General features: G+C 51.3%; 4 protein-coding genes across 4 annotated transcripts; 2 read left to right on the plus strand and 2 right to left on the minus strand.

The window, feature by feature from the left end:
• Positions 1-411: 411 nt before the first annotated feature.
• On the plus strand, positions 412-24,454 carry HID1 (HID1 domain containing; the record flags this gene model as incomplete). Its single annotated transcript, XM_080356456.1, has 19 exons — positions 412-546; positions 7,276-7,425; positions 9,747-9,917; positions 11,224-11,337; positions 13,499-13,605; positions 14,068-14,184; positions 14,955-15,177; positions 15,575-15,631; positions 15,728-15,868; positions 16,272-16,362; positions 17,031-17,182; positions 17,775-17,853; positions 18,506-18,670; positions 19,834-20,061; positions 20,550-20,683; positions 22,996-23,076; positions 23,489-23,580; positions 23,890-24,048; positions 24,391-24,454. The coding sequence occupies exons 1-19, from the start codon at positions 481-483 to the stop codon at positions 24,452-24,454; spliced, it is 2,391 nt and encodes a 796-aa protein (XP_080212582.1). The 5' UTR covers positions 412-480.
• Positions 24,455-28,701: 4,247 nt separating this feature from the next.
• Positions 28,702-34,451, minus strand: OTOP3 (otopetrin 3; the record flags this gene model as incomplete). The annotated part of the gene is made up of 6 exons (XM_080356508.1): positions 28,702-28,872; positions 29,621-30,552; positions 31,205-31,323; positions 32,009-32,067; positions 32,826-32,962; positions 34,061-34,451. The coding sequence occupies 6 exons, from the start codon at positions 34,449-34,451 to the stop codon at positions 28,702-28,704; spliced, it is 1,809 nt and encodes a 602-aa protein (XP_080212634.1).
• A 7,505-nt stretch (positions 34,452-41,956) lies between these two features.
• Positions 41,957-46,683, minus strand: OTOP2 (otopetrin 2; the record flags this gene model as incomplete). The annotated part of the gene is made up of 6 exons (XM_080356554.1): positions 41,957-42,127; positions 42,767-43,653; positions 44,102-44,235; positions 44,904-44,962; positions 45,604-45,740; positions 46,278-46,683. 6 exons carry the CDS (start codon positions 46,681-46,683, stop codon positions 41,957-41,959), a joined length of 1,794 nt encoding a protein of 597 aa, XP_080212680.1.
• Positions 46,684-50,354: 3,671 nt separating this feature from the next.
• Positions 50,355-58,999, plus strand: USH1G (USH1 protein network component sans; the record flags this gene model as incomplete). The annotated part of the gene is made up of 2 exons (XM_080356598.1): positions 50,355-50,518; positions 57,754-58,999. 2 exons carry the CDS (start codon positions 50,355-50,357, stop codon positions 58,997-58,999), a joined length of 1,410 nt encoding a protein of 469 aa, XP_080212724.1.
• Positions 59,000-69,659: the final 10,660 nt, after the last annotated feature.

The raw sequence follows: 69,659 nt of genomic DNA on the forward strand, positions 1-69,659 counted from the left end.
TGGGGAAGGCAGAGAAGGTGAAGGGAGTCTGGGCCAGAGGGGAGAGTGAAGAAGGGCTGGAGGAGGAGGAGGAGCGGGGCTCTGCCGTGGGCCCCGCGGAGAAGGGAGGCGAGGCAGGGTGCAGGGGCCACGGGCTGCGAGGCGTGGGAGGGGTGGGTGAGGTGGGGAAGGGATGGCAGCCGGAGACGGGAAAGGAGGGACATTGAGGCAGAAGGAGGAGGAGCAAGCTGCCTGCTGGAGGGCAGGCGGCGGGGCCGGAGGAGGAGCAGCCGGCACCGTGGGCGGAGGAAGGGCTGCGGGAGGAGCGGAGGGAGGGCCGGGACCCGCGAGGCCGGGTTTGACAGCGGGGAGGGAGGCAGGGGAGCTGCCGGCGTGGGGAGGGGGATGGCGGCGGCCGTGGCCCGCGGAGGGGCGGCGGGATCGGCGGCGTGAGGGACAGACCGGCCCTGCCCTGGCAGCCCCGCCGAGCCGGACCGCACCATGGGCAGCGCCGACTCGAAGCTCAACTTCAGGAAGGCGGTGATCCAGCTCACCACCAAGACCCAGGTGAGGGCCGCCATGTCGGGCGGTGGGTGAGGTGCGGGGGGGCGCCATGTCGGGCGCCGCCCGCCCTGAGGCGCGGCCTCCCCCGGCCCTGAGGTTGCCGGGGATGCTCGGAGGTTGCCGGGGAGGGCTGACAGGTCCTTCTCCCTCCCCGAGACACCCCCGGTGCTGAGGGAAGGGGGCGGCTGGGCTCGGGGTGCCGCTGACAGCTCGGCCGGGGGCTCTGGCTCCGCTCCAGGCTCCCGCGGTGCGGCCCTGCCCTGAGGCGGGGGAGCCGGAGGGGGATGCGATCCCGTCTGCCGTGTCGCTGGTCTCCGCGGCCTGACGCGTTCCGGAGGGGAAGGCGGCGGGGCCGAGCGCAGCCTCGGGGCTCCGGCCGGGTCCCGGGCAGTTCCCGGTCTGTGTCACGGCCTTGGCGTTCGCTGCCTCTGCCATCCTGAGCTTCGCTAGACAGCGTTGCCAGACAGAGCTGTTGCTGCCTTAAGGGATGTCCACAGCTCCTTGCGTGTTCAGCTGCGGGTTTACATCACCACGAGGTTTGGCAATGCCCCCTTTTCTGTATATATACATATATATTCAGCCTGCTTTATTTCTGCGGGCTGAAGAGAAGGAGTGAAGTGTATAGGGAGGGTGGTTGCTGGAGGTCTGACAGATGTTGCTCATGTCCTGGGAGCTGGTTTAGTTCTTGTCTTAAATTGGGAGCCCGTCAGGAAATTAGGAGACTGCCCTTCTGTCTGAGGAGCAGAGGGATTTTGCTCTATCGAGAAATTGCGTCTTGGGTTCTTCTGAGCTACGAGGCAGAACTGCTGTTCTGAGCCGCCTTCAGTGGTGAGGTAATAACAGCTGCTGAGAAAACCTGGGGGTGATGGCAGAAAGATACTTAATGGTGGGGAATGTATTCAGGAGAAAAGGGCATGGATGCAAAGGGCTAAAAACTAATGAGAGAAAAATCTGTGAAAACTCAAGAGGTGAAGATGAGCAGTGGGAAATGAATCATAGAAAGTAAGGCTGAAAGAGCGTTTGAGAAATCCTGTTTATGCTTTCAGTATCAGTTCTATCTGCATTATTCAGGAATGGCCTTTGTGGAACATCCACACCTGGAGGTTTTTAAAAGCATGTTCACAACATCCCTGGGCAGAACCAGAAGTGGATGAATTAGTGTTTTGAAGGGATTCTTCTAAAGTCTCTTCTGGATGCCAAATAGTTTAGAGCATCTTCACGTTTGGACAGTTCTTCCTCTACTGGGAAGCGTGCTTATAAAGCGAGATTGGGGGAAAAATAAAATTAAGCCAAGTTTCTCAGTGCCTTTGTTAGCTATAGGGATCTCCTCAGTCTGCTGTTCACAAAGAAAATCCTGTATGAGGCAATACTTCGTATCCCCAGCCAAGAAGAGAGCGCTCCCCTCCCCTGGTTTATTGACGTGTGCAGTGAAAGAAGGTTCACCGGGGCCCTGAATAAACGAAAAAGCTTCATTCTTGGCTGGATTCATCTCACATCTACGTGGTGTAGGTGAGACTAACTGCCATGTGGAAAAAGGGCGGGGTATTGGCGCTCCCATATTTACATACCGCAGAAGGGCACCGGTGTTTGCTTGTGCGCGGCGCGTGACTGGGATCTCCTGGCACCTCGGACCAGCAGCGACGTCCCTGCAGCCTCCTGCTTCGTGAGACCCTGCGTTCAAAACCCACCTGCAATAATGGAGTCAAATCCCCACTTTAAAGCTCAAAATATGCTTCGCTTTCTCAGCACCGTGTCGCCTTTTCTACAGGCATCTTCTTTGACGTTAGGTAGCTGGACAAATAGATTTTTCGTCAAATCACTGGTAACATGAAACCATGAGGTTAATAATGCACCATGTGGTGTTTCCCAAGGCTCTGATGGAAGGAAGTGGTTGAGCAGAAAGCGCTGTTCGCTCACTGCTGAAGGCTCAGAGTTGGCACTGAAGTTAGATTTTTCTTAAAAATTAGTCCTTATAATCTCCAGGCTTTCATTAATTGAAAAATGAGTGTGAATATTGAAAAAAAAATAGTAAGGAACTTAACACTCAAATGCTTGTGCATTTGTGCACACATGAAACCCAGAACTTGAAAGTCAAACCAAGACTTGGACACAAATTAAATTGATTTAATTGATTTTTGAATTGCCAAAGAGAAACTCTGAAGATATAAGAGCATTAAAAAAGAAAAATTGCTTCTGAGTGATTCAAAAAGGGCATGTACCAGAAAGAAAGAATTAGCTTATGCTACAGGTGTATATTTTTAAGCACACATGGAGAAATGGGCTTTAGGATTTTTATATGGTACATGTGTATTACATTACACTGCATGCCTCTAAATTGATAAGGCCAACCGTTTATAATAAATAATAAATTAATAATAAACCAGGTGTGCTTTATCATAGAAAACGTGTGAGCCCTCCCAAATTGCCCATAAAAATACTGCCTACTGAACAGGTGAAGGGAAACATAGATTGTGAGTGTGACAACTGGTCCGTGGCAGAACAGGGAACTGAAGCTGGGAGTCGGCATTGCTGGAGAAACACGTGTTCCTTTCTCAGCCAGGTGGTGGTTAAATGGCTCCTGCAAGCAAGCGACTGGAAGATAAGAAATTTTGATCTTGTGAACCAGCTTGTTAGATTTTGGTGCCAGCTACGCCTCTGCTTTTAAAGGGATGGGGAGGATCGAACACTAGAGACAAACTCCAGTCCTTTCTCTATCCCTAATGTGGAAATGCAGTAGCACAACAGGCTGTTAATTCGAGGCTCTTAAAAGTGCATCTTGTGGTTTCTGGTAGCTTGTTTGTGATGGTATCCAAGTATTGAGCTCTTTTAGGTTGATCAAAAGCAAAGTTGTCTTAAAAGTGAAGCTGTAACTAACACTTCACCCAGCTGACTTTTGTCCTAGGCTTTACCTGCCAGACTTACACAAATTCCATTTTCTGGTTTCCTTTGCCGTGGGAGCAGAGAAATAGTGGTAGAGCCTTTCCTTGTTTCTGTGCTGCTGACCACAAAGATCCTGTAGAAAAATTGACTTCTGCTCTGAAATCCATGTGGAGCTACTGTCCAGAGATGAAATCTTGCTAGTTATTAATGTCTTGAAAAATCTGTCTTCGGATTTTCCTTTTGCTCGAGGCCTCACAAACAGGTGGTACAAAGGTGCATGAATTGCCTCCAACTAATCTGCTGGCCCTGCGGGGTTGCCTGGTCTCCTGGAGCTCAATCAAGTGCCGCATGAATGGCTGTATGGTCGTTACACTGCACAGTTTTGCCTCATTTGGGGTGAGAAGGAGCACCCTGCTGTTCCGTGTTACCTGAGCTTGTGTAGCACTGCCTAGAAACCCCGGTGAGGGATGAGGGACCTGCACTGCTGTTGAGTCACAGAAAAAGGAGAGTCCCTGCCCTAAATGCCTCACTGCCTTGGCTGGAGGGATGGATGCTCGTTGGCAAAGAACAAAAGGAGAATGTGACAGGACTAGTGGCTGCTCGCTCCCTTGATTCTGTGTTGTCGGTTTGCAGCAACCTCAGGATTGGTTTAAGGACACTCTCCTGGTAGGGACCTGTTGAAGGAATTGATGGGAATGGGCATGCGATGTGAAAGTGTCGTCAGAATGCTCCTGACTGGGAGGAGGGTGCAAACACTCACCCTGCCCGAGTTTGTGGAGGGTCGTATCCAAAAGAGGAGCAGAGGTGGTTCTGGTGTTAGGCTGAGGACAGTAGCTGCTAGGGGAGGCTGTGCCTTGGGACCTTTTCCTGTTTATAGGACACGGTCACCTCCGCTGTGTGTTCCTGTTTCCTGTGACGTGTCCCATTTGCCTGGGAATTGCCTGGTCAGGGCTGTGATTCTCTGTGCAGTAACTGGCAAGGTGCTTGCAAACCAAGTGTCTTCCTTTCCTGTGTATGGGGTGCTTTAAAGAACCTGAAATCCAACATTTATAACTGCTGGGAAATAAAGACTAGAGGTGTCCAGTACAACTGGTTTTGCCTTTGTGTGACCAGTGTGCAGGTGGGAGGTCTTCACACCTTGCCCAGGTGAACTGAAGGCAAAAAGTCCCTCTCCTTGCCCTCTCTGAGATGTCACATCACCTCATCTCTGCCTGCTGTGTTCTCAGCAACCACTCTGCACTACAGCCATCTCTTCCCTTTGATGTGGAGAGCTTGGTTCAGGCAGCGGCATCTCTCTGTCACTTCAGCAGCCTCTGTGGTGGAGTATGGGGGGGGTTAGGAGCTTCCTTTGCTCTCCAACATGTCTGTGCTGATCTGGAGGATCCGAAGTGGCCCCAGCTCCTGGTGAGTATTGAGCTCCTTGTCAGGATTCAGCTCCTCCTGAGCCCTCCTGGTTAAAGCCCTGTTGAGGCTCGCTGCAATGCTGGGAGATTTGTTACTGCACATTGTGCATTGCCAGCACGTGTAACTAAATTTTGATGTTTCTAAATGAAGAGGTCCATCGCCAGTGAACAAGACTGTTCTAGGTCTCCGTATTTCCCTTCTCTGTGTGTTAGATACAGGCTGCTGGGTGAGTTCAGCATGAGGAGATGGATATTGAGATCCCCAGAGATGCTGCGTGCAGAGTACAATCAGCTTAAAAACATCCAGTAATATTCTATCAAGGAGATGAATATTCTGTGAATCGAGTAGCTTTGTGATGCCAGACTGTTAATTAAAAGAGGGGTTGCTGCGGGGATGTGAGTGACTCGGTGGAGAATCCGTGTCCCAGGGTTGTACATGGGATACCATCTGTTGGATGAGGAGCTGACTGGCTGCAGCTATTAAAAATGAAAAGAAATGCTGTTTTAGCGTAATCTGCTTGCCAAGATGGCAGCCGTGACATTTGTGTGGCTGCAGCATCCAATGTTGCAGCCTGGGTAATCGCTGCTGTGCTTCTTGCCGCCACGTAATTCTAGTCGGAGACCATGTTCTTCAATCTGTCTTGGCTGTTGTGTTACCGTCTATAAAACAGTGGCTGTGTTCCGCCTCTGAGGAGGCCTCAGGCTAGTGGGAGGTGAAGGGATCTGTGTCTGCTGGTGGGAAATGGTTTTCTACTCCTTCTAGATGAGAGTGAAGCCCATTATTTATGCATGATCTCCAATTAGCAGCAATTGCTGCTCCCTGTTGTTGGGGGGAGCGGCTGTGGCAGGCAGCCAGGAGGTATGTGTGGCAATTACACACGCGGCTGTGGTACGTGGTTTGAAAGGGGGTGTAGGAAGTGTGGTATGGTTCATGCATTACATAGATCTGATTTCCAAGTACTTGGCTCTTTTTGAAAAGTGTAATTACAGATCAGATTTGCAAAACAGCTTTGCTTCCATTTAAGCGTTACAAAGAGCCCAGCTCCTTCGCACACTCAAAGCTGAAAGTCAAGCTGTGAGCACTTGGCTGTTCCTATGGATCCCCTCTGATGAGCTGTGGTCTTTGAACCGTTTGGAAAATGTTGCCCTTTCCTTGGAAAGGGGTTTGGTGGGAACTTGCTTTGGTGGCCAGGGGATAAAACGAAGAATCTCCCAGCACTAGAGCAGAGTTTAAGAAGGTGCCTTAACACGTGTGGGTTTTGTTTTTAAAGACTGGAGAGTCACTTGGGCTGATTCATTGCGTGGCTGGAAGGACCAAGACAAACATGAAGCAGCCTCGAGGCACGGGAGCGATAAGGAAGAGAGCCGCAGGGCAGGAACCTGCTGTACCAGTTTGGGGACTCTCACTTTTCCGCCTTTGGGTGGTGGTGACACATCACCTGCCCGCAGACTGTGGCTGTTAGTTCTGGAGATGACAGCAAAGGGGGAAATGCAGCACTTCTTGGTCTCAGACCTGTGAATGAGCTGTTCTCCCCTGGGTCGCATCTTGGCTGCGTTTAGAAATGGCACAGAGCTGGGCAAGTTTCTGCCTCCTACAGCAGAGCTGGGAGTGGGTGGGAGTTTTTAAATTTAAACGCACGTTTATATTTGTAGCCCTTTCCCGTCTGACACAGCAGACGCACCCACGGCGCTGGTTATCGTGGTGAGCGGGAGCTGCTGTTTGCTGTGGAGCCGTTGCAGGCAGCAGATTCCCAGGCTTGTGGAAGCAGGTTTCTCGGACTACAGGTCTGAAATGGATTGCTTTTTTTGGTATATCAGTCTCCTCCTTCCATCTTTCTCTGTGAACTGCACACTTAGTGCTTTTTAAGAACAAAGCCTTGGCAGCGACCAGCTGCACTGAGTCCCGTTCCCTATAAATATTTGATTTAGAAAAATCAATTCTGTTGCATCCGTAAGTGGTTTGAAGTGCCTCTGTCAGTTCTGTGGGTCTGTTTGTGCCCTGATGTGAGATGTCCGTCATTGCTTCCTCGAGACTTTGGTTGCAATAGAAGCAATTCCAGTGCGTTCTCAGGGCATCCTTGGCTTGCTCTGGAGGTGACAGCGTGTGAGAGCAGCCTGGGCCACGTGTGTTGGTGAAGATCTTGTAATACAGACCCTGGGTTGCAGACAAGCAGGAGGCCTCATGTATGTTGTGACTCCATTAAGGACTTGGGGAGTCCCAGCCTGATGCAGTTGGTTACTTAAGTGTCTTGCTGCCCATGATCTTGCTGACATCAAATCGGCCAAAGCCCTAGCGACAAAGAGGAGAAGGAGGTGCAAAACCAATGCCACTATGTTTTGTTGAACCTCTTCTATGTCTGGTCTCCTCCCCAAGCCAGGCATAATCGCTGATGTTCGGACCTCATAGAATGGTGATTCTGCATCTATAACCATTTTTGTCTCTTTGCAGCCTGTGGAGGCAACAGATGATGCTTTTTGGGACCAATTCTGGGCAGACACAGCTACCTCAGTGCAGGATGTCTTTGCCCTTGTACCAGCTGCAGAGATCCGAGCAGTGAGAGAAGAATCGCCTTCAAACTTGGCAACTTTGTGTTATAAGGTAAGGTTGGTGCTGTCCTACTCCTTGGTGCTGTGCTAGTAGGGGGGTATCTCTGGATCAATACCACTGTGGCTCCCAACAGGAGACAGGTACCATGTTATTTCTTTGTACCACATGATGTTCATGCTTGTCCCTGTCTCCTCCTGATGGTAACTCGCAGCCTTTCCTCTCTTGGTTTTAGCATTTGCTCACTTTGGAGCCTTTTTCTTCTTGTCCCCATCAGTCATCTTGGGTCTTACTTGCTGTATAAAGTGCTTCCTGCTTAGGAGACTTTGTACCAACGCTGCATGTTTGTGGCAAGGCTGAAGCATCCAATTCTGTCTGCATCTAATTGCTCCTCACTGTGCATCAGTCTGGCTTCAAGCTCATAGATCCCAGAGAGTTGTGGATTTTGTCACTGTAAAAGTGGTTGGACCAAGCTTAAGAGAGATCTTAAGACTTTTCTTCCTTCTGCTGTGACATCAGGACCTCCCTGATGCTGCTTCTGGTGTTGCCACATATTTGTGTGGAGCACAAGGGGCATTGGCTTGTATTTCCTACCCTGTTTGTCAAATTGTCAAACTGGTGAGCAACAGCCTGAGACTTATTCTGCCTGGGAAAGTGCAGGTGTTAATAATGCTCCTCATTGGAGCCACGCAAAGAGTAGCCTTGAATTTGCAGTATTTGAAACATTTGGAATGGCATTTTTCCCAGTTTTATATGGTTGTTGCCATCCTGTTTTTCTTTCCTGCTCTACAAAACATGAATGAGACCCACTGAATCATACTGAAGGTACCTCTGACTGGGAATTGTGCCTCACACAGATGCCTGTAGTGGATGCTTTAGAAAGAATACAAAAATGAGGAAGAATGGAATGGTTCTTGCCTAGTGCTGTGTCCTGGCTTCTGGCAATCAGCAGTTTGGCAAACCTGTACTGACCATGTAACCTCTCTGTGTCCTTGTTCCCCCTAAACCGAGACTGAAATACGGGCTGTTCTCTTTGCTGGAAACAAGACAGGGAGACCTGGTGACTGCAGGACTGTTTATCCAGAGGCTCTTGGTCTTGGAGTATCAGAGTCAGAGGAGCTTGCAGACTCCTGCAGTGCTTTCCCCAGGCTGATGGCTCTGACCTGGACCAGGTGCCACGTGCCACTGGGCTTAACAATGGTGCGTGTTCGTGGAGAGCACGACAGCATGGCTGGAACGTCATCTGCAGTCATGACTGGAGACTCAGACTCTACAGGGCCATAAATGTGCCTGGAAAAATAGTGAGGCTCAGTCATAGTGTGTGGACAGACTGAGACTACACAAACATCATTTAAATACCCATTAAGGCAATGACGCAGGCTGGCAGAGTCAGTGACCCAGTCTGTTATGAAAATAAGCAGGGACACATGACCTCATGAATTAAAAAGCAGCAAGAGCAAGGTGAATCCTTGGTAAATGTTTTGCCTTTCGTTCCCCCTCTGTTTCCCCTTGGGATCAGGGAGGAAGGGCAAGTGGGTACAGCTGCTGGGGGAAGGAGCTGCCTTTTTCTATCTGCGGGTAAAACCTCCTGCCACTGCCTCCTGGGGCTGTGGTTGCTGCCTGGCAAGACCCACATCCTATTCTGAAAAATCCAGTGTCTGTCTCCATTGGCAGTTTCAGTAGTGATGGGATGGGCTGCAGAGATTCAGCCCAACAGCAGTTTTGCAAGCAGTAGCCCTGTTCACAGGGTGAGTGGGGGAAACCTGGGCTACCACCCTCCTCTGCAGCAGGACCTTGACAGACTCTGTTGGAGGCTGAATCCAGACACTTCATAGTCACAGGCAGCTCAGCTCCCACCTCCTGAGTCAGGAGAGGTCCCTGCTGTAATGGCAACAGCACATACAGACCTGTCAGACTTTGTTTCTGTGCAATCTTCCCCTGCCAGCGCCTCTCACCGTGCAGCACAGTGCTGCTGCCGTGGTTCTGCCTGCATCTCGCGTGCTTGATGCGGCTGATTAATCTGATCCGCTCTTTGCAGCGTGTGGCGTGATGGAGCAGCGCTGGAAGGAGCCTGCTGCTGCTGTGGCTGGCTCTCTCACATGGCATGACATGTGTGCTGCATGGATTAGCCCCTGGCATGCAAGGTCTCTTGCAATGGGACAGTAGAAATCCAAGAAGGTCTGTTTGGGATTGTTAACCCTATTTCTGCAGTGTTTTAAACAGCAACAGCGCAGGTACCATTGACCTCAGAGAAAAGGGGCTCCCAGAGCTGCTTATAACTGTATGTGTGGGTGTCACTGTCAGGACAGAGCTGCCCAACTCTTGCAAATTTGTGTCCAGGCTAACACTACCTGCCTTTGTTTTGTTTCCTTCAGGCTGTGGAGAAGCTGGTGCAGGGAGCGGAGAGCGGCTGCCACACAGAGAAGGAGAGGCAAATCGTCTTGAACTGCTGCCGGCTCCTCACCCGTATCCTGCCTTACATCTTCGAGGACCCGGACTGGAGAGGTTTCTTCTGGTCAACTGTCCCTGGGGCCGGCCGAGGAGGGGTCTGTCTCTTGGCATTTATTCTTCTTTCTAGAAGGTGAAGGGGATGTTAGGAAAGCTGGAGCCACGTCTAATCTAGGGTCAACGGCTTTGCTGTCTGAAGGCTGATTTCTCCCTGGGAACTGAAGGGGAAGGTGATGGTATTCCTGGGCCATTAGTAAATGTCCGAGCGATTATCTTTCACCTGCTTCATGATGCAGTGATGGATGACAGAGCTCATGGACTGTGTGTGCCTTCCTCCCATCAAGGGAGTCCCTGTTGTGTACAGATCTGTTGGTTTGTGTGTCACCTTCTTTGGATGTGGTGGTATCCAAAGCCTGCAGGGACTTCCTCTGGCAGCTGAGGTGATGCTAGCAAAGATCATTCTTGGAAAAGAAATCCCCTTGTACCCTAATGCTCGTCATTTCATCTCTGGCTGTGAGTTCAAGTAAAAGCATCTTTGCTGCGCTTGCCCCATCCATCCTCTCTGGGTCTCTCCTTGCATCCGGGATCTGTTTGATGGTAGCGTTCCTGCTGTCACCGAGGCAGGCATCGGCCACACAGGCCATTATCTCCGTTAGCTGCCTGCTGTGATTGAAGAGCTGTGTGTTGTGCGCAGGCTGACAGAGGCCTGGCTGAGGTAGATAAGCTGCTGCCATTCCTGCTCCCTGCCTTTCTCTCCAGCAGCAGCATGTGGTGGGGCAGGCCTCCCATCCGGGATGCTCCTTGACAGGCGGGATCTGGCGGGGTTTCCCGTGGCAACGGCTGCAGAGGAGTAGCCGTGTGTGATTCGGGTGATTGCTTTGAACGCTGCATAATCCCCTCTGCTGTCATGCTTACTCTGCTGCATGCAGCTGGTTCTGTCACCTCCAGTTCTGGGCAGCTCGTGCAGGACTTTGAGAGGTTTTACTCCTTGTTTCTGCTGGCTGGCTTCTTCCTATTGCACTGTGTGCCATCCAAATTACCCTCCTTCATGACTGTAAACCCTTCATCTCTGTCCATGGTTCCCTTTCCTTTTGTCTTCAGTAGGTCAAACATCTTCATGTGGCAAGGTCCCGTGCTACTCTTCATTTCCCCAACAACTCTAGGCCTTTGTCTGCTCCATTTGGTGTTGTTAAAGAGTTTGTTCCTGTTTAGTCGTCACGTTCCAGCAGGGATTTTCTTTCCTGGCTGAGTCTTATGTGTTTCTCCCTCTTGTTCCTTGGTAACTTCTTACACTCGCCAAGAACACGCAGGGAGGTATCTTCTCCTGCTGTGTTATACTAGTGTTACTGTGTGCTCTTTGCTAACCCTGGGCTGACAATACTCTTTCATGTTTCTTGCTTTTAGGGAGATGAGGATGATGAAAATGCCCGGCCACTGGCCGAGTCGTTGCTCCTGGCGGTCGCTGATCTGCTCTTCTGTCCTGATTTCACTGTGCAGAGCCACCGGAGGAGCACGGTGGTAAGTTGAATCATGAGCTTATCTGCATAGAGGTAGATCAGCTGCATGGTGGGGGGTACCCTGGAAAACCCCAGCAGCTCCCTGCAAACCTGCAGGCAGGGAAATACAGAGTCGCTGAGCTTGAACCCACAGTGATTACTATTGATCGACATTTTGGGTTCACCATGTGGTGTATGTGCCTTCTAAAATAGATGTTTTGAGGCAGCTGGGCGAGTATTGGATGGAGTGGCTGGCACTTAGCCCTGCACTACAGCTCGCCCCTCAGGAAAAGGTGGTTGTGCTGGCAAACATCTGCTCTTCTGTTGTTGCCAGTGGAGCAGAGACCTTTAGCACCTTGTTCTTTCACTGGAAATTTGGTGCAGTCTGGGGCAGGAAGCAGCTGTTTGCCTGATTGCAGGTGCTGTGGTCTGAATGAGTAAATGGCATCTGTTGTGTCTTTCCACCTCCTCTACCTTGTTGGATCATTGCGGCAAAGACAAATGTGTTCTGATCCTTATGGTGACTGTCTTTACTTCAGTGGAGTTCCCTGAAGCAGGGATCTCCTTACCAGGTGTGCTAAGGACAGATTCTGGTGCATCTCCCTCCCTCTTTCATTCTCTCACCCCACCAATGACTCTGTTGTGTTTCTTGCAGGTCCAGTCTATAAACAAAATTGGGCAGCCTTCCTTTTTGGTATAGCTATGAAGTAACTTAAAAATGAACATGCTAAACCACTGTGTATTTGATAGCTGCAAAATTCCCTGATAAATCCAAGTACTGAAGTGCTTGCTTGGAGTTTCTGGGTAGTAGAAACAGGGTTAAAATCTGTCACTTGGGGATGGAGGGGTGAGGATGGGTCAGAGTCATGTGTGTATGTGCCAAGAGTAAGTGGCAGTGTGGCTGAAAGAGATGGACTTGTGCTGTCACTTGAGGTGGATTGCACAAATCCAAATGACAACATTTTTTTTCCTGGGAGAGCCCCTCTGACCTGTGTTTTGTCCCTTGGCAGCAGCCAGCCTGGCTTTCCAGGGCTCTGGACAAGTTGAATTAGATAATGGGATCATGGATGCTTTATGTTCCTTGCTGTTAGGTGCCTGTCTGCAGCCTCTGCAGTCTTTGCCCAGCTGTCTTCCCTCTCTGGATCTGCTCTGATTGCAGGTTAAGAGCAGAGACGGATGCAACCACTTCATGCTCATGGCAGAAAAACACATGGCCATAGAGATGCAGGTGATGGTGGATAAGTTGCTGAAGCAGAATTAAGAGAAAGAGTAAGGGAGGGAATGGGCAAAGGATTCCCATGAGTGAGCCATAGTCCTTTGCTGTTTGCCCTCCTGTTGAAGTCAGCCCTGAAATTATGGCTAGAAATTGGGAATCCTTCTGTCAGGCACAGTGCCTGCATATCTGTGTTTTGTCACTTACTTGCAAATGCTGAGCTCTTTGAAGACATCAGCCCCTGCTTTTTTAGGCCTGGGCAACTGCTGTAATGATGTCTGGTAACATGCCGTCTCCTCCTCACATTCCTGTTTAGTCATATGCAGTAGGATCAGTTTTGCGGATGTAATTGCATTTCTTCCCATGAAGTCTGTGCCTGACAGGAGATGTTCAAGCTTTGGTTGTGGAGGGAGGTCTTGGGCACTCCAGTTCTCAGCAAGAGTTGTTCTGAGCAGCTTGGTGAGAAACCTGACAGCAGGCGAGCTCTGGCCTATCTGTAGGAAGTGAGTAGCAAGGCGGCAGAAGCCCATACTGTGGAGGAAGCTGCAGTTGCTTCTGTGTCAGCAGGAGCTGCTGCCAACGTGCTGGTTTTGTGGGAGTCATGGTTGGGGTGGTAAGTGCATCTGGGTTGCCCTCAAGCCCTGCTGTCCTGAGATCAGTGGCTTTGTGGGAGGGAGGTTATGCAAGGGGAATGCAGAGCAATTAGAAACAGTCCTCTGATCTGCTTTCCTCAAATGCAGAGAGGGAAAGCAAGCATGTGGTAGAATTCACTTAATTCAACTGCAGAAAAGAGACAGCCTAAGCGTGTCAAGTGCACTTGATGCAAACGTATTCATCTGGGCCCTTGCTCCTGGTCATTAATTTTTTTGCTGTTGCTGAAGAGGGTGGCTGAATTGCCTTGGATACCAACTAGTGCTGTCAAGTCTTGCCTTTGCCCTCTGTGGTCCAACCTCATTATTTCTCTCCACAGGACACAGCAGAAGATATCCACTCCATCGACAGCTGTGAGTACATCTGGGAGGCAGGAGTGGGCTTTGCTCACTCTCCACAGCCAAACTACATCCATGACTTGAATAGGTAAGAGGCTCTGCAAAGGCAAAATGGAAAGAAACTGGCTTCGGGAGACGGGGATTTGGAGGAGATGGGATCTCTTTGCCTCCTTGGGTATCTGTAATTCCCAAGGGGCTTTCTGTCTGCTCCTTTCTGAGCCAACAGGACTAGTGACATAGAAAAAACAGCTGGCCCCTTGAATAGCTTTTTGTAGTATGATATGGGAGTCAGAGTGCCTGTAACAGGAACTGGCAAAACATTACTGCTTTGAAAGTGCCACAGAGCTCTGTACTGTATTTATTTCTCATAAGGCAGCAATTCTGCTGAGTTTTGTGACAGCAGAATTGTTTATAAAATGAAATGGGCTTAGCTCTCTGTGGGGAGGACTTCTAGATGGGACTGAGCCTTTCTTATGTGGTGTTGTGGTAAGTGATTGTGCTTCCTCTGCTCCTGAGTAGCTCCAGGCCTTGGCTTCTTTTCTTCTTTCAGGACAGAGCTGCTTAAGCTGCTGCTGACCTGTTTCTCTGAGGCCATGTATCTGCCTCCCTCTTCGGACAGCAGCAATGCCAACCCCTGGGTGCAGTTCTTCTGCTCTACAGAGAACAGGTGAGGGTGAAGGATGGGGTGCCATGGGGAGAAACACCTTCAGATCTCTTCCATGGAGTGGGTTGGTAAGGGGCAATCACAGGACTTCATACCTCCAACATCTAGGGGCTGTTGTCCTTTTTCTTTGTCCTTGTCTTACTTACGCCCTATTAGCACCTCTGCTTAGTGAGAATTGTTCCTCAGCAGGTAAAGGAGGGACTGAGTGCGGTGCTCCCTGGAGTTTGATACGGGACTGATCCCTGTCCTGTGGGAAATGGCAAATCCTGTTCCCCCGTGGGGATGGTGATGTGGTGCTGCAGTGGGCAGTTTGTGGTGGCAGGTGAATGCTGCCCTCTAGTGACATTGTCCCCTCTGGGACCTGCAGCCCTCTAGTGACATTGTCTCCTCTGGGTCTTGCAGCTCCCTAGGTGATAGTTGCTCACCTGGGGGAGCACAGTCCGGGCTGAAGGGAGGTGGTTGTGTCTTTTCAGACTCTAGAGAGCTTTGAGGTTTCATCCTTTTTTGTCATTACTGCACAGGATTCCTCTTGGAGGCCACGTGGCTTTTGTCACCTCCCCTTCCCTCTCAGCTGTAGTCCAGGAGACCAGCTGGGAGCTGGAGCGTCAGCTCTTGTCCCTGAGTTGCTCAGCCATGGGCCACTGTCATAGCTTAGAGGAGATGACTGTTTTGTCATCAGCACAGACTCCTGGGGAGCGAGATGCCTGTCCCTCCCCAAAGCAGCACTTTTTGCTTCCTGCTTCTGTGCTCTAAGAATGCTTTTTCCCCCCCAGACATGCGCTCCCACTCTTCACCTCACTCCTGAACGTCGTCTGTGCCTACGACCCGGTGGGTTATGGAATTCCTTACAACCACCTGCTTTTCTCCGATTACCGTGAGCCCTTGGTGGAGGAGGCCGCCCAGGTGCTGATTGTCACTTTGGACTATGACAGCTCCACCAGTTCCAGTCCCACTGTGGATGGCACAACCACTGGCACAGCCATGGATGATGTGGATGTGAGTGGCCCTGGGATCTCTGTTTGCTGCTCTCCTGAGCTCTCCTTTCCTCTTACACCAGCTTGCATTGGATGTTGACCTGTAGGGCCCAGCACGACCCCTCTCCTTGCGGTCTGGGGTCTCTGGCCCAGTTCTGCTTCTCTCCTGTAGGTCCCTAAACAGCTGTAGGTGACCGAACCACCAGGTTTTGATCACTGACTTGAATCAGCAGCATATAACTGAAAAGCCCTGACTTTACTGTTCCCTGAGGTGCCTTGTCTCCTAGAATTTAGAGCTGTGTCATTCAGGGAGGAAACCTGAAGTGAGAGACATTAGTCCCTAGAGCCAGTGGTTACACTTTGACTTCCTGAGTAAACCTTGCTGCCAGTAAACATTTCATTCCTTGTCTTTGATGCAGCCTCCTGGACCAGACAATCTGTTTGTGAATTACCTGTCAAGAATACACCGAGAGGAGGTAACGTGCTCCTATCCTGAGTTATTTCCTGTCTGATTTCATGCTGATTGCATTATCCCTGGGCCCACCACAGTCTCTTTCCTGGTCTGTTGGCAGGATTTCCAGTTCATCCTGAAAGGAGTGGCCCACTTATTATCCAACCCGCTGGTCCAGACCTACCTGCCAAACTCTGCCAAGAAGATCCAATTCCATCAGGAACTCCTCGTCCTCTTCTGGAAACTCTGTGACTTCAACAAGGTGTGGATCTACTTCCCATTGAGCTTTGCCACACGTTGCCTGTTGCCCAGAGCCTGGTGTGGCTCTGGCTGGAGCGAGCCCCGGTGAAGAACTGTGGATGGGTGGTTGGCAGTGACCCTGCAGTGCTCTGGTTACCAGCACTACTCCCTGCTGGGTGGGTTTGGGGGCATCTGGCTCCAGAGAGAGCTTATGAGAAAGGCTGCAGCTCCTGAAGGTCAACACATGAGGTAAATGCAGGAGCATATCTACAAATATCACTGGAGTTGAAGAACTAGTGCATATACCAGCCTTTCTAATGTTCTTGAGAGACTGGTTAGTTTGAGGCTACCTGGCTTGAGGCCTGTGGATGATGCAGAAAACCAAACATGCTTTTGATTGTCTGAAATCCTCCCCTTTCTTCCAGAAATTCCTCTTTTTTGTACTGAAGAGCAGCGATGTTCTGGACATCCTTGTCCCGATCTTGTATTTTCTCAATGATGCCAGAGCAGACCAGTGTAAGTCAGTTATTTCCAATATTTGGGATCATCTCTGCTTGACAGTTGAGCTAGAATGTTTTTAGGTGCTTCGTTCCTACCACTGATATGATTTAGCATCTCAAGTGCTTGTTCCTGATCTTCTGCTGGGGTGGAGTAGAGTGGTTCAACTGGCTGGGTGTTCATGGTAGTAACAGACTAGAAGCAGAACACGGTCTATACCACAACATAGAAAAGGGAAATCCTTACCATGTGTTGACTTGTTTTGAGTCCTTTTGTCAAAAACTATGTCCCTGGTCCTATGAAGAAGGAGAAATGAGCAATCTGCTCTTGCTTTGGGTGTAAATCAGGCATAAGTCCATCACTGGGTAGCAGAAAGAGGAAATCAGACCTTTCCTAATATGATGATGGGTTTCCATCAAGAACATAATGAAGAAAATAATGATCTGTCCAAGACTTAATGTTGTACTGGCCTCACAGATGGGCTTGGGAAGGACGGTGGTACTGGTAACGGAGGGAGCTCTGTGTGGGATGTCCCTTATCGGGGTAATCTGCTCTGGACAGTTTTTCTTTCAGCCCCACAGTGTTTTTCCTCTCTCCTCATTGCCCTTCTCTATTCAGGAGTCCACTGGCCTGACTGTGATGTGGGGTTTTTTTTGGTTTGTTGGTGTGTTGTTTTTTTTCTGCAGCACGAGTGGGCTTGATGCACATTGGGGTCTTTATCCTCCTGCTTCTCAGTGGGGAGCGTAACTTTGGGGTTCGACTGAACAAGCCGTATTCTGTACGAGTGCCTATGGACATCCCTGTGTTCACAGGGACACATGCAGATCTGCTCATCATAGTGAGTACAGCTCCAGCAGTTCTTTTCTGTCCTTCCTGACACAAATAACTGCCCTTCCTCTTTCAATGTATTCATCCTTTCTAGATTGCCAGCCCTGAACTGTTTGTGCAGCAGTTGCATCTTTCCATGTCTGAGGGTATAGTTAAGAAAAGTAGGACGAACAGCTGAGTTAGAAGTTTGCACTAAAAATCAAATACGAAATGATTAGTTCTGTGGCATTTTAAGCAGCTCTCGTTAGGGTTCAGAATCAAAATCCACTGGATGTGAAGATATTTCTTACTTCCTGGTGCTTTATTTTTGTCTCAGGCTGCTGGTGCGTTTTGGAACAGCTGACAGTCAGTTTCTGTTTGCGGTGTTCTAGAGCCCTAATCACGTCCCCAAAGGATTCCTTGTAAATGAAAGCTTGTAGTCCTGGAGCACAAGTCTTCAGCGAGAGCAGCCTTCCACACCTGTGTAATTGTGGAGTGCGCAGGGCCCTGCCTAGGAAGGAATGGTGTCAGAAAGCGATTAGTGTGGGGGTGGTGCTGGTTTTGGTTGAGAAGGTGCTTTCAGTACGGTACTATGTTGCTCAAGAACTCCTTCTCTACCATAGGTCTTTCACAAGATCATAACTAGCGGGCATCAGCGGCTGCAGCCTCTCTTTGACTGCCTGCTCACCATCGTCGTGAATGGTAAGCACTGTCTGGTGTGAAACCACAGCCTGCAGAGGGGACAGCTCTGGCTGCTCTGTCCCCTCTCCCTGTGCCCCTTCACACTGACCAGTGTCACCAACTGCTGCTGGAAACTGGGACCTGTTCTGGTCTGTGCTGGAGGTGGCAGCTGCAGATCAGACCTGCCTGCAGGGTCATTGCCTGGGCTCACTGGGATGGGGCACAGCGTGGGGCAGCAGCCCCTGGAGCCCCTCTGGGGTGGCCGAAGGGCATTTGCCATGAGGTGTGGAGAGCGTGGTGGCAGTGCTGTCCCTCCCCAGCAGGGAGTGCCACCTCCTCACCGTGGCAGTGGCTTCCCTTGGGTTTAGTGAGTGTCCAGGTGGCTCCAGTTGGGTAAGTTTTTCAAGAGGCATGCCAGAGATGGTGTTACTAGTATAAAACTACACCAGACCCTATAGAAGCAGAAAAGCCTACTTTCACTGGGCAATAGCTCTGTTTAGCTTATTTTATGCTTGGAAATGTTCTGTGGAATCCTGTTGGGCTCAGCTATTCCCTGAGGCTTTCCCCAAGTGCAGGGTGGGAGGGTGCTAAGAGCCACATTTTTAACGGTGTATTTATGTGAATAAATACACCTTGGTTCTTTCTCCGTTTTTCATTTTCTTGCCTTCCGCAGTATCTCCATACCTGAAGTCTCTCTCCATGGTGGCTGCTAACAAGTTACTGCATCTCCTGGAGGCTTTTTCCACCACCTGGTTCCTGTTCTCTGCTGTCCAGAACCACCATCTCGTTTTCTTCTTGCTGGAAGTTTTCAACAACATCATTCAGTATCAGTTTGATGGTAAGAGACTGACTGCTGGGTTTGCACTAGTTTAGCGTGACGGAATGTGAGATGGAAGCTCAGAGAAAGTCCAAACAGATGAGAGAATGGGAGAAGTGTAGAAACAAGCTATATGGAGACTGGGCTAAAATTGAGAAGTTGGGTTAGTTGGTAATCAGAGTGGGGTTCTGGCCCAGACAGATTGGGTTAGAGCAAAATGAGATGGCAATTAATTATCAGCATAACCTCAGCATCGGGCAGACCAGAGGATGAGAGAGGAAGAAGGGAGAGTGAGCGTAAGTTGTGAGTGGCTGGATGCTGCTGTGAAACAGCTTGTGTTGCTCAGCAATGTAGGTGAGGGGCTAAAACAACTTCCATCTCCTTAAACATTCAAAAGTGCCTCTCAGTTCTGCTCTGGCAGGTCACTGGAGCTGAAGACCAAGCAGCCCCATCTGAACAAAGTCCTGGCACTTGCCGCCTTTCCAGGAATTGCCTTATGCTTTCCCTCTTAAAAGCACGACAGTCTTTTACCTTAAGGATATAATAGAGCAAGATCCCTTAACCTGCTCAAAAATGTAATGTTTTGCTTTAAAACTGCAAATGACGAGTGGCTGTTCTGCTTCCTGAATGGAAGTCTTGCAAGTGATGGCTGCCAGATCCTAAACCAGCCTTTTGTGGCCGTGATTTGTGTTTTATTTTAGGAGATGGTTTTGTTCTGTTCTCTGCCATCTTGCAGTCAGGAAGAGTTCTGGACTTTTGGCTTGGCTATTTCAGGCCTGTTTCTCCTCAAATGGAATGTCCCTGATCTGTTTTGTGAGCTCTTTTGAAGATGGAGAAATTTTGAATATTGGCTAACAACCTTTTCTTCAAAAATAGGTGTTAATATGTGGTTTAAACTACCCTTTTTCTTCTAAGTTGTTTGAATGTCAGTCTCTAAGCCATTTCTTGTCAGCCTTCCAGCCTAGGAAGGATTTCACTGAATTTTCTTTACTGTTTTGTAATGGATAAGAGGATCTCTAGCTCTGCTCTTTCTTCCTTGTGCCGTTGCCTTTGTGGGCGGAAGGTTGGTTCTTTGAGCTTGCAGGGTCTCCGCAATCACGCTTCATGTAGGCAGTGAACTGGGCTGTATTGACAGAGCTCTTTGAGTCTTACTTCTCTGCTCGTTTCATTGCTGCGATTCGCAGGGAACTCCAATTTGGTCTATGCTGTTATCCGCAAGCGGAATGTGTTCCACCAGCTGGCCAACTTACCCACAGACTCGCAGTCCATCCAGAAGGGTCTGCAGCGCAAGAAGAAAACTCCTGAGCCTATTTCTCGCACCAACTCCCAGGACGGGGTCTCCATGGAAGGGTCACGTCCTGCTGCCCCTGCTGAACCAGGAACGCTGAAGACAAGTTTGGTGGCTACTCCAGGTGAGCGTTAGTTTACCTTTGTAACAGGAGAGAAGTTTGTTTTCTCTGTGAGATACGGTGTGGACTCACCCTTTCACTGGGTGTGGGAAAGATTAAGAGTTTACATCTCTGAATGACTTGCTGCCTTTCAGCCTGAGTTTCACATCAGTTTGCCCAGGCTGATCACAAACAAGTCAAAGTAAACTGCTTTGAGTTTCTTTCCTCTCAGACTTAGTGTCCACGTGGCCTAATCTTGACCTTTTGTCTCAGTTTAACTCTATCAATGTGAAGCTGTGTTCCTCATGCATCAGGGAGCATTTTCCTAGCAACAAACGAACTCCTTTGGGGCAGTGAAATTAAGGTTAAATCTTGCTTCTGCGGAGAGGAGAGCTTTTCAGATGTCAGCAGACTTGTAGGGTGTCTGTGTATGGTAGGACAGAGAAGAACCCCCCACTTTTAAGCGTATTTAATTAACTTATGTTTCTGAGCTTTTTCTCTTTTGAACACAGGCATTGACAAGCTCACGGAGAAGTCACAGGTGTCGGAGGATGGGACCATGCGTTCGCTGGAGCCCGAGTCTTCACAGCCTTCCCCAGAGGGTAACCCCCCCTCAGCTCTGAGTGACGGGGAGCCCTGGAGCAGGGTAAGACCAGACACTGCTGTGTGGGGAAGGTCTAGGTCTTGGTTTGAAATGAACTAAAATTGGAGATTTTAGTTTGCCCTCCGGAAGGCATCATAGTAAAGGCAATATGCGCGCACACTGTGTTGGAAAACACCGTGGTTCAGGAGGACTGTTGCGTCATTTTGGGTGTTTCATGTTTGTGGTAGTGACACAAGAGCTGGAACACCAGAGGAGTGAGCTTTCTCCACCTTGAAAGCCACTGATAGACCAGCAAGTGCGTAATTGCAAAGGGATGTATTCCTGATTCAGAGGCTTTTGACTCAGGTGCTGATGGCTGCTTTTTCCTCTCCTTTCTGGGATGGAGAGCTCTACCAGAACGTTCTGGCCGGCTGGTGTAGTGAACGTGTTCCCGTGAGGGCTTGGCTGAGGTGCTGCCTCCAAAGTGGTGGCTGTTGGTCATGGGGACAAGACAGAGGCTTTGCCATCTGTGAGCCGAGGCTGTGCTGGCCTCCCAGGTCCTGGTGGCAATGTCAGCGTTCTGGCTGTTGCTAGTTGTCTGCATCAAGAGCTATGACAGGCAATCTTCCAGTTTCAGCGGAGCAGTCTTTTAGTGCTCTCTGTTAACTACTCAGTCCATCTCCTTGCCTGTCCAGTGTCAAAAACCTCTAGGCCGTCTTATAGGAGATGTACAGGGTGTTTCACAAAGATGGACCCAATTGCAAAGGAGTAGATTTCAGGATCACAATATGTTACAATTACACAAAAGATCTACGAACGGTTTACCATAAAATGTAAGGAGTTACCTCTCCTTTCAAGTGGTAAGAGTTTCACTGTAGGTGGTTCGCAGTTGCAGAGATGTAGTCGTTTCAAATTGGGTCCCTCTTTTTGAAACACCCTGTATTACGAGGGCTGTCCTGCGTGTCTTCTCCTCCTTCAGCAAGGCCACATTTATACACCAAGTGCTGCCTCTCGCCCTGCCTGAGCGTTCACTGTCCACTGAGCCATTCCACTGCAGTGAGAACGTTGCATCCAGTTGCATAGGGAGGCACGGCTGCCCCGTGGTGAAACACGTAACTTTCCCAGCTTTCCCTCTCTTAGTTTTCTCTGGAATGGCCAAACTGACAGACCAGCTCTCACCAGGTGTGCAGCGAACTGGGCAGGAGGTGTATCATTGGTTGTGGGCTGTGGTGGTGCTACAAGGGTTTTTCAGCCTGTTTTGCTCTCGACATGCTTTCAGCTGAGACAAGGCTGCAGAACTGGGGTCCAGGTGGGGGATGTTTGCAAAAGCATCGCAATCTAGCGGAGCAGGCTGAAGACTCCTATCTTTTACCCTTGTGTCCTGATCCTCTCTGCTTGTCTGTGTGCACATGTGGGCGTTTGGTCTCAGAGGGTTGCCCATTAGCTTTCCTACCTGGCTCCAGCATGTCTGAATGTTTGTGGGGCGGAGGCCAGACAGCAGACGGCAGATGACGGGCAGTAAAGCAGTGGGTGTGGGATACACTACAGGAGGATCCTCACTGCCAGTGCAGTCTGGGGCCCACACTGTCCAGTCTCCAGGGATTGTGGGGTTTCAGACTATCTGAACATTCTTTTTTCTGTGCTCCCACCTGTTTCCAGCCTACTGAGTTAACATAAATCACTAAGAGATACCGGATAGATTTTAGGATACCCACCCTTATGACTGATTTAATTTCCTTCCTTTATCTGTTGTAATGTTTTGCCCTTATCGGTCATAACCATTTCAAAGGTGTCTCATGAAATGTTCAACAGCCTTCGTATTTCGGTGTAATTCCATCTTTCCTCTCCTAAACCTGTCAGCTGGCTGCCAGCATTTGGGTGGCAGCTGTGAGGGGGTGAGGGCTGTGGGAGAGTGCGGAGGAAAGAGGAAGAGGGTGGGGTCATGTGAAGGAGATTGGACGTTTTTATGTTTTTATGAATTTTATTTTTAGAACCTTGATGAAGACACAGCACTGAAGCTGAACAGGCTAAAGAATAAGGTTGTAGCTGCAAACATTGCAAAATAATGTTGTCATTTAGGCTTTGAATAAACTGGAATGAACAGAATTCCCGTATATCCCAGCTCCAGTTTTACCCTTCCTGGCCTTCCTTGGTACCAGATGAAGGCTCATGTTCTGCAAGATGTCTTAAGCACACATTAATGTTGTCATTAAGTGCGATCTTGGCTGAGAACTTGGAGAAGAAAGCTTTTCTTCTTCCAGCAGCCCACGAAACATAATCATGGGTCATTACCTTTCTGTGTCCACCAGCTGGCTTGAGCTGCTCTTCAATGTGATTTTGGTTTTTTTTGTTTTAAAATAATATTTATTTGATAGGAGGCATCACATCCCCGTCGGGATCGAAGGCGTCTCTCTAGTGCATCCTCCAGTGGACAGTGGACTCCAACTCCTGACTGGGTGAGACAATCTGGACAGAGGAGCTAAATAATTAGGAAAAAAGTTATGACAAAAGTGCCACATACACACACACACCACTGCCCCCCTGCCTTCCCATGCCAGCAGAGACTCCCCCAGAGGAGCGTTTCTTCACGGGGAATGTCTTTGAGTTGTGGTCAAAGCTCCAGAAGTTTACTACCGTCTGTGAAATATTTTATTTTACCTATTTTAAACCAGTGTACTGCTAGTTTCACTGAGTGGCTCATAATTCTAGTGCTAATTCCAGGGTTTATTGTATTCCTGTTGTGCAGTCAGTTCATCCACGTCCTTTGTGATTTTTGTAAACCTCATTTGTTGTAGAGATAGTGGACATAACTGCAGAAAAACTACCAATGCAGTGCACTGATTTCCCTGTGGGCTTTCCTCCTTACAGGTGATGTCTTGGAAGTCAAAGCTTCCCCTGCAGACAATCATGCGGCTCTTACAGGTGCTGGTTCCTCAGGTGGAGAAGATCTGCATTGACAAGTAAGTACATTTTTTGAGAGAAAGGGCTGTGCAGTGTGAGGTTGACAGTTTGAGTTTGGAGGGTCTCTAGGTGAAACCTTGTAATGTGTAATTGAAAGCTTCATGGTCTCAGCAGACCAGACATTATTTTGCTTGTTGAGCTTCTTGTTTTGTCTGATCCCTTCTCAACTCTCCTTATCAGTGGAGTGTGTGCTCTTGGTGGCCACAGTTGCCAGCTCTGTATTTGTTTAGACTGATAATTTGTGTTGCAGCAGTTTTGGGGGTGTCTGTGGGACATGCTAAGGGTGTTCCTGATCTGTCTCTTTGCAGGGGTCTCACTGATGAATCGGAGATCCTCAAGTTCTTGCAGCACGGCACACTGGTGGGGCTGCTCCCTGTCCCTCACCCCATCCTCATCCGCAAGTACCAGGCGAACTCGGGCACTGCCATGTGGTTCCGGACCTACATGTGGGGAGTTATTTATTTGAGGTAAACCAGACGGCTGAAGTCTAACTTGGTCTTTTCCAAACTTTTGGGGCACCTGTAGAAAGAATTGCATGTACTTGACCAGCTTTGGATTGTGTCATGTTTACAGGATAGAAAGATGTTGTTGCCTTGGGAGAGACTAGAGTGAGTCAGTTGCTCCAAACTTTGTTGGAGCAGGGGAGGTGAGAAAGTTGTCCTGGGAGTACTGCTTTTTGGGAACTGGCATCAGCAGGGAATGCAAGAGCAAAGTTGAAGGCATTCTGTGCAGTCAGCTCCTGTCACGTGGGCTGTGAGGTTTGGATTCCACATAGCTGGCCACAGAGTTAAGTGGCTTTTGTCTTTCAGGAATGTGGATCCCCCGATCTGGTATGACACAGACGTGAAGCTGTTTGAAATTCAACGGGTCTAAGAGAGCACTTGCCTCTACTATGAGAAATACACTGGATCCAAGGACTGCTGTGTGCTGCTTCATCACAGCTATTCCTGCATTTCACATTCAGCTGGGAGACCAAAAGGACAATCACTGCATTTACCTCCCTGTCATTTAAAGCTTTAATTGGGACCTGCTTGGACATCCCACCCCCCAGCTCACTTCTCTTCCCTCACCCTTTGCCATGAACCTTGAGTGAAAGATATCTAAGGGATTGTCCGTTGTTGTGGTTGCACTAGAAATCAGACCTTTCTTAGCTCTTCTGTTACTCTTTTGCTCCTGGATGTGGTGTGGAAACCAATATGACCCTGTCCTTGCTCTGATCAGAGTCAGTATTTAATTGAAAAAAAGACTATAGCTGTAAATTGGATGCAAGGGAGAAGCTGCTATTCCTGCAGGAGATGGGCTTTGGAAAATGCTGTTACATTTTTGTGACTTCATAAGTTTCTGGGCATCCCTTCTGTCTGCAGGCATCTCCCTGGTTTCTCAGTTGCCTATTGGTAGGGAAGTCTTTCCCCACCAAATGAAAGGAGAAGTTGCTGAAGGAAAACTTTGTGTCTCAGTTCTGAATCTCTGCTCCTTTCCTGGAAAGCTGCTGAAGAAGTTCTGTAGTAGCCAGTGCCCTGGTGTGGCCTGAGAAGTTTTTCCTTGGCTTCCAGGTCCAGCAGCCTTTGTGCTGGGCTGTTGCAATGGGGTGTGTGTCACCTTGGAAAGCCCCGCTTAATCCGTGTGAGCATGCAGGGAGGAAGGGACTGGCTCAGTGAGGGTGAGGACAAGAGACGTGATTGTTAAATGCTTTTAGTCTTCTCCCATGGACTGAAAGGACAATGTCACCTGGGTTTGAGGGGGGACCACATCCTTCCATCTTTGCCTGGCAAGCTGATGCAATGCAGGGAGTGGAAGGGTCTTTTGCACGCTACTGTCTGAGGCAGGGGGTTGAGGGAGGCACTCAGGGAAGTTGTAGGAGGAATTTGGAAGCTGTAGGAGGAAAAGCATCTCGATGTCACTAGGTAGTGGAGAGCACTGAGACAAAGTTCACTTCTTCAGGGCATTTTGCTAGTGATCAAGTTAACAGATCTTGAATGTATTGGGTCCCAAGCGTGCGGAGCCTGGGAAGCCAGAACCAGAACTGGTTGGAGACCCACTGCTGCTGTCTCGGTTCAGCAGCGTGGGCTTGCGCATGAGTAGGTGGAGACATCCTGGGGTTTGAGTCAAATGTTTTTTTTCTGCTGGGAGAGGCAGCTTAGACCTGTGTGGTCTTTAGACAGTGAAATGTGAGAGGCCCTGAAGTTTTGAGGCTGGAGTGATTGCAACAGTACCATGCTCTCCTAGGCAGAGCGCTGCTCAAGAGTACTGCTGGGTTGTAGTTGGAGTTGTTGTCCTTTGGATACTGAAACTGGACTGAAGTCCCAGGCCATTAGAAAGCTGAAATAAAGCCTGAATGGTTTTCTGAAGGGTAAGAAATATATGAAGTAGAGAGAGGTTAGTCCCCCACCTGCCGCAACCATCCAGCCCACCAGCCTCCTTCCCTGCATACAACCCACTTTGCCGTCTGGCATGACTCCCATCCTGACCCCGTCTCTGTTCAGACGTGAACAGGGTGAGGTCTCTGTTCTACCTGCAATCTCTCTTGTCTATAAAAATGTGATTTGGTGGGGCCAGCCTCTGATTGTATGGCACTTGCACCTCAGCTGGAGTGGGGCATCCCATGTCCCATGCAGTTACCTCTTCCCTCCCACAGATCTGCTGGTTCTCATGATCTCTTCTGTCCTCTCTTTTCTGCTTTGTTTCTTTGTGAGTTCCTCTGGAAACCTTTCTGTTTGTTTCTTGGTGTTTGGAGTCTGATCCTTGCTCTGTGGAAATCAACTTGCACTGTAAACTATTTGCTTACTTACAGAGAGAAAGATAAAGATTATCTGAAACATGCAATTCGTTGCTTATTTTTTTTTCCCCTGAGAGGTTTATAATCTTGTTTGTATTATGCTGGGTTGATTTGTGCTACTAGGAGACTGAGTGCTGGCTTCCTCTGCAGTGTGCGGTTATTTTTTGTAATCAGAAATGAAGATTGGACTCTGGAAAATGAGCTTGAATTGTGTGGTTTTGACTGTTTCTGTGCCTAGGACATGAGACATCATCAAAGGTAGCGGCCTCCATCCTGCTCACCATCAAGAATCACAAGATGACTTCTTTTTCAGTCCATACGTGTGCAGTATATGCAGGACTTGGTATTTATAACTCGATGGGAGACTTCGAAAGTCACCTGCTCAGTGGCAGCTCAGTAACTTGAACAGTGTTTTATCTGTTATACCACAGATAAAATCCAGGCCATGGGTTCACCCATGAAGTGTATCATTGCTTCTCCCCAGGCTGGCAATAACTAGGAAGGAGGTTTGAGATCTGTTCATCATTTGAAAGGGCTGGACCTTGGCATGGATCTCCCGTAGATCCCTTGGTACAAACTGTGAAATGAGAATAATTATTAACTTTATTGGAGCCTAATTTATCCAGCTGTTATTTCTCATGACATATTTTTGTTGACACAGGCCTAAGTATAAAAACACTTACTGGGCAAAGTTCATGCTCGTGCAATCATTCTCACTTTTAGTTTCACATAAATGTGCTGTCATTGCCTGAAGGCTGAATCACAAAGGCAGTGGGATGTGTGTGGTCAGGAGTTTCTGCCTCTCGTCACTGTTACTGGTCTGGGGGAGTTTGATATATATATTTTTTTTAATTTTTTTTTTTTTTTTTTTTTTTTAGGGGATCAGAAACACTGTAAATAGGCTCTGATTGTAAGCCCACACCATTTCTGGGATTGGAATAATAGGGAAACAGAAGCAATAATTAGATGCCTTTTGTACCATGCTACTTTGGCCTCGCTTAAGAGCTATGAAAGATTTTGATAGCAAAAAATGGATTGATTATAAAACAGGTCCTGCCTGTAAATCTCAACCTCTGAACACAAGAGTGGTGTAAGTCAATGTCAGTTGACTTTGAGAGCAGAGCAAGCCCAGAGATTTCACAAGATAACGCATGAAAATTAAATCTCTTTATTTCCATTCATCAGGCTCTATATTTGGGACCCACAGTCACAAGCCCCCTTGCTCTCCGTGTGCTCACAAAGCGTCTCCTACGGAACAGGTACTGATGGGTTTTTGGGCAGGCGCCGCGCTCTGCACCCCTGTTCCCTGACGCTCGGTGCGCCTTGCAAAATGTTTGTGCACGTACAGAGCAGCGGTGAGGATCCTGGTGCTGGAGGGGGGAGGCAGAGTGGGCAGGAGCTCTATTTTGAACCAGCTCTGTCTGCAACGTTGGGACCTTTGCTGGTACACCCTGGTGAGAACATCCTGCACGAGTCAGGCCAAGTAAAGATCAGCCAGAGTACTTCTTGAGTGCTGCTCACCTGAGGCTCTGTGAGGAGAAACAGTGTTTATTCTGAGCAAGGCAATGTAACATTATAGCTTCTATTTTTCGATAATGAGAAAAGATGCACTGAACCGGTGCAGGGCTAGAGGCCTGTCCTGCTCCTCAGTCCTGAGAGCTGCAGGAGCCTGGCACGCCGGGCTTCTACAGCACTCACTCAAGTTCATGTGCCGGATGTCAGCACCAGGAACAAACAGAAAGTAGTCCTTGTTCTGACCATTAGAGCAACTACCAATGTATTACTGAAAATTACACATGAAAAGTCTGCATTTGGTTTGTTTCTGAATGGCTGTGGGTGCTTCTGGACCAGCTGGTACCGATCAGTCTCTTCTGTGCTGCAGGATGGTGGGATGGTGAGCGGTGCTGGGGCTGGTGGTCCTGGACTGTGAATGTTTAAAGTTCTGTGGAGTGTAGGTCCTCTTTTTTTTTTTAATTGCTTTTGTTGAAGGCTGCTCTTGTACTCTTTTATTTGCAAAATTTCAATAGGAGATAGTAAAGTCCCACTGGCTACCACACAGCATCCACTGGTAGATTGCCGGTAGAGAAATACCAGTGTGCATGTTCCCTTGGAGCAGTGAGCCTGTTAAAGGGCTTTGAGTCTACTCTCTATGGAGAAAAAATGATAATATAAAGCGACCTCCTTTTCTTCTGAAACTCACAGAGATGTTGTGCAAGGAGAAGTCAAAGCAGAAGCCGGAGGGGAAAACAGCTTAAAAGCTTCCATGTGCATGTCTGCTGCTTACTGTGTCTTTGTTCAGCATCATTGTTTCACCCCAGGCTGTGGGGTGGGGAGTCGGTTTGGTTCAGGCTGTGGCGTAGATCTCCACGAGTCCCCCGACAGAGTGCATTCGGTAGAACACGCTCAGCGGGAGGCCGAAGTTCACGATGGCAAACCAGGTGGAGTAGCCATAAAATGACTTTTCCAGTCCATTCTCAAAGACGGGGTGAGCCCCAAAGGTGGGCATGACCCAGAGCTGAGGAAGGGTAAGGAAAAAAAGAGCAGTCAGAGGATGACAAGCTGTCTCCTACCTGTGCTCTAATCTCTGCACTGGCTCAAGTGGTTGCAGGAATATTGCAAGAGTATCACAGGAGACTCCCTGCCAGAGAAGAGAAGGAAAATCTCCCATTTAGTTGCTTACAAAAACTTCCTTATTGTAAGTCAAACTCCATGAAATTCCTGGAAACCTAACGATGGCCCCGTTGTGCCCCAGCCAGCTTCATCTTTCTACAGAATTTCACTGGTTCCTTGGCCAATTTGTCTTTACTGGATTAAGGCTGTGCTGAAAATCCACGTCGATTCAAGATCCCAGAGCACAGTGTACTTTATTGGGTGAGTTTCAATCCTGGAGACTCATGTTTACAAAGACTCACTGCTGTGCCTCCTGCTTCTCCACCTATCTTATGAAACACCCTTAATGAGTCTGATAACTTTTTCAGAGGCTAAAATTTCGGCACATGAGGATTTATTAGCTGTCTCCTTCCTGTGCTCAGGAAATGTAGCTGTATTTGACTCTTAGGTTAAAAGGGTGACCTTATAATTATGCGATTTTGGAATATTAACAGAAGAAACAGTCTTGACTTGCCCCACCAGTATGTTCAACCTTGGTGGGCAAAGATTTCTCATCTGGAGTAGTAACCCAAGACAAAGGAAGAAAGCACGTGTGTGTCACGGGTCATAATGACTCAGCCAAACTGCGGTGTGCCAGAGAGAACAATACTTACTATGATGTTGCACAAAACCAAGAAGAATGAGATCTCTCTTAATACTCTTCTCTTCCAACTCAGGTGAGAGTAGTTATGGATATAGGACAGCGAAACTTTCCGGATCTCCTGTCCCAGCTCCAGCACGCTCACGCGTCTCTGGCTGTGCCCTTCCTGAGGCCGCTCTTCTTTAACTTCCTCCACTTTGTCGGGAGAGGTCTGTGTGCGTTCCCATCTGCTGCTTGCCGTGGTTTCTGCTTCTTCAGGTAGCTCCGAAGCCAATCCACGCTGCCCGGTGCGTCCTGTGTGTCTGGCCTCAGCTGCTGCTGTGACAGGCTGCCGGTGAAGCCCATCAATGATGAAGATGTTTTGGGTGATGTTCTGAAAGATGAGGAGGACAGAATAGGACAGGATGAGACTGTTTAACAGGTCCCTGGCGTTAGTGGCCACAATGGCAACGATGGAGAAGTAGCACATGCCGATTTGGCCGAGGGCCGCTCCCATCAACAGGATCACATCCAGGCTGCGGGTTGGGTTCTTCAGTGTGTCCAGCTCCTTTTTTTCCAAGGCGTGGATGACCGTTCCAATCACTGCGCCCACGCTCATCACAGGCAGGAGCACAATATAGTAGGAATAATACATCACGAAGGCCTGGATGTTGGGGACTGAGCCGGTGGCCTGGATCTGGTAGATCATGAAGACGCAGATCCCGATGATGACAGATGTGGCACCCAGCAGTGGCCCGAAGACAACCCCCTGGAGCCTGAAATTAGGCTTGACGTGAGGGATGTGCGGGTGGCTGAGGCGTCTCCCCACGTTCTTCCATATAACATAGAGCATGGAGCAGCAGATGAGGCAGTACTCGGTGTTGAAGGGGTAGAGCAGGATGTAGCCCTTCTGGAAGACTTTGCAGATGGTTTTGTTTGGGCATGTGCATGAACTAGTCTGGTTGCCTGGAGCATGAGAAGAGGAAAGCAACAATTATGAGGGAGATGGCCCGGATTTCGTGGCTATCTTTGGGAGTTTCTTGTGTGCAGACACAACATTTGTCTGTGTATCGCAGAAACTACGATCAGTAGGAAGTGATTGCCACTCAGTCCTCAAGGATTCTGAGCAACAGGGTTTAGCAAATGTCTTTTCCCAAATACTTAGTACTCCTGGTCAACGCCATAGGTGCTGGATGAGGGACACCCCTTCCTTCACAGTGAAGCCTCCTCTATCTCTACCCTTGGAATATCAGTTTGCCCGTACTTTGTTTTTCTGTATCCTCAGAAAGTAAAGCACAGCAATTCTGTGAGTCTCTTCTAGTCTGACAATCTTTTGTTTGCAGTTGACAGGTACATGTGAGCAAGAACATTAATTTATGGTGGGCTTTTCCTTTTCGAGCCCTCAGTTCCAAGGTTTCATATCAAGTCCTCCCCCTCCATGTGAAGATGTTCTCCCCTTGCAGCCCCTTTTCTCAAGACAACCTCCAATAATAGGGAAGTCACAGTATTTGGGAGAATTGGTTGTGATATCTGAATCGTGGAGATTAAGAATTGTTTCCTCCCCAGAGAAATCATCTATGTTAGCCTCACCCAAAGAGATGTGAAACAGGAGCCTTGCCTGTGAATCGCTGCTCCACCTCGCGCAGCTGAGACTCGATCTCCATGTGGATGGTGTCGTTGGTGACGGCCGAGAGCCAGAGCAGGAGGTTGGTGGCTATAGTGAGCATCAGCCCACACCTGCGAGAAGAGAAGGACACTTCTCTAGTGTGTTGACTGTGGAGATCGTTGATGACCTATGTGTCCACCTGCCCTTTGCTGTTTGCTGACCCACACACGGGTGTGTGCAAACACAGTGCGTATGTGCGCAGGGGCATCAGTGGGTGACTTTGCACGCACAAATGTGACCGAATGTGTTCCCACTTGGCTGTTTGCAAAGGAGCAGGCTTATTGGTCACAGAATCATAGAATATCTCAAGTTGGAAGGGACACATAAGCATCATCGACCTTCTTGCGGGACCATGTGAAAACTAAATCCTATGACGAAGAGCTCTGACCAGCCCAAGTCTGCATGCAGTTGAGGGAGGGAAGGCTGAGACATCTCACAGTGATAGAAGCAGAGAGGTAACCCCACCTCATCCTCCAGGCAAATAATTGTTCCCTGAGCTGTGTGGGGGGAAGGTATTTGGGTTGGGAGGGAGCGACAAGCTTTGTAGTGGTCCAAGGCACAAGTGGAAAGAGGAAGAAGCTGGTGAGACCAGGGAGGAGGATGGATCTGGTCAAGTCATAGCTTGGTTCTTGTGATGCACAACATAGAGTCTGTGTGAGATCAGGTGAAGACCTAGCGGAAATAAGGGAGATCACAAGCAGACAGCAAGGAAGAGTTTCTTTAGAGCAGAGGGCAGCTTTTAACCCCTCTTCATACCTGGTCAAGTTGTGCTGGACTTGAATGCAGTCCTTCGAGTGATGCCACAGGAAAAAAGCCTGCAAATGGATAGCGATAAGGACGTGAGTGCGGTGGCGCTGGCAGCCTGCCGTCCGCGCCGTGCGAAGGGACAGGCGGGGGAGCAGCACGGGTGCGAGCAGGAGCAAAGTGCCGGCTTGCAGGGGCGTGTGAGCACCTGCATCCCGAGCCGAGGCGTGTGCCGGCACCCCCGCGAGGCCATGGCATGTGTGCGCCTGTGCCTGACGCCATGGGAGCTCCACATCTGCTTTTCTCTGCCTTATGTGTATATTTATGGGGGTATTTGCTGCAGTGAGGGGGGCTGTTTACATTTTGAATATGGCTCTGGCTCTGGCAAGGGGTGGGTTGGTATTGGAGTAACAAGCTGGAAATGGTGTGAAATACTCTTGTGGGCCAAGGATTTTGGTGGGGAGATGCATTAGCAAATAGAGATGCTGGGACTCAGACTGGTGCACAAGCACCTCTCTGGTAAAATCTGAAATTCTCTCTCTCCCTACTTTGGTGCTTCAAAACAAAATCATCTGTATCCTACAGTATGTCAGTTATTGCTAGAATGATTTATTTCTAAATCTTACTACTTTGTTTCTCAATCTGGCACGCAAGGAGTGTGGGTGGTATTTGAAATGGCGTGTGATGCTTTAATGCCATTAATGCTCGTGAGAATGCCTCACGTGCACCCGCTTTCCCAAATCTCCCAAATTCCCACCCTACAACCCTCGGGGTCCCAGGAATGGGACAGAGAGAACGAACGAATTTCCAGAGGGATAAAAAATAGTACCTGGGCACAAATAAAAATAATTTCAATACTGGGAAACACAATATCCACTCCGGATTTGCACTCGATGAGAATCGCGCTGTAGCTGATCTGGAACACGTTCAGGAGGATGCTCAAACTGCCGAACAGCAGCACTGACCCTGGGCAAACAGCAAAAGCACCAGTAAATAAACAAAGGCGCGTCTGTGGAGCATCTGGGTCTGGCTGGGGACTGTGGACCTGGCGCTGCTTGGATTCAAGTGGAGTTGGAGGCCTTTCCCTTTGGAAGTGTCACGATTTTGAGAGAAGGGGACAAAGAGGAGCCTGATTCCTCAACCTGGGTGCTTTGGCTGGTTTAAGGTGTTGACATGATACCAGGTGTTTTCTTGTGGGAAGAGGGTTTTTGGCATTTTGTGTGCAGTGTGGAGTGACAGAGATAAGCTGATGGCAGGTGATGGTTTCTGCCTTGTGGAGAAAAGCTGAGCTGAACGCAGCTCCGCTGGGGCTTTTGGCAGCACCGCCTGCAGCAGCTGGGACCCTCGAATGGTTTTTCATTTCACCTTTGACACCTCCCTGCAGCTCTAGGTGCTTGAGCACCTTGCAGCTTTCTTCCCTTTAATTCTTTGTGCTCAGTTAACGAGACCACATGCTAATTAGGAACTCTATAACAGACCAGCAGCAGGGCCGCTTGGGGAAGCGCCGTTTCACCAAGTGGGGCAACTACCTATGGGAAGTCTCCCAGGAAAACTTTCGTGTCACTGGGATGTGACTCACGGGCCGGTTTCTTCCCCTGGAAACAGGACAGTTGTGACGTTAAACAGGGATGAATGAGGGTGGCCTGGGGCCACGGACGCCCTTGGAGGGTAAACATGGTCGTTGTCCTCTCACTTTGCAAAGTGGCCATGCCTAGAACCTTCCTGACCATGCTGGGAGATGCCTGGGCTGTGCTTTGTGAAGGGACCGCAGGGGGAGGTTGCACTGGGGGCTCAAGGGAAACCAAGTTCAAGATTTTCCCGCTTGCTGTGGTTCTCCTTTGTGGCCTCCACTGTGCCTCTGATTTCCCTCAGCCTCACCCTGCAAACTGGGAGGGCACTGGGAACCTCCTGTACACCTAATTACAATCTGACTGCAACCTACACATCTCCTACATCCTAACTACAGTTTACCTGCATCTGCTCTTCTACTATTGAGGAAAGAATTTTATCTTAACTATCAAGCACTGGGAAAAGCACGAGATGATAAAATAAAGCAGAACTTACCCCGAATCCAGATGGGCCCAGCGTGGGAGTCCCGGTACACCACGGCGTGCAGCTGCCGGCGGGTGCCCAGCAGGTAGTAGATGATCCAGCACACGCATAAGACCTTGAGGATGGAGAGCAAGACCCAGACGTCTGCCAGCGTGATGGCCTCGTGGTTGAAGATCATGCTGCTGATGAAGGCGCTACCCAGAAACACCACGTTCATGGCCAGCAGCCCGGAGAAGAGCTGCCCGGCTTTCTGAGCCTGCCTGTCCCCCTGCTGCACCGAGGAGCAGTGGCGGTAGAGCCAGGACTTCTCGTAGTGGATCATGGAGATGCCTGGTGGGGCCGAGGCCGACCTGCGCTTGCAGTGGTGGCAGGGCTTCTGTCTCGGGGCTCTGTTGCCTGACATGGCTTGTCAACCCAGGGGTCACCTGGTGCATTGAACAAAAGGGAGGTTAAAAGTAAAAAGGTCTTTGGGGATGTGCTGATATGTTCTCTGCGGTAAAAGCCACTTGTGGGGTGACCTCCCTTTGTGGCTTCCCCTTCCCTCTCTGACAGCTGGATGCGGAGGAAAAGAGATTAGTGTTTAGCCCAGATTAGGCATTAAAAAATTCCCGTTGGGCAGAGTCATTGCGGGCACTGGGAAAAGGCCCTTCTGCCAAAACCTGTCCAGCGACACCTGTGTCCAAATGGGGATCCGAAGTCTCTGCCCGACCCCACCAGAACTGGGAGCTGTTGGGTCCAAACTGTTCCCATCCTCACCTTTCACACGTCCTCTGCGCACAGCCCTGGATTCGGGCTCCCTCCGGTCCCTTTGCTGCAAGGGTTAGGTGGAAATACAGAGCAAGCTCAGATCTGCTCTGAAATTCAAAGCTGTTTGATTTTGGTTGATGGGTCCAACCTCTTCTGTGTGTTTTGGAGCTGTGAGAGTTGCACCACGTTCCTTGTGTGGTTGTACAAGTGGTAGCAGAGCTGGAGAGAATTAAAAGAGGGTCTGTAGGTTTTGATCCAAGCTGCTGGGAAAAGATCCAGCCTCCCACCCAGGCGGGCTGAGACTGGAACTAAGTTAAAACCTGGTTTTCTTTCTTTTCTACTTGTAGCAAAGAGGAAAAAGCACAGAGCCAGGAGCATAGTGATGCAGAGGAGTCTGAGGGATTGACCCAATAGACACAGAGAGCCTGGGAGCTTTTCTATCAAGCTTTTGGAAAAATCTTGGTAGAACCATGTTGCCTATGAGAGAAATCTCCTTGCTCGTGTGCAGCAAGCGGGAGAGATCAGCCTCTCTGTAGACTCAGTACCTGGAAAAGTGTTTTCACTCCAGAGAGTGACTCTGGCTGTGGTGGGGGGTGGCTGGAGTGAAAGCAGAGCCCTGAGGTGTTTTTGAGGGTGGGGGAGTTATGTGTAATTGTTTTGGGGGAGAAATTGTCTGAGAAAGGGTTGAAATTTTAGTTCTTCCCTCTTCCTTTGCATGTGCACTGAGGTGCTCAGTCTCCCTTTGGTCTCTGTGGATTCAGTGCACTTCTCTTAATAGAAATTGATCCTAAAATCTTCCCTATTTGCCTCCGAAACTCTCCTAACTTAGTAGTGCAGGAGCAAATACCCTCCCATCTCCCAGGGCCATAACTCCTCCGCTTTGGGCTCGGGGCAGGGAGGGGAGAGGCAGTAAAATCAGAAGGATCAGATGTAAACACATCCAGGCTGCATCGGGGGTACCTGAGTGCGCAGCCTGGGCTGCTCACACCCCTGGACCCCAGACCCCGGACCCCGAGCCGCGGCTCTTACCTCTCGCTCTCCTGCTGCCCGGCGTGTGGGAGCAGCTGCCGACACAGCTCCGGTCACAGCCGACGTTCAAACCCCTCGCCGGAGCGTCACCAGGATGCATGTGAGTCTTCCCAATGGCACGAGCCGCCAGGACTGCTCCCCACTGGATGTGAATGTGAATGTGGCCTCTGCTCTCGGCCCATTGATTTCTTTTTTTTTTTTTTCCTTCCCTTCCACCTTGTTTACTTTGGGTCTATTATTGTCATTGCATTAATTACTCGGTGAGAAGCTCTCGGCCCTGCCAAGGGCAGCCAATGGGGATCAGCTCCTTTATACACCCGCTGGGTTGCCCCATGTCAACGGCCTCGGCACAGGATGTGCCAACTGGTAAAACCACAAGCTGCGGTGACTAATTTGTGCCATGGCCCAGGTGAGCCTAGAGCTAATCTCCTGGCACAGGCTTGTGCTGGGAGTGCTTAGCCACACTGTTTTGGCTAAAATCCACTTGAGTTCCCCACTCCCTTGTTTTTAGGTAGACACTAAGATTTTTATTTTCCTCGAGTAGGCCATTACTTTGTGCCTTTATCCAGGGCGCAGATACCCAAAGACCCTAAAGGCAAAAGTCACGGCTCAGCCCAAGTGCAGGGATGATGCTAATTTGATGCACTTCTGGCAGAAAGGTTGTTTCTATTGGCGGTGATAGCTGTGACCTGTTAATGCCGATTTTAGAGACAGACCCTCACATGCAAACCCCACAGGCACAGCCGTGCAGGGTCAGGGATGCTCCTGCTCCAAGCTGCGCTGTCCCTGTTCCCTTTCCCATTTCAGGGCAAACTCATTCCTGTCTTAGGACTCTCTGCTGAGCCGACCTCCCTGGTTTCGTGTCTGGCAATGGGGATTTGGCATTCCTGGCTGAGCTGCTGAGCACAGAGGGTCCATGAGGAGGGGCTGGACCTGTCCATGGAAGGAGAGGAGCTGTCTGCGTGTCCCGGGATGAACCCCTGAGCCCTGGGCTTCTTGCCACTGGCAAACAGGTGAGCTGGGAGCTCAGACGTATGAAACACTTCCCAAGAAGCTGATATGGGGTAGGAGTGGGTGGGGGAGCACAGGTTATCGTGCGTGGGGATGTGACGAAAAGGACGGAAAACAAGAGCGAAAGGGGCCCATTGCTCCCAGGCGAGAACGCCCGGTGTGTGTCAGTGCAGCCACCGAACTTACCGTCTGCCAGCAAAACAGTCGTGTTTAATGTCTGACCAAACCCTTGCGCTGCTGTCGGGGAGCCCGGATGCTTTGATCTGGGCAGGTTTTCATCAGTGCCCGTGGCTAGATTTTTTCTGCCTTCTCCCAAAGCATCAACATCTCCAGCCTGCTTGGAGGATCATGTCCCTGCACCTCATGGTGGTGCTCTGGGGTCCCCTGGGTACAATCAGGATCTCCTTGGGGCTCTTGGCTCTTCTCCAGACCCCATTCTAGAGTTTAGGGGCAACAGACATCTCCCAAAGCTATTTGGCAGCATCTTCATTGAACAAAGCCAGCGGTTTACATGTGAGATGCTAACAAACCTGGCTGGTTTTTGGTGCACGTGGTTCTAAATTTGATGACTGCAAACCTGAGAAATGGAAGCCTGGAGTCTGAACATATCTTGAGGTAAATAAGTTTGAGTGAAACTGGAGGTTTTTCCTCTAAAGATGGGTCTGAAATAAAAAGCTGAGGCCTGCTGTGCCCCAGTGGTTTTGCCGATGGGACTGTGCATCTGGGCTGCAAAGATGAGGCATCCTTCCTGGCCTGACTTGCCCTCTCCTGGCTTTGGAGCTGGGATTGAATCCAGAGGAGCTGTAAAGCCCTGGGAGACTGGTTAATCCCCCTAATTTTGCCTTAATGCTGAAGAAGAGCAGCTGTTTAACGTGGTTAAACTTGTGTCAATAGATTCAAGTCATTAAGTAAGTAAACATGCAGGAGAAGGGGCAGAGAGGGATGAGTTGAACTAATTGGATCAATCACACAAATCACTGTCCTGCTCTGCCCTGAGGAGCTGCCTTCACTTAGGACCTGAGCAAAAGCTGCTGAGCGTTGGGAGCGCTGTTTGCCCCTCTGCTATCAGCAGTGTGCATATTGATGGTGTTATCTGTGCACTTAGCAGTAATAACACCCAGGCTGGGCTAAGCGGATCTGTAAACAGGACCCAGGGAGGGAAGAGGTTTGTGCCTGGCTGCTGTATTTGCGCAAAGGCTGCCGGAGGAATGCCCTGCGACTCCTTGGCTGGCCCACACCCTTCCTTCTTCGCCACCGATAACTGCATCGGTGACGTCTCCTGCGGGCCGGTGACTGAGCAGATTTTAGGGTGACTTCAGAGAGCAGCCTCGTCCAACGTGAGCAAGGGTCAGCTGTGCCCCGGCACCCCAATCCCTCGCTTTGCCGCAGGGAGCAGGCAGGCTCCATGGGTATATGTTGGCTCCACTCGTGAAGCATTGTTATAATTTTCCATGCCAGCCCTTGGCACAGGTTCCTCTGACCTCCTGCCAACGTTGAGTTGCTCCTTAGAATCACAGAATGGTTTGGGTTGAAGGGACCTTCAAAGCTCATCCAATGCCCCCCCTGCCATGAGCAGGGACGTCTTCACCAGCTCAGGGTGCTCAGAGCCCCGTCCAGCCTGGCCTGGGATGTCTCCAGGGAGGGGACCACTGCCTGGGTCCCTGGGAAGTGCCTCCTCCATCAGCAGCTCCTGCCCTGGCCCCAGCGCAGTCCGGAGCTGGTCCCGCTCACAGGCTGTGCCTTGTGCTGCAAACCTGTCCCTCATCTCCAGCCTTGTGACCTCCTCGATGCATCCGCTTTCCAGCTGCTGCAGTGACAGGTAATAATTAACTTGGCTTCTTTCCCTGTCCCTGACACACCTCAGAGCAAATCACGCAGATAAAAGGTGCTGCTTTTTTTTTCTCAAATAAAACTCGCCCTCAAATAACAGATGATTAAGAAGCAGAGAAAGGGATGCGGAACCCTGGTAGCAGTGCGATGGTGATTCAGTTCTGGCCTTGGCTGTGGACTTCACTGTTTTTTTTCTGAGCAGTGTTATCTGATCTCCTTCTCTTTGACTCTTCCCCTTCCTGCTGCTCTCGCTCGCTGGCTCCGGCACCACGTGCCTCAGGCTGGAGTCTGGATTGGGACCTTTTTGGCACTTGTGCAGTGGCTTGAGCCCTGATCTGCAGGGCTGGTACTCCCTGAGCTTGCCCAGAGCTGGGCTCTTCACCCGGGCATCCCCCGATGAGCCGTTTTTATCGGTGGGTTCCAGTGCTCCCACCAAACCCCTGCAGAGTCCTCAGCACCCAGGCAGGCCAAGGCAGCTTTTAGACCAAAGCCAGCAAAACTCAATGCCCCTGGCAAGACAAAAGCGCCTCAGGGCAGCCCTTTGCTTCCTGTAGCTGTTCATTTGCAACAGCTGCCATTTAAACAGTCACCCTGAGGCACGTTGTTCTCCCCGTTTCCTGTCCCCTGATGCAGATCTGATCTCTGCTCCATAACTGATGCAATGGCAGGATCAGTCAGCAGGACTCTGCCAGTGGCCTCGGGGCTCAGCCTCATTCTCTGCTTTGATACAGGCTTTCTGTTCACACAGCCCCCGTGCCTCAGTTTCCCTCTTTCCCAGTGTGGAAGATGGAGCTAGCAGCGGTGATTTTCTGCAGGATCCGGCATGCAGACATGTGTACAAAGGACCAAGTGAGTCTTGTCTTGCAGGACCCCTTCACGTTCCTCAGATACTCTGTGTTTGGGTAACATGAACTCCCATGAAACTTTCCATCAGGGAGAGATGTTCCCCAGTTTATCTGGGCTGTGGGGTGTGTGGCAGGTACCACCAATTCGCAAGGGGCCCTTGAAGAGCTTGTGCTCTCTCCAGAGTGTTTTGGTGCTGATGTGGTGGCTCATGGTTGAATGTTGTGGTTCTTGCTGCGCCACCACCCCAGAGAGGTTGATTTGGGATTATTGCCTGTATCGGTGCTGCTTGTGCCGTCGTGGGCTTCTCCTTGAACCCATGGTGAGTTTATTTAGCCCCAGAAATGCTCTCTGTCCAGAACAGAAGAGCCGTTTGAGCTCTGCCTTGACTGGGTGCAGCCAGCCCTGGGGACCTGGGACCAGGCATCACCAAGAGCGCGTGGGAGGAAAACCCAGCCTGCCCCCCAGGAACAGACCAGCTGATTAGAATCACTCTCTGCCCCTGTCCAAGCTCAGCAGCTTGGGCTGAAACAATGTCTAGAAGTGTACGTAAAGCTGACGTCTGTGCACCGTTTACGTCTCTTTTTCTGACTTAATCTGTGGTTCCTGCAGTTCAAATTAATAAGGCTTTTGTTTTGTGAAAGGTAAGGTTTCTAGGGAGAGATTGCATCTTTACCAGATCAATGGGGATAATCGAGGCAGGCCTTGGCTGGGTCGGTGGGGCTGGGAGAGGCTCCTGGGAAGGATCGAGCCATCTTGGAGGGGCTGGATCAGTGTGATCCTCGGGGACAGGGGAAACAGGATTTACCCCATATTCTGCTTGCCCCAGAGAAAGGCGCTGGCAAACAGGCTGGTGTAGACCAGCCAGAGGCGCTGGTCCCTTCTGGTTTTGGGAGAGAAAGATGGTCCAACATGCGTGAACCTGGGCTCTTTCCTGTGTGTTCTGTGCTGCTGAACCTGCTCTGGCAGGTGCATTGGAGTGGATGATCTACAGAGGTCCCTTCAACCCCAACCAGCCTGTGATTCTGGGCTGGCAGTCTGGGCCATTGGCTGGAAAATCGCATCACTCTGTTTCGAGTATTGTGATTTTCTACAGTGTTTTTTATTGGAACGATAAACCCGATGAAACAACAAACCCTTTATTGGAACAGTTACTTGTCTCAGGGTACAGACAAAGCTCAGCTGTGCGATTTTGGCATGCACACCCCCCCGGATGGGGTGGGATTTCTGAGGCTCCCCTTGGACTCTGGATGCGGCAGAAGGGCCCATTTCTACCTTCTGGAGCCCAGGAGTCCTGCTCTGAAAGCCCCCTCAACCATTCTGTGGTTCATGGAGAGCTTCAGGCACCCAGGAGCCTGTTTTGGGACCCCCATGTGTGGGGGTGCTGGGTGCCGGGGCTGTGCTCACAGCCTCAGAGCCCATACCGGCTGTGGGGTGCAGAACAAACATCCCTTCAGGGTGTGGGACGTCAAATGGGCTGTGGCATTGGGTTGATTTCTGTGTCGCAGGGCACAGAAAGTCCCTTCAGCAGTTCAGTGTTAGAGAAATCAATAAATAATTTTGCATACAAAAATTTTCATATTTTTTTAAAAAAAATCATTCTTAAAAAAAGATTAAGATAAATCTCTTCATCATTCCCCAGACTGTATTGCCCATACAATCTTTATGGCTCTTTAGCACTGATTCAGGAAAACTGTGGAAAAAAGTGTGCCTGGAGGCATCCCGTGCCAGGGCTGCCCAGGACCATGTGCGCAGCTCCCCATGGGGACAACCTGCTCCTCTGCAGGAGGAGGCTGCAGTGACACCTCCCTGGCGAGCAAGGGAAACAGCGGGGTCTGGTGCAGGCCAGGGTCAGAGTGGCCAGTATAAATGAGCAATACAGAGAGGAAAGACTAAAACATTTCCCAAAGCCTTCGGTGGTCACTGGTTTTGTTTTTCACATCTCTGCAGGGGAGTGATTTCCAACTGGCCATACCAGATGAAGTGGTTTTCCTTTCATTGCCTTCCACGCCTGCGTTAGCCCCTCGCACCCACCATATCTCTGCACACAGATGGGCACGGACCGTCCGAGCATGCTGAGCACCCACTGGAGAGGACGTCATGGCACAGGGTGACAGGCTTTTTGGAAGGAAGGTGAGTCTCTGCCTGAATCAAGGGTAATTACCATTATCCTACTCTGGACACCTTCTTTTTTTTTTATCTTCTTTCTTTTAAGCTTTAAGAACTTCAGACACACACATGCACATCCACACACAAGTAGCAAAAATAAAATCTGGACTATGTTTGGATGATCATCACTGGCAGTTCATAAATACCCCAGCACTGCAAGGGGACATGATTCAGGCAGTGCCAGGGACCCCTCAGGACATCTGTGCAGTCTCTCAGCCCTGGGGTAGGAAGAAGATGGATGGGTTGAGGAGGATCTCATCTTCCTTTTGAGACAGTTCTTTAGGACATGATGTAGACCTCCAACAAACTGGCCACTGCGTGCATTCGGTAGAAGATCCCAAAGGGCAGGCAGATGTCCACGATGGCCGGCCACATGGAATCGCCGTAGAAGTTCAGTTCTGTGTCGTTGTCAAACTGGGGCCGGGCACCAAACGCTGGCATGATCCAGAGCTGTTTGAGGAGAAGGGAGAGTAACACTGCAGTGAGAAAGGTGTGGGCACCTGCAATCACAGCTGCTGAGAGATGGGAAAAGAGCGACCTTCTGAACATGGGACCTTTGCCAGGAGCTTGTGTTTACACTGAGATCAAGTATGATCTGGTGTTGTACCCTCATCCCTGATTCATTCTCAGAAACGGGCTTGGAGCAAGTGCTGAAGCACTAGAGCTCGATCACGTTGTGTGTCAGTGTGAACCTGGCCTGTTTGGGTTCTTTGGGTGGAGGACATGTGGGTAGGGCTGAGCTGGCAGCAGTCTGGCCTCCCCAGGCTCAGTTGTGCACTCTGAGCTCAGAAGCCCAACCAGCTTGTGTATCTGCAGGGGGGCTGTCAGCTCTTCTTTGTGAGCTTATGTGTCAAATCAGTTTGAGGACATGATGTGACTGACTAGCTGGGGATTTGGAGGGTCTCTAGAGACATAATGTGCTTGGCTTCTTTGGAGGTGCAGATGTAACCTATGTTTCTTATCATAGAATCATTTAGGTTGGAAAAGACCTTTAAGATCATAAAGTCCAACTGTTAACCCAACACTACCAAATTTTTCTTGCTTTTCTCTCCCCCACCCTGGCAAACTCTTCTCCTTGGATGTACTCACTATGATATTGCTCAGCAGGAGGAACATGGAGATCTCCCGTAAGAACTTCCTCCTCCAGTTCATCTTGGGGGCAGTGAGGGACCTTATGAAGTCAGAAGGATGGATGCCTTCAGCTCCAGAGGCAGTGGTGGAGGCCAAGGTGCTGCCGCTGTCGGGCACGCGGAGGGACACTGCGTTGATGTTGGCAAAGGTGAGTCCATAGAGATCCTTCTGGTGAGAATCGCGCCTGTGGTCTTCCTTGGGGGGTTGCCGATGAAGGCCTTCGATAATGAAGATGTTCTGGAAGGTGTGCTGGGCAATCATTAGGAGGGCATAGGTGAGGTTGAGCGCACTGACAGCGTCCCTTGGTGTGCTGGCTACGATGGCCACAATGGAGTAGTAAGAAATGGCGTATTGCCCCAAGGCTGAACCCATCAGCAGGGCTACGTCCAAGGTCCTGGTTGGGTTCTTGTGCCGATCCATGTCTCTCTTGTCAAAGCGGTAGATGACAGAGCCACCAATGCAGACAAGAGACATCAGGCCCAGGCAGACAATGTTGAAGATGTAGTACATGGAGAGAGCTTGGCTCTTCTTGCTGGATTCAGTGCTGGAATTTATCTGCACCTCATAAAGAATAAGGACTCCCAAACCACTCACCAGAATGATGAGGCCCAACACGATGCCTACAAAGAAGGTCCTTTGGAAGAGCCTGAACTTCAGGCGGTGAATGTGGTGGGAATGGTGGTCTATGAAGCGTCCAACGTTCTTCCACATGACATAGACCATGGCAGAGGCAAAGAGACTGTACTCAATGTTAAAGGGGTACAGCCAAAAGTAGCCATTATTGAAGACCTGGCAGATTTGGCTGTTGCAGTTGCACTCGTCGGCTGAGCTACTTCTCATTCCCACTGAAACAAGACAGAAACATGTAAATGCAGTGACATCAAAACAAGGAGGCAGCAATTCCTAGCAGCCCTGAAGAAGTAGGTACTTGAGGTCAGTGAAAAACAAGACCAAGGACAGAAGAATATGTGACCACTTTGAAAACAAGGACACTTCAACCTCAGCTTTCTGGTGCTCGTGTTCTTTCTGAAGAAGTGACAAGTTAAATCTCTCTTTTTTCCTTTTCTTCTTCATTCCCATCCCATTTGTACAGGCTCTTCCACCTTTTTGACTCCTCTGTGGTACCGGTTACAAAATGAACACTAAAACCTAGCTTTTATCATACCAGCTCTGTTAAAGGAACCTGCAGCTCTAGATAGCCCTTCTGAAAAGGGTTAAAACCTGACTTGCAGGATAGTTTCTACCTCTCGGGCTCCCCCCTGGACCAGATGGCTTCACAAGCGGGCAGATTACCTTTCAGGAGCCATCTGAAAAGTTCTTCTGTCACGTTTTTCCTGAACTTTGAATGCGCTTTGTGAACAGACTCATCTGTCACAGCCGACATCCACACTGCTAAGTTTGTAGTCAGTGTCAGCATCAGGCCGCACCTGCAGAAAAAGGAGAAGGTTTGTGAGATTAAAGCAATGGCTCTGGGCTGTGTTGCTCTGATCCATGTTAGGGGTGTGCGTGTGCTCACAGGGACTGTGGGAGCTGCCTGAAGTGGTGCAAGGACTCTGGTGGTTGAGCCTAGAAATCCTGACCCTTGCTTTGCTGCCTTCACTATCTTACTGGTTTTTGTTCATGCTCATGAGAATTAGCAAGGCCTGATTCCTCTTGTTGTGGTTTTGGAAGAGCTTCTCAATAGTGAATAAAATAATAGGTCTGGGTTGGTCTCCCATAGATCCAGCCTTGCAAAAGCGGACAAGATATTATTTTAGCCTGAAGCTTGTCCCCTGCATCATTGTCTTCCCCAGGGAAGTCAAAGTCAGCTATGAATAATTTTATTTAATGCTAATTATTTGTTTAACACTAATCGGCTTTGAGTAATGCTTGTATTCTTGAATTGAATCCCAAACCTACTAGATACATAGATCATAAACCTCAACTGCTTGAGCTGGGATCTAACGCTGGCTGGAGGCTCAGCAGGTTCAGTTTGGGCCAGCACTAAGGGAGATGTGGTTATCCCCCTGCACCCCAGCTGTGTGAGGGAATGCAGCGGTTTTGCAGTGGTCCAGGTCTGCTGGACCAGTGAGACTGGAAGAGCAGCAGTGCTCACCTGGTGACGTTCAGGTGGACATGGACGCAGTCTTTGGCAGACATCCACAGGAAGTATGTCTGGCAGTGGCAAGAGGATAAATTGTTATTTCCAAGAAAGCAAATCACATAATTCTGAAGTAGGGATCTCCCTGCTCAGCAGAGAGCAAGCTGGAGCATCTTTCACTTGGGTCTATCTGGGCCCAGCCTACTAGCCCATGATCCTGACCATTTGCTGGATGTGGTTCTGTTGGTTCTTTGCTCCTCCTGCCCTGTCCCACTGCAATTCCTCTGTCTGTGCCCAGCCTCTGTTCCCATCTAAGTTCTCCCTTTTTAGCCTCTTCCCTCTTTGTTATTGACCCAGAGCAAGTGTCCTCTGTGTAGGAACTTCAAACTGCAAGTCAGTCCCTGCCTTGACTGTCCTTCTCCCTTTCTGTTCTTCATGGGAAAGGAGACCTGGCTGAGTGGAAGCTGCTTAGAATTTGTAACAAGCCATCCTAGCATAGGCCAAAATGTCACAGGATGGGAACAAGTTTAAATCGATGCCTTAAAGTGAGTTGCTACAGCTGGAAGTTGTGGTTGCAGGGAGAAGATATTTGTGGGGCCGGGTGGGGGCAAGTTAACCCTGTTGCTGAGTTGAACTGTGTCCATGAGATCAGAGCTCCTTCACCTGCTGGCTCTGTCTCTCTACCCCTCCCCAAAACGGAGCACAACCATCTCACCTGGACGACCACGAATATTGCTTGCACAATGGGGTAGATTATTTTGATTGCTGACAGGCAGCTGTAGAAGCTCGAGTAATATCCTATTTTGAACACGTCCATGACAAGGCTGAAAATGGCGAACAGGATCAGGCCTCCTGTTGAGGAACCAAAATACCTGTGGTTGGACAGGTGTGTGCACATAGTGCAGATAGATGAGGGGAAGAAGAGGAACTATTGCCGTGGAGAGGCTTTGCTTCTACCTCCATTTTTCCTCTCCCAAATTTCCAAGTTATCTTGGTACCAACAGAATCATACAATAGACTAGACATGAGGAAGAAATTTTTTACGCTGAGGGTGGTAAGACACTGGCCCAGTTTGCCCAGAGAGGTGGTGGATGCCCCATCCCTAGAGACATCCCAGGCCAGGCTGGATGGGGCTCTGGTCTCTGCTCATGGCAGAGGTGGGACTGGATGAGCTTTGCAGGTCCCTTCCAACCCAAAACTATTCTATGAATGATTTTGTCAGGAAGGGATTTTCAATCAAACCTTCCCAAGCAGGGCATGGTGCTGTGCCCAGCATAGGAGAAAACTCTGCCCCAGGTGGTTGCTGTTTCCCTTCTTGCAAGAACTGGTGCCCACGTGAACTGTCTACCCCACATCTCGCCTCCAGCCCTATCCCCCGTGATCTCCTACCTCTCAGCCAGACAGGCCCAGCGTGGGAGTCTCTGCAGGGAATGGCGTCTGGGCAGCGGGAGGTGCTGGCGAGGTAGAAGATGATCCACGCGATGACTATCAGCATCAGGACGGTCAGCAGGAAGAAGACATCATAATCGTGCACGGCGATCTTCTCAAAAGCCCCGCTGCTCACCAGCGTGCAGGCCAGCAGGGCTAAATGCACGGCCAGCAGGATGGAGAACATGCGGCCGCCTTTCTTCCACACCTCCTTGGAGGCAGGAGCCGAGGGGGGGCGATGAGGCTGGGGACTGAAAGACGCGATCTGACTGGAGGCCAGGCTGGCTTTGTCATCCTTGTGTCCGCAGCCCATGCTGGAGCTGAGGCGTCGGACCTCGCTGTCCTTCCGCACAGGCTCGTCGGTCATGGTTCAGCTAATGCCTTAGCTGAGGGTTGATGCTGTTGGGAGAAGAGCCTCATGAACGAGAGGGCAGCGCTTCATTTGGAAGAGTCCAGGGCTGGACCAAAGCAAGATATGTGATGGGGAGGAGGGGACTGATCAGAGGAATGGGGAAGGCTGAGACAAGGAATGAGCTTATACTCAACCCTTCTCTTCCTGGTTCCCTGAAGGCTGTGTTCTTGCTTAAGATGCTTTTGCTTGGGGAGATCCCACGTCAGTTTAACAAAGCGTGCCTAATTTGCCACACAACGTTTAGGTGTTTATTGATGAAAGATATGGGAAAAGCACCAGCAAAACACTCACAGGATCAAATATCCTGGGGCAAACGGCCAGTGTGGTTTGATTTCTAAATGTCAGCCACTAAACATTCTGAGAAAACGTCATGCGTCCTGGCTAAGGAACCGGCCACTGAAAGCTAAGAAAGCCCTGGGAGACTCCGGAACATCATCACATCATGACTTACACGAGTCTTGGCAAGAAGGATGTGAGCTGTTTCCACTGTCATTCCTTCTAAAGCCCCTGACCTGTGCCAAGCTTGGGATTGCATTGATTCTCAATGAAAAGCTTGAAACAAAGTAAAGTAACTGCTCAAACAAAGCTATTCCACCAACCTGTTTGCTGCCTGGGATCCAAATATCCACTCTTGCCAGGCTGTCGGAGAAATTTCTCTGTTGCTGCAGCTTATCAGCCGGAGAACTTATACCCGTTGGGATGATGGCTCTGTGATTTACACCATGCCTGGAGCTGACAGCAGCGCTTCACGGACTTCTCAGAGAAACTCGTGTGATCCATTTTGTGCAATAGCTGATTTTGGGGAAGCACGAGAGAGATGAGGAGATAAGGGTTATTTACCCAGGAAAGGCATGCATTGACAACACTGCTAAGCATGGCACAAACCACTCGGTCGTAGGGTCACGGTCACCACAGAGCAAAATCACCCCATCAAACCCATCTCCCTACACACATGAGACCTTTTCCCTTGAAAGAAAATGATATAGGTGATGAACTTATCTTTGCTGATGATTTTAGGCTTGGCTTTCTGCTTAACTGAACACAATAAATATTGTGCCTCATCCTGTACCAGTAAGCTGGAATGTTTTCGAGGAAAAGAAAGAAATTTGCACTTGTATCTATTCAGTGCCCTGCACAGCTCAATATTTTCCCAGCAATGGTGGCAACAATGAGGGAGGTTTAGCACTAGGGCAGGGCAGGATTTGGGGCCTGGAATCCATGTTCCCCTTTGCTGATGCACTGCCTTTAGCTTTTCAGGGTGGGATCACCTTTCTCTAGCCCTCAGGAGCTTAACTTCTCTCCTTCCAAAGAGAAGGAAGCCGTGTTACAAAGTGTGGTGGGATTTAAGCATTTGCCAAGGCAAGGGAAGAGCTTTTGCTCAAGACCCATTTTACCCCAGCTGTTATACTTCGGTGCGGGGAGATAGGGAGTTCCAGGGCAGTTCTGGGTGGATGGGGACAAGTTTTACTCCTTCACAAGGATGCCTCTTTTGGAGATGTCCCTGCCACTTGCCTTCTCCAGGGCAAGCACAGCGCTGGGGCAGTTTGCTGCGTGTTTCTCCATCCCATTCCTGCCTGCTCACACCTGTGCTCCTTCTTACAGCATTGTCCCACAGGAACAGCATCAACCTGAAGTATGTGGGATGATGATGCAGAGCTCAGGATGGACTCTGCAGCCCAGGGAGACCTTCGTGTGTCTGTCCCCTGCTGCCACCAGCTGGCTGCCACCAGCAGTGCTGGCTCTGCTGAGCCGTGGATCCTCTTTGGGCTGAGGGGCTGATCTCTGCTCAGTCTGTCGCTTTTCCCAGGGGAGGCCCAGACCCCTCTGAGCTGGTAATTGTGGTGTTTTGCAGAGGCCAGAGGTTCAGGATCGCCCTGGGCTAAATGCACGGGTTTATCCTCCCTCTTTTGTCCTTAACAGCCAGCAAGAGAGGAAAAAGCATTTACTGCCTTGGGCAATGCTCCCAGGAGCCACCATACAGCATAACAAGCTTAATTAGTAATAAAACAAGAATCATCAAATAACCTCGCTAATGTATTGCAGATGTTATGATGCTGCTTTTCACCTTGAAGGATCCCAGCGTCAAATACCTCGATGTTTAGTATTATACATCCTGCCAAGACTTGCCCAGGGGGCCTGAGCAGGTGAGTATGAATCTGCCGATGTCAGCAAACTGGAGGAGGAGCAGAGGGACCAGACCCTCCCTCTGGGGCACTTAGTGTCCCCAGGCAGCTGGGATGGTGACTCAGTGTCGGTCACCCAGGGGTTAATCACCGCAGCTTGCATGGGTGCACCTGGGAGAGCGCTGGGGCCACCCTGCTGCCTTGGGACTTTTTTTTGCTTACAAAAATAAGCGGCAGCCTGAGCTTTGGCTCATGTCCAGGCTCAGCTCCATCCCTCCCGGCAGCAGAGGGTGCCCAGGGCCCGGGAATCCCGCGCTGGAGGCGTCGCCTGGGGCCATCCAGCTCCCCAAGGGCTCACACAGCCAGAAATTCTGTGTCAGCAGGAAAAACACTGGAGGTCAGACACTGTTCTTCATGCACATCATAGAACAGAGTATCTCAAGTCAGAAGGGACTCATAAGGATCATCAAGTCCAACTCCCTGCTCTTCGCAGAACTACTTAAACCATATGAGTATCATCTAGATCCCCTGGAATTCTGACAGGTGTTTCCAATGCTTTCTGGAAAACAGAAGCTTTTCCAATAACTTTTTGAAACCTTTAAAAAATTTGACATCCTTAATACGCTCAGGCAAGGAGTTCTGAAGCTTAAATGCTTATTATGTGTATGATCACTTCTTTTGGGGCTGTTTTGAAGATGTTAGTGGCCAATTCCTTTTGATTCTTCCCTCCCGATTCTTGCACGGCAAAGCATGTGAAGATGGATCCAGCAGTATGTTACCTGTAACTGCCTCAAACCGCATCATTTCTTATATTGTAGTAGAAGTACTGAGCCACAGACAGGAATGTGTTTAGTTTGGGGTTTTTTTGGTCTCCAAAGAGGGATAAGGGCTGAGGAAGGTAATTTTTCTAGCCTCTATGATTTACTTTGGGTTATCACAGATGCCTGTTGCACAGTTTGTTGTGTGTTTCCCTAGAAAGCAGAATCCTGGGGGCAGAAGCAGGATAGTGGGGGACAGGAATGGTGACTGGGTCTGCTAGTGTCTTCCTAGTGACACTATGGAGATAGATATCTATATATACGTAGATATCTATATATATTTAACTAGGAAAAGCTGAGTTGCGAATGCCCCTGGGCTTGCTTTGAAAGTTCAGCCTTCTTGCCTCCCCTTAGGGGACACGTAGACCCAGTGAGCTGTCACTGTGTGACCCTGTGCCCGCAGCGCTTGGCTGAGCCCGACGCAGAGATGCTGCTTAATTGGAGCTTTCAATGTGCCGCGGAGCTGGTGCGCGAAGCGTTTGTTGCGAGGATGCTTAGGACCCAGGGGAAGCGCTGAAGAGCCTGGCTGGGCTCGCAGGAGCTCCTGCCTCCCTGGCCAGGGCTTCTCAGGTGTCTGGGTACGGCGGCGCCGTGCAAGGGTCCTCCTGGCAGCTCCCCCTTCCCCATGTCGGTCCTCTGAGCCTCCCTGGGCACCCATGCACTCGCCCGGGGACCGTTCCGCACCATGAACGACCAGTACCACCGAGCAGCCCGGGATGGGTACCTGGACCTCCTGAAGGAAGCCACCAAGAAGGACCTGAACTCGCCGGACGAGGATGGCATGACCCCCACGCTCTGGGCTGCCTACCACGGCAACCTGGACGCCCTGCGCCTCATCGTCAGCAGAGGGTGAGTGTTGGGGAACACATGGTGCTGGGCTGGGGGGAGAGGCTGGGACCCCTCTTTACCCCTTCTCTGCTTGCACGTCAGTGTGGGTGCAGGTGCCCCACAAAACGATGGCTTCTGTCCAGAATGCCACCCGCCACATCCTCTCTGATGGTGTTTTTCTCTCCCTGTGGTGCTCTGAGTCTGATTCAATGCTCCTGATCGCAGCTCTGTGTATTCCCAGCTCCTCTGAGCCTGCAACCCATTCTGCCCCAAATCCTGTATGCAGCCTCCATGTGGGGCCAGGACCCGCTGGAAGAGCTTTGTATTTCTGAGTCAGGTCCTGGAAAGACAGGCAGAACTGAGAAGCTGCCACATCACGTCACTGCGATGAAAAATAGCCCCTTTAAAAGAGAGAATAACTGCTCCTTCTGTCCCAAAGAGAGCTCATGCAGGGGTGTGTGCAGTACCAGATGGCAGCAGGTGACACTTACGTGTTTTACCCAAAGCAAGATTTGAACGTGTGACCCCTGGACAGCCTGTTGTGCACCTGGAGCCCAGGAAATTCAGCTGCAGGTTCTTCAAGAACAGATTTCTTTAAGCTCAGTCTCCCCAGTGGGGGCTGCTCAATACTGATGTGTCTCTCCTGGTCCCTCATCCTGGGATGTCAAATCGGAGGGTCTCCGGCTCTGTAAGTGGAGATGCGGTGGAGAGAGGACAGCAGGATTGAAGGGGCTGGTCAGGCTGGAGTGATCTACATCGTGGTGTTGTGGGAACCGCACAAGAAGGTCTATGCTAAGGCAAATCTGCTCCTGTTCTTACCAGCCTCCCAAGGGAGCACGTCCTGGTGCTTCCTTCCCACTCTGGTTACTTTCCTGAGCACCTCATCCAAGGTGGGGTGGCCTCTGCCTTGTGCTGAGATAGGGGTGGTGCCACTGACTTTGATTTATTTCTAATATTGAGGAAAAGTGCTGGGGTTGGCAGCCTGGATGTACATCGTGCCTCCTTGGAAGGGCTTTGCTGCTACATGTTGGGTCAGGGCTCCGTGGGACCACCAGCTCCCAAAAAGAGATTTTCTGCATCTACCCTGGGCTGCGTTTGCAGCGCTCACAGCCCGTCGGTTGCCTCTGCTGAGCCTGTTCCTGGGCTCTCAGCTTTTTTGGATACTCTGGTTTGCTTGTACAAAACCTTCAATCAGCTACCCTGGCCCTGGTTTGCAGGCAGAGCTCCCACATACATTGCTGCCCTTCCCTTGTAAAGCACTTTCTATTCAGATCCTGGGCTCAGAAACTCGGTGGACAGAGTCACTTTAAGTCCTGATGCAATAGGGGTGTGCTCAGGAAAAGGTGATTTCAGAGTCTGGAGGGAAGAGAGCAAGAAACCACTCTGAGCAGTGCACCTTAAGATGCATGAGTTAGAAATGGTTCCAAAGACCCTTTAACAGCCACAAATTCAGTCTGAAAGGCCCTTGCCCTGGAGGAACAGGGCAAAGCCTTTCTGGAGGGGTGTTCTTCCAGGGCATGGGCCTTTCAGACTGACTCTATATCTCTTTCTATCATTATATCTCCCTATATTGCCTGCCTCCATCACAGGACACCCACACCAGCAGTTTCTGCCTCTCCATGAAGCCCAAGGGCTGCTTTTCTGGAGTGGCCCCTTTTATAAATTCACATTGAATTAAAAGGTTCTTGTGGGCTCAATCATATCTGAGCGCAGCTTGACTGCTGTTTAATTAACAGCCTGGTATACATTTATTCCTGCTGGGGAAAAATAGCCTGGTTAAAAGCCTAGTGCCCTTTACATGATGGATGGTGGAGCAAAGCATGTGGAGGATGCGTTTACATCCCTACATTCATCTCTGTGTGTCAGATCCTTGCTCAGGACCATGTAGAGATGAGTGAAGCCCCTTTGCCTCACAGCTCCACTTGGTACAGGGGCAAACACACCTCTGCTCCCTGGGGTGGCGTTGGGTCTGCGAGAGGCAGGAAAGCTCCGGCGTGGGGACACAGGTGGCAGAGAGGGGACATCCTGCAGGAGAGCCTGTGGGCAGACTGTCATTTTCTGTGAGTGCTTAGGATGATGTGCAGCGGTATTGGTCAGATGTGAAACTTAATTCTGTGTTGGATGCGTTACTATTGCACCTGCACTATAACAATTGGGAGGCAAGAGGACTCCTGAGAGTCCCAAAATATCAGGGCAGTTCTCTCTGGTCTCTGCTGTTAAAAAAATCTCCTCCTTTGGCACAGAGAGCCCTGTTCCCTGGGGGATGCGAAGGCTGCAAGGATGGGGTGGGTGGAAGATTTGGGGTCTGATGGGGCTGGTCAGCCTCTGATGGGGCTGCAGATGGGTGCTGAGGCACAGGGGTGATGGGGGAGCAAGACACACCAAATCTTCCTTGCCAGTGCTGAGCAGTGGTACCTGTGCCCGGACAAGCCGGGAGGTTGAGTGCTGGGAAATAAATGTCCCAGTGATGCTAGAGGGACCCTGAGAGAGCAGGGCTGTGGGAGGGGGCTCTGGGGGCAACAATCACAGCTCTGATTGTCGTGCCCTTCTGCAGGCCGGGCTGGTGGATATTTAGGGTTATCTGGGCTCTGTTGTTGCTGAGGGAGCCTCATTCACGTGCCAGCATGTTCAGCAGATGGTGGTGTAGGGCTGAAACGTAGTGAGGAAAAGAAAGTGTAATAAATCCATTGGTAGATCCTTAAGGAAAGTTTGTTGTCTCACCCCACACCGAAGGGGTAATGAAGCAGGTTTATGGCTCTGTCCATGTGTCTGTGGCTCCGTGCCACCTTTGCATGGAGCTGGAGAGAGGGTTTGGGATGGAGGGGCGAGTGGTGGCTCATCCGTCGTCTTTGCAACACAAAAAGCCTTTTTCTTCCTCCTGGCTGGGCTCCAGCAGGGGAAGCAAACTCAATTAACGTGATGGCTGGGAAAAGGCAGGCTAACTGGCATTTAGCATTGCAGCTTTTCAGAGGCAGTAATTCTTCAGCGTGGTTTTTTATGAACTGTGGCAGGCATCAGTCCAGCTCCAGTCAACCGTGGGTCTGGAGGCCTCGGCTGGGAACAGCCAGGACTGTCTTGCCTTGGAATGGACCCGAGGAGGGGTGAGGATGTGTCCTTCTGCTAGGCAGGTCCACGGTCAGCTTTGTCACACGGTGTTTTTTTGCAGAGGTGTGCCTCAGTTTCCCTTCTTACAAAAATGGGGCTCACGGATGCTTTGGATGTTGATGGCAGAGGGGTGCGAGTGGCTCAGCAGTGGGCTGGAGGGGATGAGGTGGCTCCTGACATCAGCCAGGCTGCTCGAGGGAGCCGCGTCGCCCTGGCCGTGGCAGGGCTGCACTGAAGGTCACAGCAAAGCACGCGAAGGTGATGTGCGTCCTCTGCACACCGTGGGCTGGTGGCCATGTGGGTGCCAGGAGTGGGGAGGACCTTCTCCTGGGTGGTGACCTGCTGGGAAGGGGAAGGAGCAGGGTGGAGCTGGTGTCACAGCTTCAGGCACCTGAGCCGGCTGCCCGGAGTCAACGTGAGGTCTGGGCATGGTGGAGCGCAGAGCCGCAGTAATGGTCACCAGTAACGATAACTGGTGTCCCAGCTTTCTGCTGGTACAAGAGGCAGAGAGACCTAAGATGAACCTCACCGACAGCACCTGGGCTGGATTTTGGGGGATCTGAACTTGTTGGAGAAAAGCCGAGTCCTTGGCCTATCACCACCTGGACAAACTTGGGAGGCAGGATCCATGGCTATGCTCTGACTCCAAAAACCTCATCTTTTCTGCTTATTTCTAGGCTTCGCTTGAGTCATCATCATAGAATAGTTTGGTTTGGAAAGGACCTTCAAAGGTCATCTAGTCCAACCCCCCTGCAATGAGCAGGGACGTTGCCCTGACTGGCTCTGCTGAAGCTGGGGGGTTTCTTCCTTAAGCCATACATTATTTTTCCCTTCTTTCTGTATCCAAAACCATTTTATGGGAGCCAGAGATACTCTGCACCCAGCTGGCTCCTGGTCCGAGGGCCCGATCCTTCCCGCACACCCATGAGCCGGGGCTGAGCCAGCCTGTTGCCATCAGAGGAACTTCCCACGTGCAGCCGGGAAAGGACATACGTAAGTGCTGCCGGATTCCCGGGCTAATTGGGATCCCATGGGAGAAGTGGAGGGGGAAAAACCGGCAGGAAGGGAGTGAGTGTGCACATCATGGCGCAAATGCAATGACTCAGGAGATGCACACGTCCACCTAAGGGGCTCAATTAGCAGCGTTTTTAATAATGATTATTACAGGAGTTGACTCAGCACTTCAAAACGCTTTGAAGGTGAGAAGTGCTGCACTTCACACCTGTTATTAAAATACGTTCCCACTTAGTGGACCCTGCAGTCAGCATGTCCTGGTGTGCAGCGCCCTGCAGGTGAAGTTTTGCTGGGACAGACTGGCCAGAGGCAGGGCCTCATGTTTATTATCTGTGCTGGATCAAACACCTCTGCTTTACAACTTGCCCTTCTTCTTTTCTTCTGGTGCATTTTCAGCGCCTGTGGCAGACATTTATAGGGCAAAGAGACCTAAAGGTTTAATTTTGCCCTAACACTCCTGTTTTTAGACTGTGGAAATGTCCAGGGAAAGCTGGTTTTGATGCTCTTTCCCCTCACTCTCTGAGGAAAGTAGACCTTCTCAAGGTCTTCTCAAGAACATTCTCAAGACCTCCATAGCTTTGCCCTTCATGACCTGAACCAGACAGAGATGAGAATGGGCTCTGGGATGGACTTTATGGATTGAGCGTCCATACACTTGGCTTGGGGAGCAAGATTCTTTCTAGCGAGTCGACTGCTAAGTCACTGTCCACATTGTGAGCCCAGGTGCATGGGGGGACGCTCATGGTCCCTGGGCTCATCTGCACAGGTCGGGCACACATGTGTCCGTTCAGACCACGCGTAAACAAACCAACAAAACTTCACGCGCTGGAGTCCCACTGCCAGCCCCAGCGGTTCCAGTTTCACTGGCTCTTTAATCCAACTCCATCAATAATTTACTCCTCTCTTGCAATTCATCAAATATTTATCCTCCCCATGAATTTCCCTGCCTGGACATGTCACTACGAGGGTAGAGGCGAGGGCTGGGGAGTTACCACTCCTGGAAACGTAGCATTGCCGAAGAACTGGGTGCTCCCCCTGTCCTTCTGCTGGCTTCACGGCTCCTTAGCCCTGTCATCTCCTGCCCTTCTCCTCCCAGCACCCATCTCTGAACCCTTTCTCCGCTGCTATGGGAGATGTCAAGAGCTCTGGATACAGAAGTCCTGTAGGGGTTGTGGGTCTTACACAGTTTGAGTGTCTTGACTCACTCTTGGTGATTTTGCCAGCAGGCTGAAAGTTGTAGTTACCAAGTTCCTATAAGTTTTGTGAAAATAAAAATAAGTTTTGTGAAATGTAAGGCAGCTGCTGGTGCTCCCACATGGGGAAAGCTGAGCTCAGCTCATAGCAGCTCTCAGGAAATAAAACCGGGATGCTCAGGCTCTGGACACTGTCTTTACCACTTCTGCCTGTTGCAGAATAATTTCCCTTTGGTATTGCATAGCTGAGATATCAGCAAAGCCTGAGGATTGCAAACTAGTTGTCACAGCGTGCAGGTGGCGCTCCATATGGGAGGGTGAATGTGCTGGTTGGGGCTGTAACTGGGTCTTGTGCATGGGCAGGAGCGATGAAGATGTGATGCTGGCAGGGGAAAGAAGTCGCTCAGCTCCTGTGATCTCCAAGGTCTTTCTCTGAAGAAGTTTTCAGACTCTTCAAGTGAGGCAAACACAGTGCACGTGGGGTTTGGGAGACAGTTCTGGGTTCTGCTGCTCCCAGCTCTTGTCAGCACAGGCCCTAGAGCAGTGAGGAGTAAAGAACTGAAGGTCTCCAGTGTGCATTTGCTCTCCAGACTCCTGGTATCACCGAGGCTCATTCTCTTGTAGGCCTAGAGGAATCAACCCAACGCTTGTGTTGGCTGAGCCCTCTTCCCAACACATACCTGGACACCTGGGCTTGGAGCTGGGGTCCCCATGGCAGGGGACAGTGCTGGGTTCCTCTGGCACTCGTTGAAAGGGTGATGTGGAAAAGGGCAGGAGTTTTGCTGAGCCAGAACCCTGCTGCCTGCGGGGAGCTGCTCTGGAGGGTGGTGGAGCTGCCCAGCCTTAATAAAAGGCTTTGACTTATGTGTATGCAGAGAGAGGCATTGCTGACAGATATTGCTGCTGGCTGCATATCATTAGCGCCGGCGCTCGGGCAAAGGCTGCTGCCAGCTGGGGTGTGAACTGTCTCTTGTTTCAGCCGACCACAAATACAGAGGAATAGCAAGATAAGCTTCTCCTTCAGTGCCAGGTTTGTGTCCCTCCTGTCACGGGAAGCAGGAGAAGTAGGGACGTGTTTGTGTCCCATCAGCAGCTTGCTGGGACAGGGTCCGGCACAGTGTGGGAAGAGATGCTGGTGGCATTAGCCGAGTGTCCGGCTCTTGAGGAGCGCAGAAACCTAATCTCCACTTTCTCTGAAACTGGAGTCTCAGGATGTGCTAATACCAACGCGCTTCAAGCCGTGCAATCGAAACCAAGTGCGGTACAGCAAAAAACCCCCACAAAACCCCAATCCCGAGGCCAATGCTAGCAACTTTGCTCTTATTCTCTACTGACAATGTGCCCTCTTGTGCCCTGAATTTCCCCAGGCACCAGTATGGGTGGGAAGGTTTCAGAACGGTGTGGAGGTTTCGGCGGGTGGTGGGTTTCAGAACCAGTGCTGAGGATGGTCACTTGGTAGGTACCCTCATGGTGGGACCCCATGGTGTCCCACACAGGATGTGGTGTATAGAGATATGTTTTGGGCTGTCTCTCCACAGAATCTGGATGGAGGCAAGATTTGAAGATAGAATCTGACTAGGATTTTCTTTGGATGTTTTAGATTTGAAATTTTATAACAAGCTAAAGGTCTGAGCTGGAATCAGCCCCATATCTCACTCCTGGGCTACACAGAATCTGGCTTACCCCTCTCCAAAAACTCTCCTCAGAGCTAAATTAAAGTAATGGAAATTACTGCAGGCTTGCATGTCAGGCGCTTGGCTCTGTGTCAGTGGCACACCCCTCCAGAAGACCCTCTTAAAATTAAGCTGTAGGGGCCAGAGGTGTATAGCTTCGTATTTTGAGGAGGCAACAGTTCATGGTGCTGATTTGCACCATGCACAACTGGGAGTGTCTCAGTAGTATGTTAGCCATACCTGCATGCTAACCGCTTTTCTTGCTGTTTAGGGGCGATCCGGACAAATGTGACATCTGGGGGAACACCCCGCTCCACCTGGCAGCAGCCAATGGCCACCTGAACTGCCTTTCCTTCCTCATCTCTTTTGGGGCCAACATCTGGTGCCTGGACAATGACTACCACACGCCGCTGGACATGGCAGCCATGAAGGGACACATGGAGTGTGTGCGTTACCTGGACTCCATCGCTGCTAAGCAGAGCAGCCTCAACCCCAAGCTGGTGAGAAAACTGAAGGACAAGGCCTTTCGGGATGCGGAGCGGAGGATTAAGGACTGTGTGAAGCTGCAGAAGAAACATCACGAAAGGATGGAGAAACGGTACAGAAAGGAGATGTCGGATAATTCAGACACCATGAGCTTCTCTAGCTATTCGAGTAGCACCTTAAGCAAGAAGTTCCAACACATGTCTATGGTGACTTCCCTGCCATACTCACAAGCCACCATCCATGGCACAGCCAAGGGAAAGACGAAAATACAGAAGAAGCTAGAGAAGAAGAAGCAGGTGGATGGGACATTCAAGATCTACGAGGATGGGAGGAAAAGCGTGCGGTCCCTATCTGGTCTCCAGCTGGGGAATGACGTCATGTTTGTGAAGCAGGGCACATATGCCAGCCCCAAGGAGTGGACTCGGCGTAACATCAGAGACATGTTCCTCACAGATGAAGACACTGTCTCCCGTGCCATAAGCGACCCAGGCTTGCACATGGACTCAGCACACTCAGAAGTCAGCACCGACTCTGGCCACGACTCCTTGTTCAACCGCCCCGGGCTGGGCACTATGGTGTTCCGGCGCAACTACGTCAGCAGTGGGCTTTTTGGGATCGGCCGGGAGGACGCTGGCACACTGGGTGAAGACAACACGGACGGGGTAGGTGTCAAACTGCGGAGCCGCCTGCAGCGCTCGCCAAGTCTCAACGACAGCATTGGCAGTGCCAACAGCCTGCAGGAGAGGAACGCGGAGGAGCTGCCCTGGGACGAGGTAGAGCTGGGCTTAGATGATGATGATGAACCAGACACCAGCCCCTTGGAGACTTTTCTGGCTTCGCTGCACATGTTTGAGTTCATCTCCATCTTGAAGAAGGAAAAGATTGACTTGGAGGCCCTCATGCTGTGTTCAGATAATGACCTGAAGAGCATCAATATCCCGTTGGGCCCCAGGAAGAAGATTGTCGATGCCATCCAGAGGCGACGGCAAACACTGGAGAAGCCAGATGTCATTGTAGACACTGAACTGTAAGTAAGAGATGTGGCCTCTGAGCAACTAAACCCTTCAGCAGGTGGAGATGTGGATAACATAAGGTTTCAACCCACTTGGAAGAGTAGGAGTCCAGGTAACCTTGGTGCTTCTGTGTGAGCAAATTCCTGCTCGTGTGGAAACAATGAGAGTTTGGAGAGGTGGCAGTAACGTTAGTTCATTACTCAGCAGCCCCAATGTGGCTGGGCAGGATGTGGAGCCTTTGCTTTGTTTCATAACCTGTATGGATGCACACCATGCTGTGGTCTGGTTCTTCTGAGTCCCTGTAGCTGGGATTCTCAACCACACTCGGGCTTGTCTTGACTGTTCACCTTTTGAAGGTGTTAGGAAATGAACCGCAGTTCCCAGCGGGAGCAGGCTGAGGGCAGCGCCCTGTGGGATTGGGAATTCTTCCCCAAGTGCTTGAGATCTTACTCAGACCTTTGGAGACTGCGTATCTGGGTTGGAGTTGTTGCTGTTTCACGGTGTTTCCAGGGGTCGGTTGGTTTGAAAGACCACGTGTCTGCCATAGAGGTGAAGGGAAGGCCCAGCTGTGGGTCTCCCCGCTGTCACATCCGCTGACACCCTGATCCAATGTATTGTTTGGGCTTCTCAGCCCTCAGGTATATCCGTGTTCTTGCTGGTTTTACAGGATTTCGGTACAGCTCAGTCTTGGGTTCTCAGGGTGCTGATAGATTTTTCTCTTTCCCTTTGCAGATAGCAGCAGCATTTTATTTTATTTATACTTTTTTTTTTATATATATGATTGAGAGAAAAAAACCCACAGTTCTAAGTTGCCAGAAAACACAAGCCAGAGACTCTCTTCCTGGGGCAGCTGAAAGCTCCGGCCACCCCCCAGGTCCCTCTGGACTGTCCTCCTGCCCCCTCGCTCCGCTCTGTCTCTGTGCGATGCTCCGGGTGGTACCTCGTGCAGGACGCCTGCTGAGATGGGACCGGCAGGTCCGGCACGCCAGCCTTGAAGAGACAACAGCCATCTGCTCGCTGGAGGAACAAGAGTGCTGCCCAGCGGGAGACGACACTGTGCTGTCACGGGCTGAGGGACCACACGAAGCCATGAACAGAAGGATACTTGTGATGGGATTTTCAAAGGGACCCAAAATAAATAATTACACCCATTCTTTCTTGAGCCAAGTGGTTGATTTGGGATTTGGGCTGGAGGAGCAGGGGGATGGGGAGTCCTGGCCTCTCTCCGGGTTGTCGGCTGCTTTGGCGTGGTGTTTGGTGCTGTGTTTTTGGAAGAGAGATTTGATTACTGTTGTTTTGGGCTGTTCAGCTTGAGATGTGCCAGCCCTGACTTTTGCCAGCAGGCTCCAGACATGTCTGTGAATCCAGTCCACACTGTCTTGAGCGTGATGATCCAAAATGAAGCTGTTTGTGTGTGAGGGGCCTGGATCTTCATCTCCACGAGCTTCCCGGGACGGAGCGTGGCACCAGGCTGCAGCACAGAGTCAGCTCCGAGCACCCCTGATGCATCAAACACAGCCCAGCTCCAAACCAGAGCATTAGTTGTTTTCCACAGACTCATCACGTCTCTCGCTGACCTTCTCACACGCATTCCAAGCCCTCAGCTCCACTGCAATATTTCACGTACACAATCTACAGGCAGCTCCTGGGTGTTTCTTTAACTTGCACCCTCCCCTGATTTCGGAGTGATGTACCTTAAGAGAGGAGAGCCACCAGCCCCTTGCCGTGGGGTGGTGGCAACGTGCCCGTCCAGGCTGTGATGCAAACCGCCAGATCAGAGAAACGCCATGTGGTGTTACTGGTACTGCTTACCCAGCCTTATCTCAGGGATGTGAATGATAAGGAATGACCTGAGCACGGTGAGTCCTGGCAGCCTGCACATGCTCTGGCTGGGGTCTGCAGCACAGACTTGGGGGGTGTTTTTTCTGTTTGGAGGGTGAGGATTTGTTTGGTGTGAAGCTGCGCTTCTTCCTGCCTGTTTGTGCCCTTTATATGTGTCTACGTAGGGGAGGATAAAAACTCTCTGCAAGCAAGAATTAAGTCTTTGCGAGGTGGCTCTGTCCTGCTGCTCCCCAAGGGGCTGAAGCCTCAGCAGGAGTGGTTTGGGGTTTCCTTTCCCTTCACACAGATGCTCCAGCATCAGCTGAACAGCCCCGCTGCACCACGGGGCCAGGATCTCTCTGCATGGATGCAGACTGAGAAGGACTTTTTAAAGTGTGTGTATGATGTTGTTCTCTTTTATTTTTTTTTTTCCCCTCACTAAAAATGCTTTTATGTTTGAATGTACAAGTTCTGCATAACTCTTGGCTTGATTTCCAGGGAAAAGGGTGAGCAATCAGATGTGCTGAATCAGCGAGCTCTCTGAGAAGGCTGCGTGACGCGAGGGCCCAGGACTGTTGTCTTTGGTCCCTCTCCAAAGCCCAGGGCTGCCGTCCCAGCAGGGACAACGGTGGCTGGGCTCACTAGTGTCACGGCTCTCTAATGTCACAGCTCCCTCTGCTGGGACCAGGCCTGGGAGAGAAGGATGGGATCTGCTGCCCGCGGGGCTGCGAGGATGCAGGGACGCAGGGATGCAGGGTGGACGCCAAGTCCTGGCTGTGAGCAGCACCCGTAACTCAAGGCCTGTTTTCAGGTGAGGTTACAGGGGCTGAATTCATCCCCTTCCCTGTGCACACGTGTGATTCCAGCCAAGCCCTCTGCCCTTCCTCTGGATAACCAGCAGAGCACCAGTTGCCCACTATGAACCAGCACTTTGCTTTTTTGTTTAGGAGCACCCAAGCAGTTGCTGATGTTGGGCTGATGCTGACAGAGAACCCTTCTCCCAGCTTGTCTTTCCTCTAAAAAGCCAGTGAAAAGTTTTGGTGACACGGCGGTACCCAAACACCATGAGACATGGCCCCACACACATAAGATCAAGCTCAGAAATGCCTCTTGAATTGCTAAGCCCTAAGACCAACATGGTCACTTCCATGACCACGGCAAGAGACCAAAACTGAGCTGTAGCACCAATACAGCGTTGCAGAGCCCAGGAGATGGACTCAGGCTTACGGCTGCCCCACGTGGGGTGAGGAGCACCGTCTGCGGGCACAGAGGTGTCTGTCAGAGATGGCAGCACCCTCTTTGGCTCCTGTGTGTTGCTTAGCTTTGGGTCTGGCCCTTGATTCCAACCAGGTTGTCTCCCACAAAGTATGAGGACGCAGCCCTTGCAGGACAGGGTGTTCAAACCCTTTGGCCCATGAGATGTCTCCTGGTTTCCAGTTCCCCTGGCTGTCTGGGCTGCTACATCCCAGCAGGCTCATGATGGAGCCAGATTCTGCTTGCCCTGGGCAGGGGGAGGGGATGTGGGTGTCCCTGGGTCCTCAGCCTCTGTGGGGGAACCTTGCTGGTGCTAATGGCATCTGCTCAGTGGCTGAGAACAACAAGCTCCTTTCGGAGAGGCGCTTGTGAAAGCAGGGTGGAGGCTGGGGCTGGCACACCCTGGAGAACACTCTTAAATACCCTCCCAAACAGAAACCCAGCCAGGCAGCAGGTTTCCCTGACCCAGTGCTGCCAGCAAGAAAACACTGACCTTCACCCCTGCCAGCGATCGGGCTCGGTATGGGTCCCACCAGCACCGTGCCAGCACATGGAGCATCACCCTGGCAGGAAACCTGTGACACTGGGGACAGCTGTCTCTTAGTGCCCCACGCCATCAACACCAAACTGCCCTGTGCCTGTGTTAAATTGGGCTTCTCAGCAAAACCAGTTCCCTGGGTTCACCTTGCACATGTATTTCCCTGTCCCCAGTGGTGCAGGAGGTGACAGGTAGGGAGTGAAGCGAGGACAAGGGGCCATAACAGTGGTCTGGTGACAGCATGGACACCCCATCCTCGAGCTGGACAGCCCTGGCTCCTCAAGTGGACAAGCATAGCTTGTGAAAGTGATGCCAATTCACAGGCCCTGCCCTTATCCTCGTGTGGCAGCTGCAAGGGGGATGTGTTGGCACTCACTGTCACCCAGATGCTTTCATCTCCCTGTCCTTAGGAGCTGGCTGGGCCCCCAGACCGTGCTCTGGAGGAGGGAGAAGGCAGGGGAGGTTTTTGGGGATCACCAAGGGTGTGCAGCAGTGGTGTTAGAGATATGGGTTTGCAGGCACTGAGTGAGTGTTGCAGCATCCCTGCTTGGCTGCTAGGGACCGCGGCCAGCCCAGGGGACAAGGCTGCTTCCCCCAGACTGCTGCAGCACCGGGGTTATCAGCTGTTCCCCTTGCATGGCATGTGTTCTCAGCCATGCCACGCAGGGCTGGCATGGGAACCAAGAAAGGGCATGGCTCAGGGCACCAGATAGGTCCTGCGGGCAGAGAGGAGCACGGGAAGGCATGTTCCATGGGCTGGAGCACCTGGTCCTCAGTCCTGCCTGATGCTCCTCCAGCCTCACCCAGAGCTGCTGACAGCCATGGTGCCCACACCGGAGGGTGATGCTGGGGTCTGGGACCTGCCAGGCCAGCATGGGCCATTGCACGCCACTTGCTTAACTACTTCCTGCCCATCCCGACAGGGATTCACTTCCTGGCAGAGCAGCTGAGTAACACGTGGCTGCAGGAAGATGGAGGCGAGGGGAAGGACTTCCATGCAGAACACCTGTGGCACACCCCAGCTTTGCCCCCGGCAGCCGAGCGCAGGGCTGGATGTGGTGCTGATACAGCTGGGGTTGGGTGCTGCACCTTGCAGGAGCTTTGCAACAGCTTTTGGGACCCTCTGCGGCAGTTCCCAAAATCAAAGTGCCCCAAAAGGCAGCGACATGGACACGGCTCACAGTGTCCTCCCTGAGCAAGAGTGGGCTGAGGAAGTGCGAGAAGTGTTGTTTTCTTTTAATGCTGGCCTTAGGTATTATCAGAGTGAATTATTTTGTAAGTCTGCCCTGTGCAATTCATAAATGTTAGCAAAATATCATGCAACACTGTGGATGCTGCCACCAAGTGTCTGGGGTCAGAGTGAGGTCCCCGGTACCCATCATCCTGGTACCCATCACCCTGGCTTGCTCTCAGCCAGAGTAGCTGGAGGAGCACATGGATGCACCCACAGATGACACTGAGCATCCCTGGTGGCAAGCAAGGTCTGGGGCATCACTGGTGCCCTGGACCCACCTGCCTCTGGCCTGGAGCAGGCAGGCTCTTCACTCTAGGTGCAGGATAGGGAGATGCTCCCTCCTGGGTGTTGAGCTAAACTCCCTGACTGTCGCTGAATGAGGGTCAGGAGCAGGGCAGCACCTCCCATGGAGCTTCGTGTAGGGTCAGAGTGCAGGTTTACTCTGTAATTGTGGGGTTGTGGCTGCAATAACCTTTTCCAGCCTCTGCAGGGGTATGGAGCTGTTTCTGCAGAAGCATGTAAGGAAATGCTCCCACTATGAGAAACTCCAGGGTCTCTCAGAACTCAGACTGGGTGAGCTGGGGGCCAATGAGGGAACTATGGAGTCACCTGGAGCTGGAAAAGCTGTCCATATGTCTTCTCCCAAGCTCCTGTACCAACAGCATAGAGAGAGGGAGGGATTTAAGGGTTAATAGCTGGGGACTTGAGGCTGGGGGTCCTTTGGTTGGGGTAAAGATGTGGCTGTGGTCAGGTTCAAGGTGTTGGTCTGGATTCATCCCACTGAGCACTGACAGTGCTGCTGGGGATAATTGTGCATCAAGCACAGGCTGATCTTTGTCCCCAGCTGCCAAACACCCCTGTGCATCGTGACACCAGGCTCCTGGCTCACCCTGGCGTGACCCTGAAGCCAGCGGTGAGGACAAGATCATGCCCAGCACTGCTGCTGGGGATGCCAAAGCTACCGGGAACCGTGTTTCAGGAGACCTTGACTCTGATGCCAGCAATGGAGCTGGCCCCGTGCTGGGGTGAGGGCACCGAGCAGCCCTGCGCAGCCCCAGCGACAGGGACAACCTTCCCGCAGCTCCTGTCCTCTGGTGTTTTTCTGAGCTTTAACTTTTGAGGACACACTTTGGCAACGACTCTATTTTCCTGCTGCTGGACAGTGAGTTCCAACTCAACAGCGCTCTCCAAAGCCAGCAGAGCCACACAGCCCCAAAGGTCCCGGTGGGACCAGGAGCATCTGTCACTGGGGGAGACACCCGGGTGAAGGCTGGACCACCTGACCCACCACAGGACCACACCAGGAACAGCAACACAGGGCTGCAAGGGGTCATCTGCTCAGAAACTACCTAAACCCTGGCAATAAGTCCTACACAAGCATTTGAGCCCTGGTGGGGATGGATTTCTGTGGGGAGGTGCTGGGCACAGATCCGGCTGCTACAACATCACTCTATTCCTGACCCATCATCCCACCAATGGGAAGCAGCAGAGCTTGGCTTGGCATAGCCATGTCACAGCAAAATTCAGCACTGGAAGTGGGGACCTTTGCCCATGCTCACCCCTTGGGATGTTGCCCCATGTTCTCTGGCTGCATTTTGGAAATGCACCCACGTACGGGATGGGTGGCCAACTTCAGCATTTCCCCATCCCGGCTGTGTGGTGCCATCGACTGTGGGCAGTGCAAGGAGCACATGGGAGCTCCAACAAGGTGGTGAAAGGCCTGGATGGGGCAGAGGAAGTATCCTGGCACCTGGCCTGGATGGGGCAGAGGAAGTATCCTGGCACCTGGCCTGGATGCTGCCTCTTCCCGCAGCTGTGACAACCCCCCATCTTGGCCCTTCTCCACAGCCACAAACAACTGCTTGGCCATCAGGCTAGCACCCTGAGCTGCTGCCCCCAAACACCTCTGGGTCACCAACACAGCAGAGTTGCCATGCAAACACACATTACTTCAGCTGCCCCAGCCCCCTTGGTATTTGGGAGCTCACCTCCTGGGGCAGGGGGCTCCTGAGGGGCCCTGTGGGGCCAGGGAAGACTGAGCTGAGCAGCGGGGCTGTCTGCCCGGGGAGGGATGGGGAGATGCACAGGGTGACCATGGCCCCATCCCAGCCGTTACCTCCAGCGTGGAGAGTCCAGCCCTTGGCCCCGCTCATTAACCGAGCTAACGAGAGCCGCTGTCAACAAGTCTGAGCTCCCCAGCCCGCCTGCTCCAGGGACCAAGGAGGAGAAACCAGTTTCACTGACCTTGCTCCATCACCGCCGTCCTGGCTGCGCCGTGGGCGAGTTTGAGGCTGCAGAGGGGGACAAGCGGCTCAACCTCCCCTCAGGGGCACGGCGAGGAGGAGGAGGAGGAGTGAGGCTGGAGCTGCATCACCGCTGGGTCGGGGTGCTGGGGGCCACGTCGTGTGGGACAGCGGGACCCCGCTGGGTCGATGCTGTGGCTCCTCGCCTGTCTGTGGAGCTTTGCTCCACCCCTCATCAGCTAATAAAGCCTCCGCCGAGCCGGTCCCTCCTTTGCCACTGACTCACGGCTGCCCCAGCCCAATCCCTTGACTGCCCTGCACCTCCATTTTTTGACCTATAAAGCCGGGCTCATCCTCAGCTGCTCTCCCGCTTCCTTACATAAGAGCACCCAGCACCAAAGCCAGCCCTGCGGCACTTTGCAACCCGCGGGTGACACCTGAGGGGCCACAGTGGGTGCTCGACAGCAGCGCGTGGGCTTGGCCACCCATGCCCAGGGCTGTGCAGACCCTGGCTGTGGGTTTCGCGGGTGCTGCACAGCCCTTGAGGGCACTGACAGGCAGCCATGAGCTGGCCGCTGATTTTCCCCACAGACAACATCTCCCCAGGGGTTTTCCTCGTGTTTTGGGGGCTGAGAAGGGGAGATGAGCGGTGCGTGCTGTTCTTGGCACAGTGTCCTGCCCGGGAATGCCTTCACCCTGCTGCCCTGGTGCTTTGGCACCCCTCCAGCACCTCGAAACCCGGTCGGCTGGGTTTGGAAAGCAGGCCAGGGGCGGCTGGGGAGGTGGAGGCTTTTGGGGCACCTGTCGGGCTGTGCTGGGCTTGTCCCTGCTGCCAGCCAGCAAGCAGCCCTGGCTGTATTTAGCCCCTTCTTCCCTGGAAGAAGCATAAACCCATCTTTTTCCAGTGTTTGTTGCTTTCACAGACAACAGCAAAGGCTACCCTGTGTGAAGCAGGACTGCATCTCGAAGGGTCTTGAGGTGGAGGATGAGCATCCTTGGGTCACAGCGGGGACCAGGTGACAGCACCTGCTGGTATCCCCATGGGAAGGCTGCTGGGTAGATGGGTCCATGGGGCACCCAGTGGGTACAGGAATCCCTGGGGAGTGGGATTCTAGAGCTCGGGGGCCCAGGACCGGCTGTGGAGCTGGGCCAGCACAGGCAGGGAGAGACGCAGGAGCCGGCTTGGCCTCAGCCCAGTGCTGCCTGATGTAAGAGGTTATACAATCCTGCGCGGGCAGGGTGCCGTGTCTGTGACAACGGGATAACGCCTGCAGGAATGAGGATGGCCCAGTCCCCCGCCCCGTGATGGATGTCCCTCACGAAAGCCCCGGCTGGCAGTGGCACCCTGGAGTGGTACCCACGAGGGGCACTTGGGCTTCCTGAAGGAACAGGGCAGGGCTGGGCAGCACCCCTAGAGGGATAAAAGCCAATCTGGAGAAGGGGTGAAGATGGTCTAGAGGTACCCATGTGCCCAAGAGCCGTGGTTAGGGTGGAGGGCAGCAGGTTCTCTGGCTGGTGGGTCGGGGGCCATGGCAGGAGGAGGGCAGGGGGACCACTTGCATGGAGTGGGTAGGAAAGGGCACAGAAGAGCAAAGGGTTGTGATGCTGAGCAGGGTCAGCCCCATTCACAGGAGCAGGGAGGAGCTGAGCGGGGCCCCTGTGTACCAGCGGAGCAGCACACCTCCTTGCCCGCCGGCACCAGGTGATGGATCAACCTCCGGCATTCGAGGCAGCTGGACGAAGGTGTTACTCACCAGCCCGGGGCCACGCTCAGCTCCGCAGGCAGCAACGCCACGTGCTCCAGCCACCTTTCCCCAGGAAGCACCAACCCCGTGGCCAGGGACGCTGTCCCCGAGCTGGGGCTGGTTTGACCCTGCACAAGGTGATGGCTTTCCATGGCGGTGGGGATGAGCAGGTCCTCGGGCATCCTGCAGACACGAGGGTGACATGGGATGGGCACATTCCTCTCTGAAGGGAACCGTAAGCTTCCTTTCTCACCACCCAAGAGCTGTTCCAGCCCTGACAGCAGGATAAGGCCGTGTTGGGACTGAAAGCTAAACAAAAGCAACTTTTTTCACTGTTTTTCCCCTCAGATTTTCAGGCAAGTAAAAGAGCAGGATCTGGCAGCTCTTGCCATCTCTCCTCAGATGTCCTCCCCATCAGCAAAGCCTTCCCAAGGGGCTGAAAACAATGTGCCCAGTGCTTCAGTGGGGCAGGGGATGGGCATGAGAACCCACTCATGATATCACTGTGGACATGTCTTCAGAAGGAGTAATTTTGTTGGTCACAGAACTTTTCACTATGGGAAAGGAAGACCTGCAGTTTGGGGAAAGCGGAGGTTATGGGGATGTTTCTTGACATGGCTGACATGGTTTTGTTCGGGTTTTCTTCTGTCTGGAGCAGGTGGAGTGAAATCCTGAGTGACAAGTGGTTCGTGGGCCGGGCAAATCCATCGGTCCATGTACAATCTGAATCATGGGTGCTCCAAGGAGACTTCCTATCAGTTCCAAGGAGGTCGGTTTCACCCCTTTTTCCAACAAAACACAACTCTTAGTCACCCCTTCTCCCAGAAAATCGCCCGGTTTTCCGGGGGCATCACCTGTGCCATGCGCCGGAAGGCGACATCCTGCTGGGTAAACAGGCTCGTACCGGGCAGCGGAACTATTCCCAGAACCGCCTCCGGCCTCGCTCCGTAAATCCCGCTATCAGCTCCCTGCCGTAACCCTGCCTGGCACTGGCTGGCTGTGTCCCAGCCGGGGACGTGGCTGTGGGACGGCTCCTGCTTTTGCCAGAGATCTGGCCACCCATGGGCTCCCTGGGCTGGCGGGTGCTGGGGTGGTGCCGGTGGCACCTCGTGAACCCTCTGCGCATTTTGGGATAACTCTCTGGGCTGTGCCAAGTGCCCAGTGACGCTCGTCCTGCCTCCGCAAGAGATCAGTCTTATCTCACCTTGCGCCAAGCTTGGCTCATTGTTGACTGTTCTTTTCCCATTCAGGAAGAAAGGAATGAAACCCTACTTTTTATGTAGAACTGCTGAGTCCATGTTCCTGCTGAGTCTCTGTCCGGCTGCCCCAACACAGCTCTCCTGGGGCAGCAATGACCCTCCGGAGGAGCAGTCCCAAGCACTGGCCATGTGATGGACCAAAAGAGCCCTTGCAGGATGAAGGGATGTTTTTAGGGCTGAGCTCTTGTTCATTTTGCACCCAGGCTCATTCCTGCAGCCCCTCTCCCCCTGGGAGATTCCCAAAATTGGAGTCATTCCCAAAACCGGAGGACTGGCAACCCTGTGGACTTGGTGAGGATGCTGAGGATGGCTCAGAGACCCTCATGTCCCCTGGGCTGGCAGTGGCAACCCACTCTGATGCTGTGACAGATCCTACCTCCCACAGTTTAGCCCTAATCTGGTTTCTATTCTAAACCTTATTTTTTTTTCACGGGCCTCTTCCCTCTTTTGGTTTGTCCTGCTTTGTCCTCCCACAGGCCAACTCTGGCTGCCACTGATCCCGAACCCAGTGGAGCCTTGCCGAAATCAGTAATAAAGTGCACTGGTGAGGTTTCATGGGTCAGGGTGGCTTCTGCTTCCCTGGT

This window comes from Nesoenas mayeri (genome assembly GCF_963082525.1).
Source record: "Nesoenas mayeri genome assembly, chromosome: 19".
Taxonomy (NCBI): Eukaryota; Metazoa; Chordata; class Aves; order Columbiformes; family Columbidae; genus Nesoenas; species Nesoenas mayeri.